General features: G+C 44.8%; 1 protein-coding gene across 1 annotated transcript; it reads right to left on the reverse strand.

The window, feature by feature from the left end:
- Positions 1-9449: 9449 nt before the first annotated feature.
- On the reverse strand, positions 9450-53606 carry BTBD1 (BTB domain containing 1). The gene is made up of 8 exons (XM_039216434.1): positions 53095-53606; positions 41095-41251; positions 35675-35780; positions 28469-28666; positions 21147-21339; positions 15377-15464; positions 11808-11954; positions 9450-11315 (listed from the first exon to the last, which is right to left on the reverse strand). The coding sequence occupies exons 1-8, from the start codon at positions 53511-53513 to the stop codon at positions 11157-11159; spliced, it is 1467 nt and encodes a 488-aa protein (XP_039072365.1). The 5' UTR covers positions 53514-53606; the 3' UTR covers positions 9450-11156.
- Positions 53607-72089: the final 18483 nt, after the last annotated feature.

Consider the following 72089-nt stretch of genomic DNA (forward strand, 5'->3'; position numbering starts at 1 on the left):
CTGCGAGTCAGTGTCGGCTGTGCGCCTCTGAAGCAGTAGTGGGGTGTGGGGCACCTCTGGGCTGACCTGGGTGCAAGAAAGGCAGCTCGCAGGTCTTTCACCAGCGTCCCGTGGGCTGATGGGCTCAGTTGGTGTTTGCATTCCTGTCTCTAAGGGCACACAGAGCCCCATGTATTAATTACCAGCTAGATTTTCTCCGGGTTTCAGTGACTTCTCCTGAGACAGCTTCAGGGGGGATGTGATGATGATCTCATGGTTTTTTTCCACCGCCAGTGCCTTGAACTCCCTGAGGATCTCCAGCCTTGGTCTGAATTACATAAATAAAGCTGCTCTAATTGCTAAAGGCCAGAGCGCTTTCATTTGCATGTGTTTTTATTTTAACATTTGCTTCATTATGTGTTCAGTGTGTATACAAAATAATAAACGTTATGAAAAGGTGACACACTGCACCTAGGAAGAATCTGCACTCATCCAGCGATCATGGCCTGTTGTGTATGCTTCTCTTTTATCACGCCCACCCAGATACATGTAAATTAGAGACGTATTCTTCCTTTTTCACAAAAGTGTGTCTCTATGTACGCACACACAACATATATTACTCTATGTTCATGCAATATAGTGTGATAGACATCACTCCAGGTCAGTAACTATAGATTAAAAACTAATTTAATATTATGGATTTGCTGTTGATTCTATGACGATTCTCCTATAGGCAGACACTTAGATCGTTTCCCTTTTTTTACCCACATACTTACTCTTTGGCATTTTTAAAAAAAATTTTTAATGTTTACTTTTTAGAGAGTGAGCAAGTGACCGCAGGGGAGGGGCAGAGAGAGGGAGATACAGAATCCAAAACAGGCTCCAGGCCCTGAGCTGTCAGCACAGAGCCCGATGCAGGGCTCGAACTCACAAACCGCAAGCCCACGACCTGAGCCAAAGTCGGACGCTTAACCGACTGAGCCACCCAGGTGCCCCTACCCTTTGGCATTTTTATGGGTTCTATGAGGTATTCTGAAAAAGTAGGATTATTAGATTAAAACACCTGTATTTTTAATAAGTGCCACATTTTCTAAAACACTCGCAATTCACATTCCCATTAGCAATGGGTGTGTACCTGTCTCCCCTCTCCCTCCCTAGGACTCAAACTTTTTGCCTAGATGGTCATAGGCTGTTTTGTTTTTGAAGTCCGAGAACTTTACTATCCCCTTGTCAACCATTCGTCAGTATTTCCCCTGGGACACTGCATCTTTTATTCCTTAAATTCATATTTTATTTTTTCAGTGTTTTCTTCATTTTAATCTTGAAATCTTTGTTCTCTTCCATTTTCGGGGGTTCTTTTTCAGGACCCCAGTTATGTCTGTGTTGACAGCCCTTTGCCTGACTTCTAGATCTGACATTTTCCTTTCTCACCATCTTCTATCCTGCATTCCAAATTCTATGCCATGTTTTCAATTTTTTTTTGTTTCCAACATGGTCTTTATTTCCATAATGATTTCATTAAAAAAAACTGATTAGCCACATTTCAAGTGCCCAGTAACCACACGTGCCTAGCGGCCACCGCACTGACAGCACAGTCTGGGAAGAGGGCTACAGGCTTGGAGGGGTCCTGCGGACTTGACTCAGTTACCGTCCACAGCTCTGCACCTACCCAGGGAACCACTGGGAGACCTAAGGCTCTGAAAGCATCTGAAAGCCGCTGTGCTAATAAAACCACATCGTGGAGAGGTTTCATGTGGAAATGACCACAGAGTCTATAAACTGCTGCCAAGTTCAGGGGTCCCCCCACCACCGACTCTAAGAGCTACTAGTCTAGGACTAGATGGGCCCTGTGGCACACGGCTAGGAAAGGGTTATAAAATGCTGACCACCTCCTCACTTGAATTCTGAGGACGGTCTGAGGAAAGCCCACGTGGGCTGAAGTAGGTGGTCTGTCGGAGTCTGGAAAAAGGAAGCGCCTGTGCCGGGAAGCAGCAGCGTCCGGTGCTGTCCCAGGAGAGGGCGAGGAGACAGAACGGGTCCATCGCAGGCGGTCAGAGCTCCCTGCCCCACCGCCTCATTTCCCTGGTTCTGATCCCGGTACTCCGAGCGAGCGCTCTTCTGATGCCGACTGGCTTCTGCCACATTCCCAAAGTGACAGAATGTACTCACTGGGATCCCACTATACAGTCTGTTTAGCAGATGTGTTCTTCCCTCAAATTAGTTAAGTTGGCATCCTTTTTCGAAATGAATTCCTTGCTAATTTGACAGTCCAATTCCATTTTCAAAATCCCCAACTAAATGGGATTTCTGGAAGCGGCAGAATTAAGGGAGACACTCAGGACCAAGCTGACTCCACTAAATCACTGAGCCCGAGCACCAAGCCAAGTAAGAGGGCACTTAACACGCACTGGCCTGAACTGAACTCAGGGAATGAGGGGATCAGCCTAAGAAATGTCTCCAAGACCATAAGGAAGAATGTGTGACCCTGGCAGGTGCTGCGGAGAACTCACATGAAAAGGGTCAGTCCAGTCCTCAGAGTAAGCGTGCTTCCTGCTGCTGCATTATGGTGCCACCTGCTGGATGCAAACTGAAAATCCAGCTTCTTAACATTTTTAGGCCCCAGTCCCATGCATCTAGAAATTCTGCAGTGGGGGCCCAGTGGGTTTTGACATTTACATTCTGCATTACCGTTAAGGAACCACGTGTGTCTCTGGAACGTGACACCCTGCAAGGGTGCCACCTCCATCCATCGTCTGGTTCTCTCTCTGATCCCCTCACCACAAAGGAGTGGGGAGAAGCTGAGCGAGAGCTTCTGGAAAATAGCAGAGCTCTTCCGAGTGGCGTCCTTCCCATGGACGTGAGGCCTAGGGCTGCTGCCTTTCTGCCTCCAAGAAGTGGGCGCGAGGACGAAGCGGGCGCTGCCAGCTGCAGTAGGTCCTATATGACGTCATCGAGCTACTGCCTCTGGACTTGCCGGTAAGTCTTTATCGTGTAAGCGGATGGAGTTGGGTTTCTGTTACTTGTCAAGAAAAAGCATCCTAACAGTGATCCACATAAAAACCCTAAGTTAAATGCCTTTAGAGCACACACTGGAACGGTATGGGAGAAGAGCAGGAAAAGCTCTTAAGCCAAGGCCATGTCCAACAGAAGCACGTATGGCATGACGACTCAGAAAAGAAGGCCGCTGAGGGGGACTCCCCACTCCGCCGTTAGTAATGACCATGACCTTGTCCTTGGTTCCTATTGACAGAGTAAGAGTTTCCTAGCCCTTTCACCATCAACAATTTTTATTATTGTTCCTTCTTTGTGGAATTTATATTTTTCAAGATTTGTCTCCCCATACATTTTCTCAGGTATTTGGACAAAAGCACACAACTGCTTTGGTTCTGATCAGCAACAGTAATGAAATTATGTACTTTACCACATCACTATAATTTGCACTGGAGATTTGGAAACAAGATATTTATTACTGACTTATGAAGCTTTAATGTGCATGTGATTTCTGATAGGCTTTTACAAATACTGAGAAGAGCTTCCAGGTCGTCCTCTTTTAAGGCTCATTGGAGATTAAGAGCTACCAGATGTGAGGATTGCAGTCAGCACCCAAGAAGGACAAAAAGTCAGTGACTTCCCCGAAATAAGTAACACGAAATTACAAGTCTTAATCGTTCTTACTTACTTTTTCGCAAAATGCTCCATAGTTTTAAAAAGACACAGAAAGCATTTTTGTATTTAGATAAGCCTTTTAAAAGAAAACGGAGCGCACAAAGCAGTGTGTTGGGTTTTCTTCTGTCACCCGTGGGCTGGACCTGAAGGCGATCCTCGAACGTGCTGTGGAAACAGCACTTTAACTCACGATCAGGATGAAGTGCATCCAACCAGGAGTCCATGGACCGGGTCCCAGCTGCCACCCCATGCCGTGTGATCCCGAAGAAGTCTCTCAACTTCAGGACATCAGAAGCCCCGCCACAGAGCGGAAGGGACTCAACGAGATCATGCTGAACAACTTCCCAGCTCTCTCAATTTGTGATGCCATGAAATCGAGAGTAACATACTCCAAGCTGGGGTCAGGGATTTTAGAGCCTATAGTGAATGTACAGTGCTTTCAAATTCCGATTCCTTTTCTGAGTTCTATTCTTAAATATGTATTTTTTTCCATGTTCCTCTGTGCATTGAAATATATTTTCTTATTTAACAGCCTCTTCGTTAATAGCAATACAAAAGCTTTTCAAGGATGTATTTCTCAAAACTGGCTTTTATTTCTTTTCGGCTTGCTGCTTTAATTTCTCCAAGATCTCTTCTGGAGTAGTGGAGGCCAAAAGCTTCACCACTTTCTCACGAGATTTACCACCCTGGACCAAAAGGAGAAAACGGTGTCAGGATAACCCACGCCGGCAGCCCGCAAACGCAACCATGCGGGCAGTGTCCTCACGGGGCCAGCACAGCGGGCTGGGCCTGTCCTGACAGCTTAGCCATCGCTTTCTCCCGGGCGTTTCTGGTCTAAACACAGATGGCAGCTCCGATTCCACCTTCCTACCAAGTTTCACAACTCTCTAGGGGTTTTACCTTCAGTTACCAATTTCTGTAATAGTGAGAACTGGCATTACAATTTCCAAATGAACAGAGTCCAGATGTAGAATACTGTTTTTAAGTAACTTATGTGTTGAAATTAAAAGTGAAAATTCTAATTCCAAATATAGAATAAATTGCTGTTCTCTCTGTTCCACATTTCTGAAAACTCCATACAAAAAGCAAACGCTGTAATACTCGTTTTGAAACATTCTCTAAAGAAGGTACAGCGTGAGCAGGGACTCTCTAGGGGTAGAAGCTGGACACCTGGCAGAGTGGGAAGTCCCCTTCAGGCAGATGCAGGCCACGTGCACTGGCAGAGTGTCAGAAGTGACCTGCCACACGAGGGGGACATATCGATGGTAGTGGCCCGATGTGAGAACTTTTAGATGCAGCCTGTTGACCAAGGACTCTGAATGCCAGCTGGGACCTAGATCTATAGAGAGTATCACGAGAAAACAAACGGAGCTTGAAGAAATATAAACACGCCCGGGTCTCACTCCTGTAAGCTCTATTTCAGGAAATCCAGAGCGATGCCCAGGAACCCGTGTTTTAGAAATCACTGCCAGGCGGTTTTGATACCCACCCCTAGAGCAGGCCCATCATGTGAATGACTGCATCTGGCCGCTCTTCCTCATCAGCTCCTCCAGGGAGCAAGGATAACACTGGAGACCAGAAATACTTGATAGACTCACTAATGGAGATCACAAGCAATAGGAACCCTTCCAGATTTTTAGTATGATGATGAAGGAAGAGACCAATCAACCTGCCAGCGGGTACAGGAATACATGCAGAGAGGAGAGAATCCTCGAGACAGTGGCAACTATGGAATACACGTACAGAGGGTGGTCAGTCTGCGTAAGGACGGAGGCAATAGGAATGGAGGAGTCTAAATAGAATTCACATATTTTAGTGATTAGATGAAGGAGTTTTAAAAAAAAACCTAGTTTTTAAATTTTTTGGAAAAGAAAAAATCAATATTAACGTAATAATGTCTGACATGTAATAACCAAAGCTGTTTTGAGAGAGAGACCTACCTTGTCCAAAACCACGTCACTCTTCCGAAGTCCTAAGACCTTGGAAAGATAGCGACAGAGCTCGGCATTAGCCTCTCCTTCCGACGGAGGCGCAGCGATGGCTATACTCACAGCTTCAGTTGTCAAGTCTAGAATGAGATCCATGTGGACTTGACCCTTAAGGAGTTGCTTTCCGTTATGAAGTGAAGCTATTTGTAAGAGTTTGCATTTACCTGGCACATTATAGGTTTTCAGTGAGTAACTAGTGCACGAAACTACACACACTTAAAGGAACATAAACATGATAAATAAGCCTTCACCATTTCAGGAAAGAAATCCAGAGAAAACCGACATCTATCCCATCCTGGGGATCAGGAGGAACCCTGGGCAGTGTCCTGGATTTAGGCAACTGGAAACTGCCTGGGTACCAGGACAAGCCCAAGGCAGGGTCACAAAGGAAGTGGGACCCAGGCAGCTCACTACCCTGGACGACGGTTGTTTGGGTTCTGTCATCAGGAAAGGAGAGAAGTGGCCAGATTTAGCTCGTGTCAAATGCCTCTTTGACGTCTTTAAAATGCGATACTGAAACATTTACACAGCACTTGCGTATGGTGACTTGGGGGCACATGTTGTTTTAGGGACTTCACAAATACTAACTTCTGAATCCTCCTAAGAACCTCACAAAGAAGACATTCATACCATTATCATCTCCAGTTTACAAACGAGGAAACTGAAGTCAAGACGTGCCCAAGGTCACCTCGCGATAGTGACGTTGTAACTAATCGTTTGGCTGCACACTCTGAACTCCGGGGCCGGACAGCCCTGCTGCTTCGGAAGAGCGGTCCGACCCCATCGGTACAGCCCGTGTCAGGAGCGCGAGCCTGCAGTCCTGCACTGCACCCCGCCCCCCCACCCCGCCGCCAAGTGTCTCCACACAGTAGTTCGCAAGTGGGCTTAACCTGCTCCCCCACGTGGGGGGCGTTTTCACACACACCTTGCCTGTGTCAACCACGGGCCACAGACTCCCGCACAAGAGCCCGCCTCCTGGCCTGTCACCGATTCTAATTCCATCGTGCGCTGCGTTAGTACCTTTCAAATCCAGACGCGTCTCACAACAGTCAGAAAACAAAGTGCGGATTGTGTGTTGCTGGTACACAAAACACCTGTGCACATTCTGGCTGCTGGCACCTGAGATGCGCTGAAACACTGTGCCAATCCCAGACTGGGTCCGCGGCAACCACTCCGAACACGCCGGTCCCCACACAGCCGAGCTAACACGGCCCCCAGCACAAACCACACCCTAGCACCCCAATTCTGAGGTCTTGCTTTCAAAGTGTAAAAAAATAATAATAATAATAAAATAAAATAAAAAAGGAACTCAGAGCTTCAGAGGTGAAAAAGACCTTCAAAATAATTCAGATCAATGGTTCTCTGACTCTTTTCATTTGGAATATCCCCCTCCAGCTCCGCACCCACACAAGCTCCCCCGGACTCCCCACATTTAAAGTAAAGGTAAACACAGCTGCTCTGGAGCCTGCCTGTTGGCCTCCGCTTGTCTACCTAAAACACCCCCGAGGCACCTTTTGGGCTCCAGGGAAGAGCCTGGAAGCCTCTTAGTCCAAGATCTCCCACAGATGAAAACAAATGGGCCCAGAACAGTTCCGCATTGTTTTAAAACGAGTCCACCCAGAAGCTGATGACCAGGGCTCTCAGACACCAAGTTTTGTCTCCCTTCTCGGCCCTGAGCTGAGGGACCTCTGTGTGCAGCTAGGCCGGAAGTGTGTATTTGGGAGGAGATGAAAGCCGGACGGTGGCAGCTGTCTAAACTCGACCAAAATGCCTTTCCTTGTCTGGTCAATGCCTCTGGTTTTGAACAAGTACAATAATTCTTGGCTGCACATATGTCTACGTGTGTCCTTTTCAAAATGCCATATTTTTCAAAAAGAAGATACACAACAGTTTCTCCTCTAACTTGGAAGGCTGTAAATATCTTATGTTCACTTTTGACACTGGACTTACACCTTGTTAGAACCTAGAATTTTAAAACGGAGAAGGCTCTAATCACGACTATGAGAAATAACCCTGACTGTACAGGATCCACTCTGGGCTAAGGCACGACGGAGGGGGGCCCCCACCCCCAGCCCCTTCACGACTCCCACCCCAAGGGCCAGATGTACCTGTTACAGCGTTTTGTTTGGAACCAGGTTTGGCATGGACGGCTATGGTGACGCAACCTTTAGGATCAACTGCCACAGGGCGTGAGGGAGGAAGCGGTCTCTCTGGTTCCTTGCTCTGGCTTTTACCCTAAAACGACAACAACCACACACTACAACTTTACAGGCTATAACAATACTCTTCGGCACATGTGGTCCTTCCTCTACGCCCTTTCACCCTTAACCCAGACGAACGAGTCGTGTCCAGGGGTTTCTGAGCACCCGGAAAGGCTTTCCAAGCATTCCAAACCAACTCTTCCACGAAGCCCTCCAGTCACCCCAACGGAGTGTCCGGTTCCTGCCTCGGGGACGCGGGACTCGGGCTTCCACGCCTCAGCGCGGGGTCCTCGCGTCGGCCTCGGACCGCCCGCCCCCCAGGCGCAGAGACCACGCACCACGCGTCCTGGCGTCCCCACCTCCGTGCGCGGCCAGGCGGGGGTGTGGCTCTGGGAGCAGAGGCGGGCCCGACGGAGGCCCGCGCCGGGGCCCGCGGACGGCGTGCGCGCCGGGAGCTCAGCCCCGCCGCCGGGGACCCAGCGCGGGGGCGGCCGGGCCCGGGGCGCCGCCGCCGCGAGCCTCCCACGCCGGGCGGCACGGGCAGTTCGGGGACGGGGGGGGCCCGGCCGCAGAGACGGCGGCGCTCGCCCCCCCGCGGGCCCGCCTCTCTCCCGCGCGCCGCCCACCCTCCCCTGCCACGGGGTCGCCACTCGCCTTGTTCGTCGCGCCAGCCTTCTTGGGCATCTCCGCGCCGAGGGGGCGCCGGCCGGAGGCTCGAGCCCCGCGCCCCGCCCCGAGCCGCCGCAGCCCGCCGCCCAGCAGCAGCATCCCCGCGGGGCAGCCCGGCGGAGGCGCGGCGCCGGAAGAGCGCTCCGCGCCTGCGCGCGCGGCCGTGGGGAGCGACACCGCGGGCCCGCGCCTCCGCCCCGGCCCGAGGGCGACTCCTCGCGGCCGGCGGGGGCACGACCCCTCGCTCTGGAAAGTAGCCCTGGAGAAGGGGAGCGGGCGCGGGGCCCCCAGCCCGCCCCCGCAGCAGGGGGAGGGCGGTTACCTCTGCTCTGCGCTCCCCCCTGGGAACAGAGGGTGGCAGCGAGAGGCCCGGAGGGAGCGCGGCCTCAGCGCTGGGCGCTCCCCACGTGCTGATGAGCACCCGCCTGCGCCAGGAGCCGGGGGGCCCGCCGTTTGAGGAGAGGGGGTCGGGCGGGGGGCCGGCGCGGCCCCACCCGAGGCGTCTGAGGGGGAGCCGGGGGCCTGCCGCTGACACGCGGGGCGGGCGGCGCTATTCGGCGGCGGCCTCCCCGCGTCCCGACCGTCAGACGTGCCGTTTCTCCGCCTGTGAAGCGGGCGTCGGACGCACCCGCCGCAGCCTGGCGCGGGACACGCGTGTGAGGACGCGCGCCAGGCACTCGGCGCAGAGCCTGGCACTGCTGGTGCGCTCAGCAGTGCTCTCCCGGTCCTCACGGAAGTCTTCATCCCCCCGCGCCCCGAACAAGCGAGGAAAACCTGAGGCCGCTTAAAAAGGGTCCAAGATGCGACAGACGCAGATGGCAGCCGCGCGGCTCGCTCTTCCTGCTGCATCACCTCCACTCATTACAAAGAACGTTAAACGTCAATTAAGTAGAATCCTTGTTCCAAAACGGTGTTACACTCAACTTTCAGAAGAAAAAGGCAAATGACCAAAAAAAACCAAAAGGATAAGATTTATTTTTTTTTTAATTCCAGGGGATGTCCCAGATCCGTAAACAGTTCCGTTTCTTACACGTTCTGTAGCCCCTTCAGTTACAATCCTTGTTCGGTGCAACATACTTGAAAAGCACTCGAAATGCCTCAAATGTCAAAAACCATAAACTTACTTACCTATTCCACACTTTATAAGGTGGAAGTACTTTCCACAATGGTTACTACAGCGTGTCAGCTGGTTAATCTGTAGTTAACCAGAACCACACATTCCATAGATGTTCCAGTTAACGGAGATAAGTTTATATCCATATGATCATATTACCGGAGAGAGAAAAATTTCCCTTCTTAGAAGATTTTGAGACCTCTGCCACCGACACGCGTCACTACATTCTTGAAAATATGAAATGAAGTACTATTTTAAATGAAATTTTTTGTCGTAATTACTATTATTTAGGAAAACTCAATTCTTTTTAAGCTGTTAAAGAATTATGATTTTTAACCATCTTTCCAAACTATTTGATATTATCTTACACTTAATTACACATAAGGGTTTTTTTTTTTAACAAGATAATCATTTTCAAGGGAAAAAGATGTTATATAAAAATTTTGCTTTATAAAAAGGTATATAAATGTTATTCTGCCAGGTATACTTCCTATCTGCTCCCAATACGGCTGCACCTGTGACATGAACGAGGTCATAAACATGAAAGATACCTTATGTCTTGCGCAGAGCTACGTAGGTGGCAGAAGGTACACTTTCCAGCAGAAGTGATGCTGATGGACATCTTTAAAGTTTCAAAGTAGTTGTTAGAAAGGTTAGTATTTTATTCTGTTTCCTGTTGTGTTAGATCATCGCCACAATGTTGAACTGATGCCCGTTGGGCCGATCGGTCACCACACCCGCCGCCACCTCAGGCTCCGGCACCCTAACATCCCCCGGACAGCTACTGACAAGTATAGCGGTGCAGCTTAGTGATAAAGAATCCAGTCTTAGACTACACCTTTAGATCCTCTGTTTATGTCACATTATTGTGCATTTGTACAAACTCCATTTATAGTTTAAAGCTGTACTATGTAACACATGACTATACTATTGTAAAATATCCTTTTTTGTAAATGCATTGAAAATGTTGGGCATTTATCAGGCCTGCTTCTAAGCAATATTCTGAATGCTAACAACCAGGTATTTCAAAACTCCAAATATAAGGTCAGTTTTCTTAATTTTCTGAAATCAGTTATTTGAATTAATAGGAATTCTGTAGGAATACTGACCCACCTCATCTCATGTAATCTTCAAAATAGAAAAAGCCTGTAAGTCCATCTCATCTAACCTTCACAACAGTTAAAACAACAAAATCAGCTGTATAAAATAAGGATTTTTCAATTATCAAACTGTGGAAAGACTATGAGTCAGCTGATCTACACAATTATACAAGATAAAGTTGAAACAGCTGTTTGTTTGGTTTTTTTTGTTACACCCAGTTCTCTTTTCCACTAAGGTTATAAGAAAAAGGAAAATCTGCTTTTAAACCATGCAGAGATTTAAATCAATAGTGTTCATTTCCTCTAAGAAACCAAAATGTTTCTTATCTCACAATTATAAACATTCATGACACTCAAGCTATTTTCTGTGGCCAGTTTTATATGCCTTGGGGACTGGACTGTATGGTACTCTTTAGCCAAGATGTAGCAGAATGCCGGATTATGTATAAAATATGATTTCTGGTATTTGTCCATCTTCTATCGAAGTGCCATTATTATTGCCCGGGGAACTAAAAAAGAAAAAAACAGTCTTGCCAGCAGCAGGTGCCTCATGCACGACCTTCTTCAATCCTTTAGTGCCATAGTGGGAGTCTGGACCCTAAATGAGAACAAAAGCGTCATTGGTAATTTCCATTTCATAAGCACTCAACTTAATGTGGTTTCAATTAGGTTAATGATCTACTGTATTTCATTACTGTTCTGGTATGAAATTTGAAGCTATGTCACTTCATGAAAAATGGGGTTTTTGCTACAAAGCTAGCTAATGATTAAAAATATTGTAGAACTCCTCTTTTGGAGAACAGGGAAATGGTTTTAAGAAAATAATTATTTTATCTTTGGTCAAACATTCAACGTCTGACTCAAGCAAAGGGCTACAGCTTAGGAAGAACCGTGTCAGAGCAGAGCTATACCAACAGGCCCTTCTTTTCTCAAAGCAGGGGAATAGTTCAGCTCCCAGCTTCCTTCTTTCCCCTCTTCCTAAAGGCTTTTAATGTCCGTGACTCACAGTTTCGATGCAAAACACACTCTCTGTAACGTGTGAGAAGAAACCCACCAGTTTGCCACCTAGAACATACTCGAAGACTCTTACTTTGAGTGTCGCGCATGCTGTGTAGCACACGTTGGGCAGGATCTCTATAGGTTCTTTGAACATGACCCGGAATGTGTTAGCAGTCCCATCACAACTGAATCCAGTATCATTCTGTCCCAGGGTTTGTTTTTTTTCATATTCAATGATCTGTAATTTTTCAGAGAAGTTACACTTAAGCGAAATCAACCAAAGCAAAGTTGCAGACAGAAGACTATGGAGCCCTGAGGAGCAGCAGAGTGTAAGGCTCGTGCACTCATCTCTAACCACCAGAGACGGCTCGAACACGCGGTCAGAGGGGCGGGGAAAGTGCCAGCTAACCGGGGAGTGGCTGCAGGACAGAGGGCCTTGCACAGAAGACACCCGGCTCGGGGGCCTGGTTTTCAGAACACTCAGATTTTAGAAACCTAAGGACAAGGGGCCTTTACTCTTTGCTAGCCTGTATCTTGCTGCTAGGAAATTCCCAGAGCACTTCCTACGTCTAAATATTGTTTACTGAAATGAAAAGGACCTGAAATGCAGTGTTCAGGTGTGTAGACATTAAAAATGTGAAAAATCCCATTTTTTCAATTCAGTTCCATCATCTGTGCCAGGTGCTGAGGGTCAGGCCCTTACGGAGCTTCTGGTCACTAGACAGATGTCCAGCGACAATGCAGCGTGGAGCTTGCGATAAAAGAGCAAAGCATAAGATGAGAATTTTATTTTGTCAGGAAGGGGGGGAGGCTCCACACAGGAGACGGAAAAGCTCCAACCAGGGCCCACCGGGTCACAAAGGTCCAAAGGTCCAGAGGAGGGAACAGCGCGCACAGAGGCGAAGCCTCACAGACCCGCCTGTTTGCATACATTAGGTGAAAACAGGAACAGTAAGAGGCCACAGCAATTACTGCTGTGCGAGGGCCAGAGGCGTCTCCGCAGGGACAGTGACCGGAAAAGACCACAAGGGGGCGCGCCCGGGTGGCTCAGTCGGCTGAACATCCGATTTCGGCTCAGGGCATGATCTCACGGTTCGTGGGTTCAAGCCCCGCGTCCGGCTCTGTGCTGACAGCTCAGAGCCTGGAGCTGCTTCAGATTCTGTATCTCCCTCTCTCTCTCTGGCCCTCCCCTGCTCATACTGTCTCTCTCTCTCTCTCAGGAAAAAAAAAAAAAAAAAAGACCACAAGGGGGCCCAGGGTGCTCAATGTCTGTTCCCTGATGGGGCTGCGGCTATACAACACGCTCCGTTTGCGGAAAGGGAGCCTTGTGCACCGTGTAGAAATAAGTGCACTTCTCTACATGTGTATCACGGTTCTATAAAAATTACTTAAAAACCAAAATGGCACAATGGTGTCCTGGGATAAAGGCAGTGAAACCCAGGATTTGGCTGTGGAAATCTAATCCATGGCAAACCGCTATACTTCTCAGAGCCACGGTTTTATTGTTTACTTTGGGGAGGGGGGACCTTGCTTTGACTACTTCCTAAGGCTGTTGTAAAAATCAAATTAGAAAATTCCAGCAATGGGGCACCCGGTGGGGGCTCAGTCGGTTAAGCATCCAACTCTTGGTTTTGGCTCAGGCCATGATCCCAGATTGTGAGTTCAAGCCCCGCGTTGGGCACTGACAGTACAGAGCCTGCTTGGGATTCTCTCCCTTGCTCGCTCTCAGAATAACAAACTTCTTAAAAAAAAGAAAATTCCAGCAACAGACTATGTTCCAAACACTTTGTGTATCATCTCTGTCACAAAGCTGTAAGGTGGGCGCTGCTGCTGTCAGAGCAGACAAGGGCACAGGCTTGGCGAGGTTACGTGGTCTGCCCACAACCACACGTTGAGGTGGTAAAGCTGAGACTCAAAGCCAAGCAAGTCTATCTGGTGTGGGTCTGGAGGCTGCGTGAGACCGGGCACTGGGGGAAGAAAATAGAAGTCCTGTTTCTACTCAGTATTTATATTTTACCATTTTAATATAGCTCTAACCCTAAAGGCTTCTCCCAGGCCTCAGATCATACAGCCTCCTTAGGTGGGTTCATGGATCCTACTGGGATGGGATCTTAACAATACTTTATAAGGCGAAGTGGGGAGTGATCGTGAAAATCTTTTCTCTCTCTCAGAGGTTTGCTGTGGTTTTTCTGCACTTAAAAAAAAACCCACAAAAACAGAATTTCCTAACCTTTAGTATCTTTCAAATAAACAATCTCAGTGGGTCTTGAACCTATTTGTTAAAAATATTAAAAATGTAATAGGTTTATAAGAGCGATAAATTGACATGGGTGATATCAAGTTATCAGCTGAATTGCAATATAAACTTTAGCAGACAAGATTAGAAAATGAGAACAATTTCATTAGCAGAGCCAGTAATGCAATCCTTCCACTTGAAGCAAAGTATCTTTGTGAGGTGGGGAGGAATCTTTTTCAGCTATCCCCAAGCCAAATCTTTGAATTGTTCCATATTTTGAAAACTAATGATGCATTAAAAACTTTTAAAATTTTTATTTATTTTTGAAAGAGAGAGCACGCAGAAGCAGGGGAAGCGCAGAGAGAGGGGGAGACACAGAATCTGAAGCAGGCTCCAGGCTCTGAGCTGTCAGCACAGAGCCCGATGCAGGGCTTCAACTCAGGAACTGTGAGATCATGACCTGAGCCGAAGTCAGATGCTTAACCGAATGAGCCACCCAGGCGCCCCACCGATGATGAAATCTGAACACAAAGTTCACCAAGGTTTTTGCTATTAAAGATGATATATTAATATTTTAGAGAAGACAGTATTTTAATACAGGTAAACGTTTAAAACACTGATTATTTCCTTTTCTATTGTGTTTTACTATAGAAGTACAGTATTGCACATGTACAGCTTGTAAATACAAGTCCAGCACAGATGCTGGACTCAAAAACACTTGTACTAACCAGGATGGGCAGTCAAAAGGTGGGAGAATACTGGTTTACTGAAGGGAATGAGAGAGGGATTTAACTTCCTTCCTGATTAAGAGCTGAGGTGGGACAGATCTAAAGAGTAAGGCAGGGAATAGTCAGACAATTGGAAATCTGAAGGTGTTCACGGTAGTTTTTTTTTTTTATTTCTAGGAGAGAGAGAGAGACAGCGTGAGCAGGGGAGGGTCAGAGAGAGAGGGAGACACAGACTCTGAAACAGGCTCCAGGCTCTGAGCTGGCAGTCAGCACAGAGCCCGACGCAGGGCTCGAACCCACGAACCGCGAGATCATGACCCAAGCGAAAGTCGGACGCTTAACCGACTAAGCCACCCAGGCGCCCCGGTGTTCACGGTAGTTTTAAAAAATTAGACAACTTCAAGCCCTAGAGTTCCAAGTGCCAGGAAAAGAGCCTGCAGACGTTTTGAGAGAGCAGAAGGGAGTGACAGAAGGGGGTTCCTGGAGAAAGGAGGCTCCTTGTGAGCTACTGCTTCTGAAGGACCCCAGGACTCCGAGTCTCTGAAACCACTTTTAATCAGTTGTAAGACAGAACTCTCTAGGCCTTCTGGTGCCTTTGATAATTATACTGAATTTTGATTTTGTCAAAATGAGATCTTACTGTAAATTTGCATTTGTTATATTTCAAGACGATAAACAGTGAGGAAGAAGGTGTACCTGTATATTCACTTGATAATCCGTGGGTCCATGGATAGATCCATACAAACCAAATCCGACAATAGAGATTCTTCTATTAACTGTGAACCTGAGAGAATGAAGCCAAATATAAAATAATACATGCATTTCATTAAGTATTCATAGTCTGAAGGCCTATAAAATTTTTTAAGTGCTACCTGGAATAAATTTTGCCCATAAAAAGGAAAACTGTCATAAATTTGATAGCTTCGAAGTGTCACCTGCTTACCAAAAAATTCTTTCTAGAGTAAGTTTTTACTTAATGGGAACTGAAGTAGAAGTGTTTTTCTGTACTGTGTATTGTTTAGAGTCAAAGGAAATTATTTAAGCTAAATGCCCAATTTTATTGTAACCGTCATTTTAATGATGTCTTAGTGCGAACGTCTGCGTATCTTCAGGAGTGTAACAGGCCCAAAGCCCGGAAGCCCGAACTATAACAACTTATCAGCTCTAAGAACGCTAAGGGCCTGTCAGAGTTCAGTACAGGGCACCACACTGCGCTCAGAGCCCAATGGAGAACACGAATAACAAAAAATTAAAGGGATCAATCGACAATTGTAACAAAAAATTAAACAAAGGAAGCTGCTGAACAGAATCCTGGTGGTGCAGGGCTGAGGCCAGGCCCTGACTCACACAGAGGGATCAGCACACGGCTCATACTAGAACAATCAGCAAGAATGGTTCAGTCATAAGAAACAGACCCATCTCACTCCACTTGACAAATGCAGAAAAACTGACCGTGAAATAGCATGAAAGATATAATCAGGGATCATCGGTAATATCAAGCGGTGGCCCTCCACGCAGTCAGCAGCAACTTCAACGGTCACTGTTGTTACCACCACGCCAAGTACTTCCTGTGCCAGGTGCTGCGCGTCCATCTTTTTCCTGAATTATTTCCCTGAATCACTGTGACGGCTCGACACACTTCACACAGTATTGTTTTTATTACCCTCAGTCTTTACCGTTGAGGAAACTGAGGTCTAGAGAAATTAACTTGCCTGGGGCAACAAGTGTGGCGCGGCCGGGACCCCGCTGCCCGTGGGCTTGGCCAGAGAGCCCGAGCTCGTCACCACAAGGTCAAAGGCCCCAGCACAGGGTGAGGACCGCCTTAACATCTGTAAAATGTATTACTTATAATACAGTTTTTCCTTATTTTAAAAGGTAATATATTCTCTGGAAACAAATTAGAAAAATGCAGCTAAACAAGCCAGGAGCATTTTAAAGCATCTCTAAACCCCATGTATATTCAGTGCCTTCTCTTTCCAGACTTAGTCCTATTTTTTAATGATGGGAAAATAGACTGGTTTTCTTTGAACATGATATTTTAACAACCACCTCAGCATGTGTATATGTGTATACATGCTTCTTTTTTTCATTTAAAAAGGTAAAAGACTACTACTGCTCCACTGTATCTGACCCTCATTATCGAATAATCCAGGTTATCTGCAGTTTTTATTACGTGTCAGCACCATGAACAATCTTGCAGTGAAGTCACTTTGCAGAGCCTTAATTATGTCCTTAGAATAAATTCCTAGAATTGCTGAGGAAAATGAAAGGTGTGTTCTTAAGGCTTTAGATAAACATTATCAAATTGCTTTCCGGTGCAAGTGTCCACCCCACAGGAAACGAAGATCACTGCTATCTGATGCTCAGCGATCGTATGTTCGTTCTTTGTGCCACTGCCACAGACGACAAATTCAACTCTATTTCTTGGCTTATTAATGAGTTAAAATATTTGCTCGTCTGTTTGCTGTCTGCTGGATTTTCTCTTTAATAAGATGCTTATGTTTTTCCCCATTTTTCTCTGCTGATGAGTGTCTTTTTCATGTGGATTTGAAAGACCATGTTCTACAGCTGTGCTCTGTCGATAACTGGCCATCACGGGAAGTGTCCCGTTTGTCATTTACTTATTAACTTTATCGTGGCTGTGGACATAAAAACTCTGGATGATCTGTAATCAAATTATGACCTCGGCCAAGTATGAGAGGGGCCTATCTCACCCACATCACGAAGTCACTGTTCTGGCGCTCCTAGGGTTTCATTTTTTTTTAATGTTAAATAAACGGATACAAGTATCGGCAGATGGGATCAGTAAGGGATCTAACCGTGTTTTCCCAGTGGCGGATCTTCTCCTCATCTTCTAGGTTTCTTCCCTCACATTCTATGCTCATGTAGGTGAGGCTGCTGCCCGGATTCCCTACAGCACGACTTACTGTACCTTTACAGCACTCCTCACCTTAGATCCGTACTGCTTTTTTAAGAAGAGAAACATGTACTCTTCCAGATTAATTTTAGAGAAACCTGGCCAGGCCAGGGCTCCCTGCCGCGCACGGGTCACCCCCGCAGGGAGCTGCATTCCGCACACAGGTAGCGTGGAAAGCCACCGGCTCCAGGCGAAGTTCTCCGGTTCTCCATGAAGGTGCTGTTTTGTCTGCTTCCTACGGGATCTAGTCCTGTTCCTTTATGTTGTCATGATTGTAAGCGGGATCTTTTATTACTTAATAATGTAACTGAAAACCTAAACATTTTTAAATTTTGTCTTTTTATTGTGCCAAAATATATAACAGAATGTAACACCTTAACCATCTATAAGTGTGCAGTTCAGCGGCACTGAGGACACTCACGTCGTTCTACAACCCTCACCACCGTCCGTCTCTGTTCTGAATCCTGATGGCACACAGCACCACCACTGGTTCTGCACCCACATTTCAAATGGCCACTATTCTCTTTTATTGGTTCTAGTAGATTTTTATTGATCCTGAGGTTATCAGGATGGATCAACTGTTTTCAAAGAGTTCTATCTCCAAGGAGGCCATGCTCTATTTTCACAAAGGCTCAGGGGCCCTACTGACAGGGAGATTTACTGCAATGATTGGGACAGTCTCCGAAAACAAAGAATCCCAGTCAATTTTCAAGTGTCCTGTCAGAATTCACGAAGGTGAGAAACTTGTTTATAACTACAAGAGCTCAATCTAATTCCACTTTACTTACAAACTACAGACTCTGGTGTTCTCATAAAGCCAGATTACTTCTACAGGGAGCGTGTGTCTTCTGTCTGAGCCCAGGAAGGAGTTAAGGGCTTACGGCCAACCCCCGGCTCTCCTTGTAGACCTCGCCTTCAGCATCACCCAGTGTTTCAGCATAAACCAATTTTTTAGGGCAATTTTAATATTCACTCTTTTACAAGAGGTTATTACCATGTAAATAGAGAAAATATTATAGTCAATTCTCACTATTTGTAGTAACTATATGAAGTTGCCACAGATACTAAATCATTGCTCCTATGGGGACTATGTGTACACACACACACACACACACACACACACACACACACACACATCCCTCTCTCGCATGAGTTATAACCTTAAATCCCCAAAACAACTCATCCTAGTAGATTCCACCTTATTTTACAAAAGAGAAAACAGGAGTTCAGGAGTGTTAAGTGACTGGCCTGAGCCCACCAACTAACAGGTGCAGGGTGAGGGGTCACGCTGCCCAAATGGCCCCGGAGCCAGTGTCCCGCTCCACACTGCGCTCCCCTGCTGTCTGTTTCCACAGGAGAGGGTCCCCTGTGCCACCTCAAACAGGAACAAACTTCGGGACAACTCAGATCTTTTCCATGACTAAGGAACGACCGCAGGTATCGACTGGGGAGTAAGGAGAAATTTCAGTGAGTGGGCGAGCTGTAAATCTGCAAACTAAATAAATAGGATTGCCTGCACTTTGTTTTATTTTAAACCTTTAAAAAAATGACATGATTGGCAGCAATGCTGCTCACAGTTCTTGACACATTAATGCACCTGCCCCCACTGCTGTCTGACCGCACACGGGTGCTTCCGTCTGTCTTCTGGTGTCCTGCTCAAGCGTCTACATGCTCAAGTACCCATTTTATCTCCATTACGCTTCTGCTCCATTGCATCACAGCTTAGGTCATTATGTTGACCAAAAACAATGTATGAGGTATGTGAAATTTGTGAATTTCACCAGGTTAATAAAAAGGGAATACAAACTATTTTATCATAAAACAGGGAAAGGTGGTAGTAATGAAGATAATGTCATCTGCAAATACTGAAAAAGACTTCTTCCTTTCCAATATTCAGGGTTCTAATTTTTTTATCCTTTATGACTACATCACCCAGAACTATAATACTGTTGACGCACAGCAGCGCTGGCCAAATCCCTATCCTGAGGTTTCCACAGTGAATTGCGCTCAAGAATTCTTCTAGACCTAGTCTATTAGTAGTTACATCTGGAATGAAGGTGAATTTGATCAAGTCTTTTTGATATCTACTGCAACAATCATACTGCCTTTCTTCTTTGACCTGTTACTGTGGTGAATATTAATACATTTTTTTACATTAATCTTCTAATAAACTCTGTTCGCTTATACAATATTACTTTTCTGAGGTATTGCTAGATTTAAGACACTGAAACCTTACACAGAAGTTCTTCTTCTCTATAAATGAGACTGGTCTAGAAACTTTTTTATTTTGTCAGACTCCTGTATAAGGATTATGCTTCTTTCAATAATTAACCAAGAAGTATTTTCTTCTTTTAATACTCAAGGAAATGACCTGTTCCTTGAAGGTTTGATAAAACTCATCTGTAAAAACCACCTTGTCATGGGACAGTTCTTTGATAACTTTTAATTCCTTCCACTGGTAACTGGTCTATTCAGGCTTTCTTCTTCAATTTTGATAACTTATATTTGCCTATAAAATGATCCATTCCATCAAGATGTTCAATTTATTAGCAAAGAGTAAACTCAGAATTAAAATAAAAACTGCCTTAGTATATGATTATAGTTCCATTATTATTTCTAAATGTATGTTTTCTGTTTTCTTTATTATCTCTGCCAGAAGTATATTTATTTTATTGATCTTTTTAAGGAACCAACTTATGGATTTCTTAATTCTGCTATTTTTAACTTATTAATTTCTACATTTATCTATTTCTCTTTTCTATGGTTCTTTTGCTATTCTTTTTTAGGTACTTGAGTTGAATGCTTAAATCATTTATTTCTACTCTAATTTATTTAGTAAAAGTAGACCATTATTACTGTTCCTTTGTGTGACACTTCAGCCTCATCCCATAAATTTTCATATATAATATTCTCATGGTGAATGATTATTAAATAGTCCGCAAATGCATTTTTAATTTCCATTTTAACCCAAAATTTCTGAGTTCTCTCCTTCAGAGTTCTGTTTTTTAACAAGCTTTATACTAAAGTGCTATTAATAAATAAGTAAAAATCCAAGAGGTGTACTTAATGGAAACTGGTACTTACTCTATTTTGACATCTAACCTAAAGAAAACACAGGAGAGCAAAGATCAATTCCTCAACAGCATTATATACACGCGTCTCAAGACTCCTGATGTTTTCCCATTCAATCGTTCCTAACTGCACACGGCACTATCTCCCGTGCAGTATCTTTGCAAAGAGAAAGCTCACATTAAACACAGTAGAAGCAAGTGTTTGGTTAATGACGGTGTAGACGTGGCTCTCCGGCAGCAGAGATGCAAACAGAACCCATGCTGTGGAGCCGCCACCCCGCCCTTGCTAAGTTCACTGGTTTCTGGAGACCCCCTCACTCCCAGCACAGCAGGGACTCTGCTGCGTCTTCCAGACGCGACTCTTGCAGTAACAAAGCAGAAAATAAAACGTGGTCAACGGTCTCCCGCGACAGGAGGACAAAAGAAAAATGCTAGGTGCGGCCCCACGTCACCCCCGCGCCTGCAACACGACAGACACCTGATTCGGTCGCTCGTGCCGCTGTAGCCCCAGCGGCTCTCCACCTGCTGGAAGCGACGGATACAGCACTCCTTGCCTCTCAGGCAGCACCGCGGCCGGTCGATGTACTCCACTCGGGGCTTCGGATTGACCGTAAAATGAAGGAAGAGATTTACCACCTCCCGATCTGACAGAATTCCAGACTGAGCAGGACCTGCAGAGATAAAAGTATGACCTTGGTAAGAGTGACCGGATCTCAATTCCTGACTTTGTAATACTCCCAACGATGTGAATTCAAATCCGGAAGAGGGAAAGGAACAATGAGGTAGAAAATGTTTAGCGTGGGGCGCCTGGGGGGCTTAGTCAGTTGAGCGACCGGTTTCGGCTCACGTCATGATCTCACGGTTTGTGGGTTCGAGCCCCACGACGGGCTCTGTGCTGACCTCAGAGCCTGGAGCTGCTTCGGATGCTGTGTCTCCCTCTCTCTCTGACCCTCCCCACTCACACTGCCTCTCTCTCTCAGAAATAAATAAAACATTAAAAAAAATTAAAAAGAAAATGTTTAGCATGTATTTAATTGTAAAGGTTTCTGAATCCATTTGAAGTCAATCTAATAGATCATAAGTGTTAAACATTAATAAATACGTCAAAGCTTACATGAAACCCTGAATCACAGAAGGATCTCTGGGACTTTTCTCTCCACTCACCCCCTCTGTGCACCACAGAGATTTGTTCACCAGGAAGAAGAGGCGTCCCCCGGGGCGGGGGGGGGGGGGTGCTCACGTGGCAGCCAGAGCTCTTGCTGCCGCGCTACACCCCACCTAACAGCAGTCTGCGCTGTGATCTGAGGAGTGGGACATACTTAGAGGGGAAATACACAGGGTAGGGCTCTCGTTTGGCGTTCAGAAATCAGAGGGCAGAGCCACGACCGGATGAGGGGGGCAAGCAGCACACCATGTGCATTGCAGTGGCCCATTCGCTGTTTCTGAGAAGGGAAAAAGCCCATTCAGATCAACCTTACCCAGGAAGAAACGCCGCTCCTAATGAAAAGGTGCTGGGTGAACGCAATCTAAGTAAGAGACTGCCCAGCACTAGAAATTTGGGTTCGAAGCCCTAAATTCAGATTTTAATATAAAACCCCCTTATTTTTAAACATTAGGTTAATGTATCAACCTGCCAGACCTGGCCCTAAAACACTGATTTGCAGACTCCGGATGAGGAAAGAATGTAAACAAAGGAAAAAAAACAATTAAAAACATAAAACCTGCATTTCAGTAAAAAGAACACAACTGGAAGTGCTAATATCAACAGAGATGGGGATGAACTCATGGGACTTTCTCAGAATGATGAGGCCTAACGCAAAAGAATGAGAATGTTCCAGGTGAGTAAAAACGATGATAAAAAGCAGGCCCCACATACAGCTCACAGGGGTCCTGAAGAACTAACGATAAGAAATAGGGATGCAGGGGCGCCTGGGGGGCTCAATGGGCTAAGCGTCCAACTTCAGCTCAGGTCATGATCTCAGAGTTTGGGAGTTCGAGCCCTGTGTCATTAAACAAACATTAAACAGAAACAAACTTAAAAAGAAAATAAAACAAACATTAAAAAAAATTAAAAAGGAAAATATGAAAGAAGATGTAATAATTCAAAACTACAATAAACTTCCTTAAGTTGAAAAAAGAAGTCTTCAGATCCTAAAAGCATTCTCAAATACACCTACTGCAGGAAAGTGATCAGACACGACCTAACCTAGAACCAGGCCCACCACACTGTGTCACTGTCACGTGCGGTGTGCGTGTGTGACCGGCCACCAAGCGGGGGTCTGCAGTGGGTGAAAGGAAGAACACACCATTGCTGACATTATCTCCAAAAGGGATGGGCAATAAATACTGTTTTATTAGGAAATGAGAATTAAGAAAATTGAGGGGGGAAAATAAAAACAAAATTTCTAATTTCTAAATCTCTAGACAGAAAGACAAGAGAGCAAAGGAAACAGACTCAACAGCAAAATAGAGAAAATAAAGAGAATTCTCCATAAAAATTTTTTAAAACTTTAATGTTTTATTTATTTTTGAGAGAGAGAGACAGCATGAGCAGTGGAGGGACAGAGAGAGAGAGGGAGACACAGAATCGGAAACAGGCTCCAGGCTCTGAGCTGTCAGCACAGAGCCCGACGCGGGGCTCGAACTCACGAACATGACAAACTATGAGATCATGACCTGAGCCGAGGCCGGACGATTAACCGACTGAGCCACCCAGGGACCCCATAAAAACATTTTTAAAAGCACAATACAGAGGTAATACAGGGGGGAAAAAATGTGCCCGACAGCAAAAGAAGAAACATTATTTGACTGCATAACAATACCAAGAGGTGCAGTCTATAGGAAGGGGTAATCTCCGTCACAGAAGGGCTACGGACGAGATACATAAAACTGCTATTTTTAAGTTAACAACAGCTGCGGCACTGGGTGCTTGAGAAGGGAGAGGTATGGAGACGAAGCCGTGTGTCCGTCACTAGTCTTCCCCCCGGGGTATTTGCTGAGACACCGCACAGGGCATAAATGCCAACCCGACATGGGCAGCCCAGAAACGTGCTAATCCTCACCGGCCTGATGAGACGAACACTGGGACTTAAAGCTATCGAGGCAGCGAGACGACCACCCCGCAGAAAGGGGGAAGCAGGCAGGACCAACATTCTGTGCACAGTTGCTCCAGGAAGTGTTTGCGGACTCCGAAGCTCGGCACAAGCAAGGGAAAATTATGAGACCAAGAAACCACGCAGAAAGAAACTGCTAAGAAACTGAAGATTTAAAAGAAATTTCAGCGGTCGTAAAATGCTCAGGAGAAAAGTCTCCAAATATGTGAAAATTAAGCTGAAATCATGAGTCAAGGAGAAAAATCACCATGAAAACTAGGGAATACTTTTTATCAAATAATAATGAAAACACAACAGATCAAAACGTGTGAAGGGGGTGCACGTGGGTGGCTCAGTGGGTTAAGTGTCCAACTTTCATGAAGGTCATGCTCTCGTGGTCCATGAGTTCGAGCCCCACACTGAGCTCTGTGCTGACAGTGCAGAGCCTGGAGCTGCTTCAGATTCTGCATCTCCCTCTCTCTCTGCAACCCCGCCCCCAACCACTTGCACTTTGTCCATCTCCCTCTCTCCCAAAAATAAAAATAAACATTTAATGAAAAAAAAGAAAGGAAAAAAAATACGATGGTTGACTGAAGGAAATAATAATAAAAAAGCAAAGTTAATGGAATGGAAAACATACATACAATAGAGAAGTTGGTTTTTAGAAAAAAAATTAATCAAATGTGTAAGCCACTAGGCAAGGCTGATCAAAGAAGACACAATATACCAATATCAGAAATGAATATGGGAGGCGTGCCTAGGGGGCTCAGTCTGTTAAGCATCCGACTCTTGACTTCGGCTCAGGTCATGATCTCACTGTTCCTGAGTTTGGGCCCCGCATCGGGCTCCGCGCAATGTGAAGTCTGCTTGGGATTCTTTCCCTTTCCCTCTGCCGCCTGCGCTTGCGCTCTCTAAAATAAACAAACTTAAAAAAAAAATGAATATAGGGACACAATCTAGATTCCCCAGACATAGAGATAATAAAAGGATATTATAACATTCATGGTAAAAAAATTACAAGTCTAGGTGAAACAGTTACAGAAAGAAATAGTGCTACTCTAAGAAACTGAATCTCTACTTAAACCTTCCACAGGGGTACCTGGCTCAGCTAGTAGTGTGCAACTCTTGGTCTTGGGGTTGTGAGTTCGAGCCCCATGTTGGACGTAGAGATTAATTTAAAAAATTTTTTAAAAAAAGTATCTATTAAAAACCTTTTACAAAGTAAACAACTCTAGATCCGGGTTAACTTCATTGGTAAATCTTCTAAACATTTAACGGAAAAAAACACCACCAATCTTACACAAACTCTTGAACACGGGAAAAAGAAACATTTGTTAACTTTTGTAAGAGACCAGCATAAACTTGGTAATCAAAATCTGGCAATTACAAGAAAGGAAAATTATGAACTAATTTCTCTCATGAAGTAGTCATAAAAATATTTTAAAATTTAGCAAATTGGATCTGGTAACACAGGATGAAGCATGACAACTAAGTCCAGCTTACGTAAAAATCCAGAATAGGGGCGCCTGGGGGCTCAGTCGGTTAAGCATCTGACTTCAGCTCAGGTCATGATCTCACAGTTTGTGGGTTTGAGCCCCGTGTCGGGCTCTGTGCTGACAGCTCAGAGCCTGGAGCCTGTTTCAGATTCTGTGTTTCCCTCTCTCTCTGACCCTCCCCTGCTCACACCGTCTGTCTCTCTCTCAGAAATAAATAAAACATTAAAAAAAGTTAAAAAAAAAAGAAGAAATCCAGAATAGGTTTAATTTGGGAAATCAATGTAGTTTACCATGTTAAGAAAATAAAGCAGGAGGAATCTCTCTACTTGCTAGATGGGACACTGCCCAATTAATGAACTGCTAAAGGCCAATTACAAATTTTAAAAGAAAATAAAGAAGAAAAGTAAAGAGGAGGGGCGCCTGGGTGGCTTAGTCGGTTAAGCGTCCGACTTTCGCTTAGGTCATGATCTCGTGGTTCGTGGGTTCGAGCCCCGCGTCGGGCTCTGTACTGACAGCTCGGAGCCTGGAGCCTGCTTCAGATTCTTTGTCTCCCTCTCTCTCTGACCCTCCCCTGCTCACGCTCTCTCTCCTAGAAATAAATAAAACATTAAAAAAAATTTTTTTTAAAAAAAAAGAAAAATAAAGAGGAAAACTATTGTATCATATGAAAAGATGAAGAGAAGCATTTGATAAAATTCATGATAAAATTCTGAGCAGACTAGTAAGAGAAGGAAACCTCCTTAATCCAATAAAAGGCATCTACAGAACACTTCAGCAAGCATACTCCGGGGCAGTATTTAAAAGTCTGTGTGACACTGGAACGGGACAAGATGTTTGCTATCAGCACTTCTATTCACTAATATGCCAGAGGTCCTCGACCACATCATAAAGCAAGAAAAAGAAATAAAAAGTCTAAGGATTAGACAGGAAGAAGTAGAATTATTATTGTTTGCAGATGGCATGATTGTACACATAGACTATGTACAGTGATCTACAAATAAAGTATTATAATCAGTGAATTTAGCAACTTCACTAGATACAAGGTCAATATAGAAAAATCAACCATATTTCTGTGAACAATTGATTACAGCATGGAAATTTTACAATCATTTATAACAGCATTGAAAAGTATCTAGGACGGGGCGCCTGGGTGGCTCAGTCGGTTAAGCGTCTGACTTGAGCTCAGGTCATGATCTCACGGTTTGTGGGTTCGAGCCCCGCATCGGGCTCTGTGCTGACAGCTCAGAGCCTGGAGCCTGCTTCGGATGCTGTATCTCCCTCTCTCTCTGACCCTCCCCTGCTCATGCTGCCTGTCTCTCTCTCTCTCAGAAATAAATAAATCATTAAAAATTTAAAAAAAAAAAAAAAAAAAAGAAAAGTATCTAGGAACAAACCTCCCAAAAAATGTACAAGACCTACCAGAAAACTCAAAATATTACTAAAAGACTTAAATGAATGTTCATGGATTAAAAGACTCAATATTACAAAACTGTCAATTATCTCCACACCAATCTATAAATTCAATGCAATTCCAATCAAAATCCCATAATTTGGGGGGAGGTGGAAATTGACAAGCTGATTAAAAAAATTGACTTATGTGTGGGACACCTGGGTAGCTTAGTCAGTTAAGCGTCCGATGCTTGGTTTTGGCTCAGGTTGTGATCTCATGGTTTGTGCATTTGAGCCCCACGTCAGTCAGGGTCTGTGCAGCCAGTGTGGAGCCTGCCTGGGATTCTCTTTCCCTCACTCAAAAATTATATAAACTTTAAAAAAAGATATTAATATGAAAATGCAAAAGACCATTAGGAACTTCAGGGCACCTGGGTGCTCTGTTAGTTGAGCGTCTGACTTCAGCTTAGGTCATGGTCTCACAGTCTGTGAGTATGGATCCACCGCTGTCAGCGCAGAGCCCACTTTGGATCCTCCGTTCCCCCGTCTCTCAGTCCCTCCCTAGGTCACGCTCACTCGCTCTCAAAAATAAATAAAACATTAAAAAAAATTAAGAACTTCTGTTTATTAAAAGCCAAGATATAGAGGCAACCCAAGTATCTATCAACAGACAAAAAGATAAAGAAGGAAGATTACTCAGCCATAAAAATGAATAAATCTTGCAACTTGCAAAAACATGGATGAACCTACAGGGCATTATGCTAAGAGAAATAAGTCAAAAAGAGAAAGACAAATACCATATGACTTCACTTATATGTGGAATCTAAAAAACAAATAAACAAACATAAAAATAAACACGCTCTTAAATACAGAGAATAAAGTGGCTGTTGCCAGAGAACAAACTGGTTGGGGAATGAGCAAAATAAGTGAAGGGGATTAAAAGGTATAAACTTCCAGTTATAAAATAAATAAGTGTGGAAAAAAAGAAAAAATTAAAATAAAATAAAATAATAAAGTGTGGGGTGGCTCAGTCACTTAAGGGTACAACTCTTGGTTTCAGCTCAGGTCATGATCTGGCAGTTTGTGAAGCGTAGAGTCTGCTTGGGATTCTCTATCTTCCTTTCTTTCTCTCTCTTCCTTTCTCCCTCACTCCCTCTCTCCCCTGCTCGCTTTCTCTCTCAAAAAAATAAAAACTTTGCCCCATTTGCAATGACATGAGTGGAGCTAGAGAGTACAATGCTAAGTGAAATAAGCCAGTCAGAGAAAGATAAATATCATGTAATTTCATTCATATGTGGAATTTAGGAAACAAATGATCCTAAGGGGGAGAAGAGAGAGGCAAACCAAGAAATACAGAGAACACACTGATGCTCACTGCGGGGCAACAGGGAGAAGGGGTGAAGGAGAGTGGGAGGCCCAAGCCTCCAGTTGGGGGATGGATAAGTCATGGGAATACAAAGTGACAGCACAGGGAACAGAGGCCGTGATACTGCAGTGGTTGTATGTGGTGACAGGTAGACGCGACCCCTGCGGTGAGCATACAGCCGTGCAGAACAGAACCCCCAAGCAATACACCGGAAACTGACGTGACGCTTGTGCAAACCATACCCCCCTCAAAGAAGAAGAACCTAGTACACGTATCAAAATGAATAACTTACAATGTCATCCTGAAGGGCCACCAGAAACAAAGGAAATAACACACACACTCACGCGTCACGCGACCAGAGCTCAGTAAGTCCCAGCTTCTCCCCCTCTCTTGCGCAGGGAGGCCGGCCGGCTGCTGGCACAGTTTCACACAGACTGTGGTCGGGTTATAGCCCCACCTGCTGCAAACTCCTCAATGGTCATCAGTGGAAACCGGATCAAGGACAGCGCTTTTCCTAGAACTTTCTGTTTGTTTCCAAAAGTCACGGGCAATTGTTGTCTTTGACATTCCGCTTCTGCCCATCGTACAACAGCTCCAAAAAGTCGACTCTCTCTAATACTAAGTGTGTCTCTTTCCAGAACTGCACAGAGTGTGTCTACAGGGAAAATACAAGAATAAATCAAATTAGGAATATTTTGCTCTTTAACAAAACAATACCAACAAACAGGCTTCTATTAAGTTTTCAAATCTCAATAAAAAAAGGAGATTAGATACTTAAAACTATAAATCTATACTTAAAAATATTAATTAAAAAATTAAACAGCAAAGTTTTCTTCAAAAAATTAACGTGCGGTGCCTGGGGGGCTCAGTCGGTTAAGGGTCTGACTTCGGCTCAGGTTATAATCGTGCAGTCCACGAGTTTGAGCCCCACATCAGGCTCTGTGCTGACAGCACAAAGAGCCTGGAGCCTGCTTCGGATTCTGTGCTTCCCTCTCTCTACCTTTTACCCATTCACACTCTCTCTCAAAAATAAACAAACATTAAAAAAAGGTTTTTAATTTAAAAAAGTATAAAAAAGCAGTTTAAGAATATAAAGTTAATATTGAACTTTTTCTTTACCATACATGAAACTTAGGTGTAGTATCTCCTTGTATTTTTGTGTCATTTACCAAGCAAACTCAAATATCCAGAATAAGATTAATTGTAAGTCAGAGAAAAAGGCTTCAAATTAGTGACATACATAAATTCATAAAGTCTACAGATAACCATTCATGCAGTCCCCAAATATTCCTTAGTAAGCACTCACTGTGTGTCAGGCACTGTTCTAGACGCTGAGAACACATCACTAAAAAGTTAAAAATAAATCCCTTGCCTTTATGGAGCTTACATTCTAATGGGGGTTAACATTAAACATAAATAGAGCTAACACGTCAGATGCGCAGTGCGGGACAGGCGGCAGATGAGAGGAATCACAAGTGCAGGTGAAAACAGGGCGCCGGGGCAGCTCACCTGAGCGAAGACTGGAGCGGGGATGGGCAGTCAGCCAGGGGCCTAGCCAGCGTGCTCGGGATGTCCAGTGTGGACGCTCCCGCGTGAAAGTGCATCTGGCATGCGTGCTGCAGCCAGACTGCGTGAGCAAGAGGGAAGATGGTGGGCGAGGAGGCCAAGGAGGCCAGAAACGGAGGGAAACGGGCTACAAGCTTACAGTGCCCTGTAGATCTTTCGGCTTTTACAACCTGAGTGGAAAGGGGAACGAACCCTTGGAGGATTCTGAACCGTGACATGTTAGGTTCTAGAAGGATCTCACACTGGCAGCCCTGTTGAGAGGAGACTCTCAGGAGGTCAGAGTGGAGATGAGATCAGTGAGAAGGCTCCTGCTCTGATCCACAGCAGAGCTGATGATGGGCTGGACCAGGAGGAAGCAGTAAAAACCATCAGATTCAGGTTATACTCTGAAGGAGGACTCAGTGTGATGTCCTAACAGACTGAACGCCAGGGTGACAGGGTCATCAAGGGTAATTCCTGGGCTTATAGTCTTAACAACAGACGGATGAGAGTGGCATCAACTGAGATGGGAAAGCCTACAGAGGCGGTTTTGGGGGAATGGGGAGAGGGGGATCCGGGGTTTCATCTGTAACATCTTGAGTCTGAAATCCCTATCTGACGTCCAAGTATGTAAATGTCCTGCCCGGAACTCAGGCCCGTACTCAGAATTGTTCTCCTTTTGGGGCGCCTGGGGGGCTCAGTCGGTTGAGCATCCGGCTTCGGCTCAAGTCATGATCTCACGGTTAGTGGGTTCGAGCCCCGCGTCGGGCTCTGTGCTGACAGCTCAGAGCCTGGAGCCTGTCTTCGGATTCTGTATCTCCCTCTCTCTCTGACCCTCCCCTGCTCACACTGTCTCTCTCTCTCTCTCTCTCTCAAAAATAAATAAAAACATCAAAAAAAAATTTAGAATTGTTCTTTTATCAGAGTCAAAGCTCAAATCTCTGGCCCTCTGGTCTTCTCTGGAGTAGAGCAGACGCAGGAAGTCCAGGGAAGCAGCTTTAGAGGCCAACAGACTAGAACCAAATGATGGGCTCCAAACAGAGAGAGAGGAGAGAGGGAATATGTGAAAAGTAGATGTAAGTGGTTGAAAAGCACTACAGTCGAAAGAGTCTTTTCTACAGAGGAAGACTGAAAACCAAACACACAAACAAAAAAACACATCAGAGACTTGAGGGCTCCACTATACAGTAACAGGTACTCCCAATAACGAGCACTAAGAATCAGAAGATTCAAATAAAAATGAGGATGCCGTACTTATATACAGCAGAGCTTAAATTACCCAGTAATATACCTCTAAGAAAAATCTATTTTAAAAAATTCGATTCTGTAATGGTCTCTATATTCATACTACATCCAAATATTTGGTCAGTATCGAACCATAGCTATCATTTGAGCAGAGAGGTCACGGTAGGGGCTCAACAATATTTTATTTATTTTATTTTATTTTATTTATTTTATTTTATTTTTAAATGTTTTATTTTATTTCTAGGAGAGAGAGAGAGACAGGATGAGCAGGGGAGGGTCAGAGAGAGAGGGAATCACAGACTCTGAAACAGGCTCCAGGCTCTGGGCTGGCAGTCAGCACAGAGTCCGACGCAGGGCTCGAACCCACGAACCGTGAGATCATGACCTAAGTGAAAGTCGGACGCTTAACCAACTAAGCCACCCAGGCGCCCCCTCAACAATATTTTAAAAATGAGTAGGCTATACATAATTTTTTTTTAAATCCTGTTTTCCTTCTCTGGTAGCTAAGCAGAAAAATACAGAATACAGTTCCATGAAGCTTTTCGACAGGGAAATGAATGTTAACTAATACACCTCAGTATCTGTATTGATCAGGAATATACACTGACCAAAATAATCATTCAGTGGGAAAACAGACAACTAACTTTGGATCCACATATCTCTACTTTGCATGCTAATAAACTTCAGTAAAGATAAACAAAGAAACATAACACATCCGCAGAAAAAAATAAGCACATGATACTGGCCTTGGCATAACGTAAATTTGCTTTTTTCTATCAATGAGACACAGTATTGTCTTCCTTTAGCGAAAAGCTCTAAGAGAGAAACAGCGTCTCTCTACTTGGAAAACAGTCAGCACATCCCTCCAGAACATAGATTCAAACCCCAGAGGAGAAAAGGTTTCCCCAGAATCTAAAACTATAAAAAGAGCTCCTAGGTGGCTCAGTCGGTTGAGCATCTGACTCTTGATTTCAGCTCAGGTCATGATCTCATGGTTTGTAAGCTCAAGCCCCAAGTCAGGCTCGCCTCTACCAATGTGGAGCCTGCTTGGGAGTCTCTTTCCCTCTCTCTGCCCCTACTGCATGCTCGCTCTAAATAAATAAATGAATGAATGAATGAATGAATGAGCAAGCAAGCAAGCAAGCAAACATTAAAAAAATAAAGAGCTCCTGAAGCCTGGCCCAACTTTCTGTCTCCCAGCTCCTAGACCTCTCTGTCATCCCAAGTTTTAATAAGTATACTTAGAGCAAAGAGGACTAGGGTGTGGGGACACACAGGTCTTCTATCGGAAGATGTGTTATAATAAATTACAGCTGAGAACCTAACAAAGATCATAAAAACATCTAAGACTGTGATATGTACATATAATGCAAGATGAGATTTTAATATAAGCAATGGTGAGTCAAATCAAATCAACAAATATCTAGAGTATTTACACCTTATGAGGCACCTACTTCAAACGCTCCAGGCTCCAACGGCACGCAGACCACAGGAGCTATTTACGGACCAACTTCCAGGAGGAAGTGGAGCAAGCAGTGCTATTCCAAACGCAGACGGAAGTACAAATGGGAGTGCTCGACAACCCCTTAGGGGAAGAAAATTAGGATGAAGCAATGTTTCCCTAGCAATGTGGGCCGTGGATATGTATACTGGGGAGAAAGTCAATCTAGCCCCTGCCCTTCAGGATACTTAATGCAAGATGGCTGTAAATCCTGCCCGAGGTACAGTACGACAGACGGGCAAACTAACAATGGGACGTGGTTAGAACAGAAGACGCTAATGTCATGGAAGAGGGCAGGGTGTCAATTCTTAAGAAAGGAGTCACTGCAGAAATGTAAGTTGAGCCAAGGCATTAAAAATGAGTGAAAAGTAGAGGCACCTGGGTGGCTTAGTCGGTTAAGTGTCCAGTTTTGATTTCAGCTTAGGTCATGATCTCACGGGTTCATAAGTCCGGGTCCCATATGTCTGCACTGACAGTACAGAGCCTGCTTAGGATTCTCTCTCCCGGTCTCTGCCCCTCCCCTCCTCGTGCTGTGTTTGTCTCTCTCTCTCTCAAAATAAACAAACAAACACAAAAAAAATGGGTGAGAACCAGCCACAGTGGGAAGGAAAGGCAACATTCTAGACACAGTGCAGCTGGTCACCACGCGCTGACTGAACAGGTACCACATTCTACGGTCTTCAGCGCTGAGGACACAGCGAGAACCACAACATAGCAAAGTCCCTGCCTTCAGAGAGTTTACAATCAGGGTGCCGGGCTGGCTCAGTCACTAGGGCATGCGATTCTTGATCTCGAGGTTTTAAGTGCAAGCCCCAGGCTGGGTGTAGAGCTTACTAAGTGGGGAAGGTAGATAACCTCATAAACCTACACAGACAAATACCTACTTAAGAGTTTCAGATAGTGAAACGTATTATGAGGAAAATAAATCAGAGTGACAGAAAAGGATTGTTTGGGGGAACGTGGTATCTACTTTGACTAAGGTCTAAGTCGGCCTCTCAGGTCTCATTTAACTTGATTATCAGAATGATTTAAAGGAGGAAGCCACATACAAATTCAAGGAGAAAGGATTCCAATTCGTGGAAACAGTAAACACAAAGGCTTAAAATAGAAATAACCTGGCCAATGTTTATGAAACACAGGGAGTAATGGAAGAGTGAGAGAAGACAAGGTCAGGTGCAGACAGAGGCAGTGACCGCTGGCTTTTTTACAAAAAAAATCTGTTTTCTCTTCTTCCTGAGATATGACTTGTCTGTATCTACTAGCTTCCTCTGAATTTAAGTGGGATAATGCTACTGAGTCCTGGACAGTGAAATAAGAGGCAAAACGAGGGTGCCATTTCAAGGCCAAAGCTTTTAAAATGTGGGTGTTTTCCCTGCCCATACTTTTTCCTGTCTGACAGCAAGACAGACAGGAACAGATAGTAACATATAATAGATCTAATACACAAGTTTCGTGTTCATCATGAGGAAGAGAGTATTTAAAGCCATAGGCCTCGATCCGCTCTCTCCTCTCCTACACTAACAGCACGCAGACCCCCAGCCTGTCATTAGATGGCCCCGCACAACCTGCTCCTCCCTGCCCTGCACCTGCCTCCGTCTCACACACACTTCTTCACGGGGCCCCACCTGCTTCTAATGCCCTCCTCTCTGCACTCCCCAAATACCACCCATTCTTTAAGGCCCACGGCAGAATCTCCCGTCAAAACTTTCCTGACACTACTCAATCTGAGGTAATCCCTCCATAGTCTGGATGTGAAGAGTAATTACTTAAAAAAGTAGCTTAAAAAAGGTAAAAAAAAAAAATAAAAATCACATTTTACTGTATGCTATCTAGATTTTTCTATTTGTGCTTTAAATCTTAATTTTCACATATTTGTTCCTTGATTCTCCAATTAGTTCGTAGTTTCCTTAAGAAAAATCACATCTTACTCTTTGTATTTTTTTGTTTAAATAATTTTTTGTTTGAATAATTTTTTAAAATATTTGTTTGTTGGGGCACCTGGGTGCCTCAGTCAGTTAAGTGTCCGACTTTGGCTCAAGTTATGATCAGATTCGTGGGTTCGAATCCTGTGTTGGGCTCTGTGCTGACAGCTCAGAGCCAGAAGCCTGTTTCGGATTCTTTGTCTCCCTCTTTCTCTGCCTCTCCCCCACTTGTGCTCTGTCTCTCCTTCTCAAAAATAAACATTTTAAAAAATGTTCATTCATTCATTTATTGACTGACTGGGCAGGAGGCAGAGAGAGGGAGAGAGAAAGGATCCCAAGCAGGCTCTGACAGTGAGGGGCCCAATGTGGGGCTTGACCCGCGAACCTCAAGAGCATAACCTGAGTTGAAATCAAGAATCAGATGCTTGGGGCACCTGGGGGGCTCAGTCGGTTAAGTGTCTGACTTCGGCTCAGGTCATGATCTCACGGTTCGTGGGTTTGAGCCCTGCGTTGGGCTCTGTGCTGACTACCAGCTCAGAGCCTGCAGCCTATTTCAGATTCTGTGTCTCCCTCTCTCTCTGACCCTCCCCTGCTCACGCTGTCTCTCTCTCTCTCTCTCAGAAATAAATAAAACATTTAAAAAAAATTTTTTTAAAAAGCCAACTGAAAAAAAAGAAAGAAATCAGATGTTCAACTGACTGAGCCACCCAGATGTCCCTCTTGTCTGTATTTCTGAAATGATCCTATTGTAACGCCGTGCAAATGGTGTGCATTCAGTGACTACTTATTTGATTTGACATTTTTTATTTATTTATTTATTTTTTTATGTTTTTTTAATGTTTTATTTATTTCTAGTAGAGAGAGAGAGAGACAGCGTGAGCAGGGGAGGGTCAGAGAGAGAGGGAGTCACAGACTGAAACAGGCTCCAGGCTCAGAGCTGGCAGTCAGCACAGAGCCCGACGCGGGGCTCGAACCCACAAACCGCGAGATCATGACCAAACCAAAGTCGGACGCTTAACCGACTAAGCCACCCAGGCGCCCCGATTTGACATTTTTTAAAAAGTGACAACGTAGCTAAGACTGTTAGGAATTTATCACCAAAATAAAGAAAAAAAAATTTTAAAGGTAGACTTACTTATTTAATTTGGAAAAAACCACTACTTGAAAAACAGCCTGTCCACCGAAAAGGCTGACTATTAAGGTGTTACTGTATTTAACCCGTATAAATTTGGGGGCGCCTCGGTGGCTCAGTCAGGTGAGCTCAGGTTATGATCTCACAGTTTGGGAGTTCAAGCACCACACACCAGGCTCTCTACTGTCAGCACAGAGCCTACTTCGGATCCTCCATTCACCCCCACCCAACCCTGCCCTGCTAGCTCTCTCTCGAAAATAAACAAATATTTAAAAAAACAAATAAAATAAACGGCAGTTTGAATCCTGGCAGACTCACCTATATCGATGTCAGTAAAGCCCTCCGCACTTATCGCGTCCACCGTACTTTTGTCTATTGTGTCCAGACAGAGACTAGCCAGCTGAGGCTCATCAAATAATCGGGCCTAGACAGACAGAAAGACAATTGTTTTATTCTCATAGTTATTGTGCTTTCAGACTGTACATATTCAGTTAGAACTATAAATAGTTACAACTGCTAACTATGTAAAAACACCTAGTTAAAATACCATTATAATGTGTATAATATATTCTTAAAACTTCCCTTCCACAATCAGAAATGAAAAGCTAAGGGCACAGATGCCCTGCTTAGATAGCAGCTTCACATGACCACTGACGACTCTGTTGTTTTCCTTTCCATCTGCTCATATGTATAGGCTGCCTTGTTTCTTACACATTACTTATTTTGATCCTTAACAAACACTCCAGATTGGATAAGGCAGACATTATTATCCCATTTTCCAGATGTGGAAACAGGCTCAGAAAGGTGTGCTAACTTGCCTAATGGGATCTAGCCAGTCATGCTGCAGAGTCATTACTTAAGTCCACGTTGTAGGATATTGTCACTAAACGATATCAACTGTCAAGCATACAGTACAGAACAGATCAGACTTATTTTTCCATCTTCTGTCTCCACTTGCGCTGGGGAGGAGGGGGAAATTAAGTTCAAGAATTTCAGAGCACGAAAGCTCTGGGAAACTAAGCAAATAGTAAGCCAACAACAGAAAAGTAAGTAATAGTCACATGACAGAATATCATACGACAGTTAGAATGATCTATCTACAACAGCACACAATGAGTGAATCCCACAAACACAATGACAAGCAAAAGAAGCCACAGAATAAACTAAGCAAAAAAATACATACTGCATGATTCCAATAAAGCTAATAATCTAGGCTTTAAGAAGTCAGAAGTCAAGCCTAAAATAATGTGATTAATCAGGATGCATACTATAATTTTTAAAAATCCAAGTTTATTTATTTATTTTTAATGTTTATTTTTGAGGGACAGAACACAAGCAGAGGAGGGGCAGAGAGAGAGGGAAACAGAGGATCTGAAGCAGGCTCTGGGCTGACAGCAGACAGCCCAATGCAGGGCTCAAACCCACAAACCACAAGATCATGACCGAAGCTGAAGTTGGATGCTCAACCAACAGAGCCACCCAGGCACCCCAAAATAACCCCAAGTTTAAAAGTCAGGCATTGAGAAAAGGGACGGAGGATCCAAACTCAAACAAGATTTAAAAATCCAGAACACTGGGGCTCCTGAGTTACTCAGTCAGTTAAGTGTCTGACTGCGGCTCATGGTTCATGAGTTCAAGCCCCTCATCAGGCTCTGTGCTGACAGCTCAGAGCCTGGAGCCTGCTTTGGATTCTGTGTCTCCCTCTCTCTGTGTCCCTCTGCCACTCACGCTCTGTCTCTCTCTCTCTCAAAAATGAATAAAGGTTAAAAAATTATTTTTATTTATTTTTTAATGTTTTTATTTATTTCTGAGAGAGAAACAGCATGAGCAGGGGAGGGTCAGAGAGAGAGACACACACACAGAACGTGAAGCCGGCTCCAGGCTCTGAGCTAGCTGTCAGCACAGAGCCCGATGTGGGGCTCGAACCCACGAACCATGAGATCATGACCTGAGCCAAAGTCAGACGCTTAACTGACTGAGCCACCCAGGCACCCCCCCAAAAATTTTTTTTAATAAAAAAAATAAAAACCCGGAACACTGAAAAAAGCTGTAATGACAGGTGTGCCAGTGACCAGCTCTCATTCTGGCCTGGCGTTGGGCCTAGTTACATTTAATATATGCACAAACACAAGACACACAGGTATTCATGCTGGGTCACACAGAGACCTGCTGAGAATCATGCAGTTAATTAACCATTATTTGGCACAACTAAGTACTCTTCATTTATTTGTAAAGTAAAATCATTTTCAAAGGATTCAGTAACTCAGGTGCTACTGACCTATTCTGTTAATAAACATCCCTGAACTAAACAGTTATCTTGTGTTTTACGGGGGAGAGAAGACAGCGATAAACACCTTGGAGTAAATTTAAAATAGATATATACCTTATAGATGATATATAATTGTATTTACACATATAAAATATGCATGTATGTTAAGTCAAAAGAACATTTCTTACAATTACACAATCCTCAAACATGTCTGAAAATGCTCCTCTTGGAGCACCTGGGTGGCTCAGTCAGTTAAGCATCTGATTCTTGATTTTGGCTCAGGTTGTGATCTTGTAATTCATGGGTTTGAGCCCCGTGTTGGGCTCCATGCTGACAGTGTGGAGCCTGGTTGGGATTCTCTCTCTCTCTGCTCCTCCTACCCCCCTCAAAATAAACACCTAAACTTAAAAAAAATTGTTTAATGTACTTCTTAGATTATATATTGGGTTTATATTAATTTGAGTAGTCAAAATTTTCTACAAAAAATAATATGAAATCTGTATTTAGGAGAATAAAATTAACTCTTAAAATGCTTTTAATTTATAAGTAATGAAAACATGCAAGTGAAAAGAACACCCATGTACCCTTTACCCAGATTTACTTATCTGTCATCTAATATTTCACCTCTTTATCGTTTGTGCTCTCTCTATATACACACAGGTGTGGACGCACACACAACACACAATTTTATACACATACATATATACACATATATATGTCAGTAGATACATGTATATATAAATGGGATAATAATGTATAAGACACAGACAATGTATAGTGTGTGGGTGTGTATTTGAGGTGAACTATTCAAGAACAAATTACAGACATCATAGCCCTTACCCATAAATACTTGAATAAGAATACTCTCTTATATAACCATAGTAATGAACTTTGGTAATAGCCATATAATATTTCTATCAAATCTACTGTATTTGTTTTACCAACTGATCCAATCTTTTAGAACACTTTTCCTTCTGGAATAGGATCCAGTGTAGGATCACAGTCTATGAATTTTTAAAATATGAAAAACAGTACATTTTTACCAAGTGAAATTCTAGTTTCAGCAGGTATTCTAACTGGCTAACTCAACTATATTTCTAGTGTTCATACAAAAATTGATCTTTCCCTCTAGGAAAAACAATTTTTGTAAAAATTATTTCAGGAGCACTATTTCAGCGATTCCTCAGATTACACAGGTAATATCAAGTTTCCTACGGAATCTATTGTTGCTGCTTAGGGTAAATAAAATACATTTTCTCAGAATTTAGTTTGAGTCTGGCACCACCTCTGAAAAAATATCACTGTGATGGTAGCACTTGCTCACAAGCGTCTCTTCCCCGTCGCACTCACTCCGGTACAACACACTGGCCTCTTGTTTTAGCACGAAGCTGGCAAAGGTCCTCTCAAGCAAATGACCACGCTCAGTGCAAATAACTCACTTGGCAGGAAGAAGAACTTCACATGACAATTTGTGGGCTAATTCACATGACCCCGCTGGTGAAATATGTGCAGTAAAAATGGGCTCTCAGACCAACCGCACACTGAAAAGTTCCTTTCCTTTCTCATGGTGACATCTGTCAACGCTTACACTCGAGTGTGGTCCGAAGCACTGGCAGCACCTGAAAGCCCATGGGAAGTGCAGCCTCTTAGGCCCCACTTTGGACCCGCTGAATCAGAAACTGTAGTTTAATTGTCAAAGTTGAATGTATTGAGGTTTCTGAATTTTTCCATAAGGTTTTAAAATAAAAGTAAATAAGTGATCCTCTCCAGATACCTTAAAACATTTGGATAAAGAATCTTAAGAATATCAACTTCCGTAATAGATTTTCATCCCAAACTCAAAAGAGGGAAAAATGGAGGGTTATCCTGATTAACAGTTCTATGAACTTACTCAAATTATTTCACGTTTCTGTGCCCCTATCTCCTTATCTGTTAAATGGGGACAATAAGAAAGCCCAGAACACCTACCCCTCCGAAAGTTATTGTACAAGATTAAATGAACTAACGCATACAAAGTGCTGGCACGCAATAATCACTCGATACATTCTGCTATCATCATTACCATCAGTATCACCGCGCCTTAACAACTGGCTGAAGGCTGGGATCTGAGTTGTACCACCTGCTGTCTAATGTGAAATAAGATATTTACCCCTCCACGCTTCCATTTCTTCATCTTTAAAACAGGAATAACAGTAAATAACATCACAGAGCTGTAATGGGGAGTAAATGTGTAATACATGCAAAGCGGCTAGTTTAGTGTCTGGGATACTATGTACAGACGGAGTTCTGTGATTACGTCGTGACATCGGTGTGTTCTTTCTTCCCTAACTACAAACATCTGATGACAGATGAGTGAAAAAAACAAACAACAAAAGGCGCCATCATACAACTGCCGTGCGACAAAACAGGCAACGCTGGGCAACTGAGCTCTGGGCCCTGGCCCAGCCAGCCTGTCATGAGCCTCTGGGCAGGCGGTCAATCAGCCCAGGTTTCAGTTTTTCCATTTGGAAAATGGAAGGGTTGAGGAAGGGGACATCTGTGATTGTTCCCAGTACTAATATTCAATAGGATTATATATCATCCGCTTAGAATTTTTTTCTCATTTTAACTTGCTTACCTCTGTAAAGACGCGATCACCAAATAAGATCACATTCTGAGATTCTGGGAATTGGGATTTCAACACATACATTTTGGAGAAACAATTCAACCCTTAGCACATGGATGGTATAGGCTGGCTTAGAAATTTTTTAAACAATTCATACAAGGGTATTATGACTTTGTCTAAAAAGAAAAACAAGTGATTTATTTATATCTGAAGTATAAAGCTCAGATTACAGGCACTTAACAAATGCTAAACAGTATGGTATGGACTGGTTTTGGTTCCACAGGTGTGCTCAGTTTGTAAAAATCCATCAGCCTGAGTGCTGACGATACTGTGTCTGTCCTCTTCTGCGTGTATACTGTATTTAGTGGAAACTTTCAAATATCAGAGAAAGAACTTTCACATAAACCTTAAATTCTAACTCCTCCAAGCTTTCAAGTTAAGTCCAAAGACAGTAAACCTTAGAATTTTTCTGGACTTGAACAGTTTGGATCCAACAAAAACCTTTATTCCAGATCCAACAAAAATCAAGACCAAAGATGTCCAGAAAACTCCATGCTATCATACCCCCAATCACAGCAGGAACAAACTGGATCCTAATTCCAATCCTGAACAGCTGTGTGACTTTGAGTCCTAATAGCTTACTTACATAAAGCTTCAGTTTCTTTACCCTATGATAGTATATTAACTCAAATTTGCTTTTCTATCCTAATATCATATGGATCTGATATACTACCCTGAATGGTACTATAAAAAAATTACATATACTTTAATGATCTAGAATTCTCCAAGAACTACTTAATACTCATGTAGTTATACTCAATTTTTAAAGCTATAAGGGCACCGACCTTGGCTACACTCACTTACCTGAGTAAGTAACATAAAGGCATTATCTGCCCTAAGATGTTTGGTGAGAAATTCCACGCAGTGTGCTTCCAAGGCAGGAACTGCGTATTTCTTAGCGGTATAGAGCGTGGTCATAACCGTCTCGGGGCCAATCTGAACTTCGTCTGAATACAGAAATCTGGAAAGCAAATGGGAAATCACAGAGACGGCCATTAGTATCTTAGAGAAGCAATCCATCAGCGTGACACCTCTGAGGAATATTTTAAAAGATAATGAGCAAACTAAACAACAACCTGAAATTCACATCCAGGGCTACATACAGGGCCTCTGCACATACATCATCTCATCTTATTCTTACTCAGTCCTGAGTAAGGTAGTATCTCCATTTTACAGATGAAACTGAAGTCAAGTGAAGATCACAAGACAGACTCCTCTCTCTTAAGCCAAATACTCAGAGGTCTTTCAGCAGCTCAGGACAGGAGCCAAACCCTCATCAAAGGATGTTCATTTAAACAAATCTAAGACAGCTGAAGCTCACACCTCTAGAGGTCAAAACATTCTTCATGTATTTGCAGATAATGGTGTCCTGTTATTCTGGGCATCATTTAATCTTTTATTGTTATTCCCAAATTAGTGTAATGCCCAAAGACATCGCTGGGGGCTCTGGGGGAAGAAAACAGTTTAATACTATCTTAAATGACCTGTTATGTGCTTTTGGGTATTTAGGTCCAATTTTCTCTCAAAACACCATCAGTCCAATACTGCCTCCTCCCAGTCTGCTGCTCCCAACTGCGAGACTGCCAGATAGGCCAGCTTTACCGAACCGCAAGCAAAGCAGAAGTTCTCTGCGAAGGCTGCACGGTTCCTGCTGAACCACCCGGGAGCTTCTACGTAGCAACTCAGGTGCCTTCTGTGGCTCCTCAGAGACCCAGCATGGACTGCCCAGCTCCCTCCCAACCATACACGCGCAGCAGGAAAGCCAAGGGAGGGGGGGCGTATGGCGTTAAGAACCGAATTTGAGAGATACTAAAGACATTAGAATGCTTATTACACGTACGTCCCTAGGCCCCAACTCCTGAAACAGGGAAACCTGTTAACATCTTTGAGAACCCTCTGTTCATGGGCGTGGGTGAAGAAGGGAGGTTCTAGTTCATGTCCCTGCCCTCTGGTCTTTCCACTTCCTCTCCTTCCGTTCCTGCTCCTGCGTCCATAATCAGCACCCAAGGTGAACCGCCAGTCCCTCCCCTCCCCACCCCTGCCTCGCGCCACCACCTACCACTGGCGCTCCCCTCACAGCATCACCAAGCTTACGGCTGTCCCAAGTGGAGGCTGCTCGCTCTCATCCTCCTCTATAGCTCAGCCCTAAAAGTGAAGGCTGCTGTGTTTCAGGATTACACCCTTTACAAATACTGTATTTTTTTCCCCGGGGCTCCTGGGAGGCTCAGTCAGTTGAGCGTCTCTGACTCTTGATTTTGATCTCACAGTTCAGGGAGCTTGAGCCCCGCATCGGGGCTCTGTGCTGACAAGCATGGAGCCTGCTTGGGATTCTGTCTCTCCCTCTCTCTCTGTCCCTCCCCCTCTCCCTTTCTCTCTCTCTCTCTGAAAAATAAATAAACTTAAAATATATATTTTTTCCAAAACCTTTTTAGAGACTCAAGTCAACATTCTGTATTACCCTTATACTACTTAGCTTAAAGTTATGTGCTACCCTTTGCGATGAGTACAAGGAATTAAAAACGAAGTAAGGCACAATCACTTATAGTCAGGGGGAAAGGGATGAGCAAAAGAGAGAAAATTCACATCCGCTGAGTGCCTGCCACGGACAGAGGCCAATTCATGTGATCCTCCCGAGGGCAGGCAGGTGTTGTTACCTGCACTTAGAAGAGGAGGAAACACAAAGGTGTCTACGATCAGCACCCCATTTCTGGACCCATGCTGCTCCCAGTGCTAGGTGGTCACGCCCGCCAGGCGAGGGCCGTTTCATCTATGAGGTCTCAGGAGGAGAGGGCTTGGGTTGGGGCCCGTCCCACCACTTGCCAGCCGTGTGACCTGAAACCAGATCAGTGGTGCTCCCTTCTGAAAAGAGGAAAGTGACAGTATCCCCTTCATAACGCGCTCGTGAGGATTCACAGAAATTGTAATACACGAAGTGGTTTAAATGGTGCCTGACAAATTCTTAGCCTCAGCAAATGTTAGCTGTTATTTCTGCACCGCTTCATTATTTTCTGTCTATTTTCCTGTTTTAGAAGAGCCCCTTGCTCTTGTCTTCTGGCCTTTCTGACTCTCTCCCCGGCAACCACACGCTCACATTTCTGAGAATTCCTGCTTCTGAGCTGTCCCTTTTTGCCTCCACAGCATCGTCTCAGTTCTATGGATGCAAAAATGTTCTTAGATCTCCAAGATGCTATTAAGCAACGTTTTTAAGGTCCTTTCCATTCCCTGAATTATCTACTTCCTCCAGGATCAGCTGCTCTTGGTCTCTGTCATTCACGTTCTCATTTTGCTCTATGTCAAATGACCAGTGGCTGTCTCCAGTCTGGAATTCTAGTAGCTCGTATAGCCTTTCTTTGCCTGTAGATGGGCCTGTTTTCAGCTAAAACCACTCACCAAATGAACGGGCTGGCTGGGAGCTCTGGCCGTGGAGGACTGCTGACCGGCCCCTGGCATGGCAGTGGGAAAGGAGCTGGGCAGGGCCCCCAATGCCTTTACCCTAGAGTCCCCGTGCCGGCTCAGGCAGCTTGCTCCGTTCATTTATTTATTTATTTTTTTAAAGGTTCCACTTTATTTTTTTTTTAATTTTTTTTTATTTTTGAGACAGAGAGAGAGACAGAGCACAAGTGGGAGAGGGTCAGAGAGAGAGAGGGAGACACAGAATCTGAAACAGGCTGTCAGCACAGAGCCCAACATGGGGCTCGAACCCACAAACCGTGTGATCATGACCTGAGCCGAAGTCAGATGCTCAACTGACTGAGCCACCCAGGCGCCCCACTCCGATCATTTAAAGAGGAGCCTATCACAAGGTCGTCAGGGGCAGCTAGTCTGCAAGAGCTGGTTGAGGATGTCATCTATGAGCCAGTTTTCAATGAACTACCATGTGATGGCCCACCGTCTCATCTCCCCTCCTCCCTGCTGACCCCAGTCTGGAAAGGCACGGGCGGGAGGGACACAGCTCAGCCAGAGAAGGCAGCGCCCCCGGGCTCTGGACTCTGGGTTCAGGTCACCCACTCCCTTTCATCATCAGCCACTTTCCATGGCTCTGTCCCTTTTCCACACTGCTGGCTCCCAATCCATTTCCCTTCCCTCTTCCCACTAAGGGATTTATTCTCTCTTGTTATTTTCTTACAGTCACTTGAACTGGGAGAGACAGAAGACTAACAGCATGTACATTTCCATTCTTGATTTAGAAACCTATTAAGTTTTAATTCTAAGGGCAAGGTAGGAAGGAATCTTTACATCTATCTGCCTTAATTTTTTTTTAGGCAAAAATTACTAGAGTTATAAAATAAAGAGCAGAAATGTGGGGCCTTTATCACCATTTGCCTTTGTATGTGAGTAGATTCTAACTTAAGGACACAAGTACATGGTTCTATAAGCATCTACACGTGGGGGCGGCTTTGTCAGGGACATCTGCAAAGCGCCCCCCCCCCCCCCGGAGAAATTTCTACTTGAAGTAAGATCTAAAAAATGACCACAGGGTGGGAAGAACACACCAGGAACAAGAGAGAATTGTGTTTTTAGACTATTCTAGGGGCGCCCGGGTAGCTCAGTTGATTGAGCAACTGACTTCGGCTCAGGTCAAGATCTCATGGTTCATGAGTTCGAGCCCCATGTTGAGCTCTGTGCTGACAGCTCAGAGCCTGAAACCTGCTTTGGATTCTGTGTCTCCCTCGCTCTCTGCCCCTCCCCTGCTCACACTCTCTTTCCCTCTCAAAAAAATAAACATTAAAAAAAAAAAGACTATTCTATTTGAGACACACACACACACACAAACACACACACCCATTCAATTTGCTTTTATGAGGTCACAATTTGGTATTATATACCTTTGGCTTACATCAAGGAATACTTTAAAGAAACATCTATATCTAAAGATGCAAATTGGGGCGCCTGGGTGGCTTAGTCGGTTAAGCGTCTGACTTTCGCTTGGGTCATGATCTCGCGGTTCGTGGGTTCGAGCCCCGCGTCGGGCTCTGTGCTGACTGCCAGCTCAGAGCCTGGAGCCTGTTTCAGTCTGTGACTCCCTCTCTCTCTGACCCTCCCCTGCTCACGCTGTCTCTCTCTCCTAGAAATAAATAAAACATTAAAAATAATAATAAAAAATAAAGACGCAAATTAAGGACACGGTTCATTTCAGTAAAGCCTTCTTTATGAGAAACCTCGGCAGGAATTGTTTCACTGCTCTGATGACCAGAAGGAGCTGTGCATCCTCTGAGCGGGCGGGCGGTTTCTAACCTGGCAAGTACTGGGTCTGAATTCTAACTGACCAGCTTTCTTGTTGTGCATCCACTGCTAAAATAATTAAAGTAGATTTGTGGCTTACCAATAGCATGCGTTTTTGTGTTAGCTTCTCTTGCTTTATTTTATTTCTTGCCTTTGTGTTTTTTTTGTAAGACATTCTAAATTCTTTCTGTTGTACTGGAAACAACAAGAAAAGGAACTCTGTGTTTCTTATATTTTTCCCCAACATCTTTTCGACGATACCAGGCGCGGTGCAGGCACACAGCTAAACCTTAATAAACACGTATTAGCCGACTAGACAATTCCATTCAAGCATCTATGTAACACAACAGAGGAACCGTTTGCATTTTAATAAGAAAACTGGCTACTTAAAAATCCAGGAACTATCTTGGTTCATACTTTACTTACATGTTTTCTTACATTCTATTTAATTATTAAAATTGCTAGAATATGAAAATAGGCCCAGGCTTACAAAATATAATTAAAAATCAATCACATTACAATTGTCTTTTAAAATGAATATTTCAGCCCTCATTTATGACCTTTAACGCCCTTATTTACTATCTTTAAGGACAAGGCCCTCCCAAAGACTAAAGGTTTTCCAAAAAGATAAAAGTTAGGTTATATTTAAGTAAAAAATTTTACAAAGCTATGGTGAAAATGTGATTTTAAATTGGAAAACATCCTAAGATTGTGCATAAGAAACCCTGTATCACTACTGACTCATTCATTTTACCCAAAAGCATTTACTGAGGGCCTAGAATACCAGGCACTGGGGTAGGTCTGAAAAATACAAACCTGGGTGACACAGCCCTGCCCACAGACGGTTTGGTAATAAAATGATTAAAAAGTAGTGTCACAATTACAGAATTCTGTATCAGGCACAGTGTGATAACTAATCTATGAAGACGGTCCCAATCAATCATGCCTTCTATTATCCGTGGCCTTATACAGATCTGCCCCATAATAAATCTGGGCTGGCTCAGAATGTGGCAGAAGTGACACCATCCCGGTGTGGGGCCTCACCCCTGAGGATGCCTGGCAGCTCCTGCTGCTGTGTTCTCAGAAGCCCCGAGCTGCTAGCCAAGAAGTCCAGGTACCTACTGGAAAGATGAGCTGGAGAAGCTGTGCAGGGGTGGGGGGGTGGAGGGGGGCAGAGTCAGCCCAGGATCCGGCTCACACCTCCAGAGGACCCAGCTTGACCGCTATGGGACCACAGCTGCAGGGGACCCAGAGGCGGCACAGAACCACACCGCTGACCTCAGTCAAGGGAAAGGTACTAAAACCAGGCTTAAGTCACTAAAGGTTGGAGGGTTTTGCTCTACAGCAATAGATACAACACTTGCTACGAGAGAGATTAGATGAAGCAGTGCTCAATTCTGCCTTCGGGTGGAATCATGTTTTATGCAAGAGGTAAAACCTGAAGTCTATCTGAACAGTCACTGTGGAGAGTCGTACAAAGGCAAGGAGGCCTCAGAAGGCAGGCGTTAAAGGAGTGCCTGGGGGGCTTAGTCTGTTAAGTTTCTGACCCTTGTATCTCAGCTCAGGTCATTATCTCATGGTTGGTGAGATGGAGCCATTTGCTGAACTAGGCGATGACAGTGCAGAGCTTGACTGGGATTCATTCTCTGTCTCTCTGTCTCTGTCTCTCTCTCCCTCTCCCCTGCGTGCTTCTCCCCCACCCAGAAATAAATGAATAAACATTAAAAAAAAAAAGGCAGGCATTAAAATATGAAATGAGAAGTGATTCAAGTTGGGGCACTGAGGAGATGGACACGGAAGATAGAGACGCCGAATCCCAAAGGTCCTGCGCGTCAGCTAAGACGCTGACACTTCCTTCATCCTGGAGGCAACAAGTCGAAGACTCAGGAAGGGCCTTACAGAGATAACTCTGCTAACAAGGTACAAAGTGAAGACAGCTTAGACTAAAGGCATGGTCTGGTTGAAGCGATGCAGGAAAAAAAGATTAAGAGAAGGAAGTGGAACTTTCAGGAATGGTCCAAAAAGGACGGGAGACAAGAGCAGCAGACTGGGGCCAAACTACAGCTTGGGAGCCAAGCCCACTGACATCCGCTCCCAACCAACTACAGAGTGAGAACATTCATGGGTGAGAACAAATGTTTTTTACGTCCCCCAACACACTGGGGCGCTGTATAGCATTACCGTGGCAACAGCACACTGATAAAGCAGTGGTGGGTAAGAAGAGTGCCTGCGGGGGGAGCCGGGCTGCCTCGGTCGGCAGAGCACGCGACTCTTGATCTCAGGGCTGTCAGTTCAAGACCCACTTTGGGTGTAGAGATTACTTAGAAATCTAAAAAAATAAAACAAAGTAAGAGTACCCACTCAAAGACTGGAAGTTTACGTGCACATAAGGTACTCAGGCACAGTAAACACTCATTAAATGTCACGTTCTTCTTATTATTCACATGTTCATCAGCAAGGGTAGTAGACATTCACTTGGGAACGTGCGGTTGGAAGCTGGATTCTAAGTCCGACGGAAGTCCGCCCATGCAGCGGGGGGTTAATGTAACGCCAGGAGTTAACAGAGAAAGGAGGAGGGCAGCTGAAGCCAGCATCCGGAGGAGCAGCCAATCTGCCTCCTTCCAGGCACCACAGCTCCTTGGGAGAACGGCTGAGAGGAGCCATCTCCAGGTCCTCACCGGCCGATTTTCTCCCCCATTGGCTCCAATCCATTTGCTAAAACCACCCTTGCCAGGGGTCCCAAGAGCCTCCATTTTGTCAAAACCAATAATCAATTCAATGTCTTCATTTCGCCCAACTCTCAACAGCATTTCACACAGATGACAACTCCGTCTTTATCGAAAGGCTTTCCGCAACTTGAGTTTCCAGATCCCCGGCTCCTTACTTCCTAGTCTAATTCCACTGACAGCGGTCCTCAGCCTCATTCATTCTCCTTCCCGGCGACCTCTCTCCCCGCTGGAGGCTCCCGGGGCTCATCTTCGGACCTCTCTTCACAATCCGCGTTCCCTCCCTAGGTAATCTCATTCTGCTTCACGGTTTAAAGACCATTCATTCACTCTCAGCTTTATTTATGTTCAGCAAGAAGCTCTTCCCCAGATTCCAGGCTCATATTTCTGGCTGTACTCTCGCCCTCCTTGGAGGTCTTAGAAATCTTCCGGGTTCTACCTTCAAACTACAGCTGACCCTTGAACAACACAGGAATCAGAGGCATGGCCTCCACTCTCCATCCACCCGCCCCCCTGCAGTCAAAAACCTCCATATAACTTTGACTCCCCAAAAACACTTTGCTAATAGCCTGGTGCTGATCAGAAAACTTACTGATAACATATAAACAATTAAGACATATTTGGTATATGTATTATATACTGTATTCTTAAAATTGAGAAAGCTAGAAAAAAATGTTATCAAGGAAATAGTAAGAGAAAATACATTTACAGGGGAGCCTGGGTGGCTCAGTAGGTTGAGTGTCCTACTTTGGCTCAAGTCATGATCTCATGGTTCATGGGAACCTCACTACAGGCTGTGCTGACAGCCCAGAGCCGGGACCCTGCTTTGGATTCTCTCTCGCTCGCTCGCTCGCTCACTTTGGATTCTCTGTTGCTCTCTCTGTCCCTCACCCAGTTGTGTACTCTCTCTCTCTCTCAAAAATAAACATTAAAAAATTTTTCTAAATACTTTTACAGTACCATACTGTATTGTTAAAAAAAAGAATCTGCCTATAAGTGGGCCCATGTAGTTCAAACTCACGTGGTTCAGGTCAATCCTATACCCGCGGTCTGACCCTTACCCCGCCTAGCCCCGCCACCCCAGTATAGCCCTCCATCGTGTCTCTTGCCTGCGCTACTGCAAAAGCCTCTTCGTTCAATTCCCGGCTGCCCGTTTTATTTCCTCCACGGTCGAATCCCCAAACAACTGCCAGAATGAGTTTTTAGAAACATAAATCGGGTCACATCACTTCCCACTGAAAACTCTCCAAATGCTCCCTACCGCACACACACGTCCTCCCCCCGCCATCCAGCCCTGCGCGGCCTTGTGCAGCCTAACCTGGCCTCTCCCCCTTACTCACTCTCTTCAGCCCGCACTGGCTGACCCCTGGAGTTCGTGCAACAAGGGGAATTCGGGGCCTTACACACGCTTGCCTACGACGCTCCTTGCCTCACGGCTTCAGCATTTTCCCCCAACACGCTTCCCAGTACTCGACATCACATGTTTCTCCTTACTAGATTACAAAGTACTCGAGGGCAGGGACGTTTGCTTGTTCATCGCTCTACCCAGCATCTAAAACAGTGGCTGGCGCGGGGAGGCACACGGCGTTTCTCAAATGAACTGAAGAACGTCACTTAGAGGTCAGGCAGATCAAAACAAGCAGTTTCTGATTCAATCTGTAAACATAATAAACATAGGCCAAGCCAACCTGTTTTCCCAACTCAGCAAGTACCATGAGACAGCTGTTTGTCACACAATAATAGGTAAGGACAGCATCTATCTTTCATAGCCAGACAATACCTTTCAGTCCAGATATCATTTCACAACAGAACAAGACCGGAATCGGGGCGCCTGGGCGGCTCAGTCAGTTGAGCGTCCGAGTTCAGCTCAGCTCATGATCTCACCATCTGTGGGTTCGAGCCCCACGTCAGGTTCTGTGCTGACAGCTCGGAGCCTGGAGCCTGCTTCGGATTCTGTATCTCCCTCTCTCTCTCTCTGCCCCTCCCTGGCGGCTCGTGCTCTGTCTCCCTCTCTCTCTCTCAAAAATGAACAAACATTTAAAAAAAAAAACAAAAAACCAAGACTGGAATCTGAAGGAGAAATACCATGACCACACTGAAAAGAGGATAATTTCAAAGACTTTACAATTAATTCACTTATTTTCTGTTGATAGGAAAGGACTGACTGATTAGCGAAAATACGAGCAACCATTTTTCCCTCTACATTCTTATTTACCAATCTCTATTTTTTTTGAAATGAAAAAGCTTCTCGATAATATTTTAGAGCAGTGGATCTCAGATTTAGCTGGTATTAGTATGTAGGAGAGTATTAAAAAGGCTCTCAAGTCCCACTTCCAAACATTACAATATTTTAGGGAGGGAGGAAGGGATCTAAGAATTTCACAAGTACTAGGGGTGCCTGGGTGGCTCAGTCGGTTATGCGTCTGACTTCAGCTCAGGTCATGATCTCATCGTTCACGAGTTCGAGGCCCATGTCAGACTCTGTGCTGACAGCTCAGAGCCTGGAGCCTGCTTCAGATTCTGTGTCTTCCCCTCTCTCTGACCCTCCCCTGCTCTCCTGTCTCTCTCTCTCTCTCAGAAATAAATAAAAAACATTAAAAATTTTAAAAAAAGAGAGAATTTCACCAGTACTCAAGGAGAAAACGACTCAGGCAGACCAACAAATCGCTCTGAGATACTTGTAAATGAGCTAAAACCAATCGTCTTGTCAACTTCAAACCAAAACCCAAAATGACCTAGATCCTAGGTTTTTAGCTAGCTTTCCTCCCTTTATAACTGTAATTTAACTAAATTGCAGAAAACATGGGAAACAAAGAAAAAAAGAAGAAAACAAGGCGTCATCATTTTACCGGTACAATACAACTCTGGTCAGCATTTTGTTAGGCTTCCTTCCATCCAGCCTCTGGGTGTATGTTTGTTGTTTTACTATTATTTATTACACTCGTTTCCCGTGTTCATATTACCCAGTCTCCATCAGTACCTGAGCAGTACCATTAACCCCATCTAATGCACCCAACCATTTCCTCCAGCTGACTACTTCCTTACACTATAAATAATCCAGCCGTAAATATCCTCTTACACAACATTTTTTTTAGTACTTCAATACGGGGGTGGGGGGGGGGGGATCTGTAATGCCAAACTGTTTTACTGTCTTTGTCAAAGAGGGCTTCTCCAATGTATATATATACACATTTTTTTTTTAATTTATTTTTGAGAGAGAGAAAAAACAGAATGAGCAGGGGAGGGGCAGAGAGGCGGACACAGAGTCGGAAGCAGGCTCCAGGCTCTGAGCTAGCTGTCAGCACAGAGCCCGATTTGGGCCTTGAAAACATAAACCTTGGGGCGCCTGGGTGGCTCAGCCGGTTAAGCTGAGGACTTTGGCTCAGGTCATGACCTCGCGGTTCATGGGTTCAAGCCCCGTGACGGGCTCTGTGCTGACAGCTCAGAGACTGGAGCCTGTCTTCAGATTCTGTATCTCCTTCTCTCTCTGACCCTCCCCTGCTCATGCTGTCTCTCTCTCTCAAAAATAAATAAAACATTAAAAATTTAAAAAAAAAAGAAGAAGAAGAAGAAGAAGAAGAAGAAAGAAACCATTGAGATCATGACCCGAGCCGAAGTCGGATGCTTAACCAACTGAGCCACCCAGGCGCCCCCAATATTATCTTTAAAATACTGGGAGTGTACTAGTAGAGAGGAAAAGTGCTTCGCTTTTAATTTTCACTTAATCACCGAGGTTAAACACTCCTTGTTAATTAGCTGCATCTTTTCTTTCCCTGTTATCTATCATGCCCTTTAGCCATTTATTTATAGGATGCTGGTATTTCTTTTCTACTTGTTTTAAATTTGTACTCATCTTCCCGACGGAGCGGTGAACCTTCGTGGGCTACTGATCTGTTCAGTGGCCTCTTTTTCGGCTCAGTACCACCCAAGATTGCTATTTTGCGGAGAACACACCGTAGTCAGGCAGCGAACATCCTCCCCGTATAATGAGACACACATGGTCTTCCAGAGAAGTCTGCTCTTCCCTCTGCTCGTCATCTGACTCTTCCGGGCCCCAATCCGTGTGCAGAAGTGTGGAAGACAATACCCCCCTAAGTGGACTTCTGCGAATAAACGCTACTAACGCCAAAGGACTGACTCTCTTCCATTCACTAAAATTAATCAGAAGTCGATGTATGATCCTGAAATAAAACAAAAAGCAAACTCTTGGGGCGCCTGGGTGGCTTAGTCGGTTGGGCGTCCGACTTTCGCTTAGGTCATGATCTCGCGGTTCGTGGGTTCGAGCCCCGCGTCGGGCTCTGTGCTGACAGCCAGCTCGGAGCCTGGAGCCTGGAGCCTGTTTCGGTCTGTGACTCCCTCTCTCTCTGACCCTCCCCTGCTCACGCTCTCTCTCTCTCTCTCTCCTAGAAATAAAAAATATTTGAAAACAAAACAAAAAGCAAACTCTTAACACCAGCGGCTAGATTGGTCTTCTACGGAAATGTGACCTTGTCCGCAGAAACGCAGACAAAAGGTAAGGCCACACCTACGTGTTCTGCTATTTCCTCTCCTGGGTCCGACGACTAAGACGCACACAACCGAGTAAGGAGTCCGGATTATAAACAAACCGACAAAACAAAGCCGCCGGTCCTCCAAGACCTCGCGACTCTTCCCCTCTCCCCCTAACGAAACACAAAAACAAAACAAAACAAAAAAACCCCTAAAACTCTGCAAACGGGCCGTCAAGACAAGCCGGTCCACACGGTCCCCTACCCCCTCACGCGTTCTCTAGTCCCGAAGAGGGGGCGACCATCCCGGACTGGGAAGGGACGCAGACCGGGGCCGCCACCCCGACGACCGGGCGCCCGCCGCTCACCTCAGCAGCGCCAGGAAGGCGGCGGGCTCCACGTCGGGCAGCTCGATCTCGGCCGACGTGGTGGCCATGCCGCCGTTGAACATGGCGTCGAAGACGGCGCTGCCGGCCGCCAGCACGAAGCGGTGCGCGGGGATGCGCTGCGGGCCCCCGGCGGCCGCGCCGCCGCGGCCCTTGCCCAGCACGAAGCGCACATCGCTCAGCAGCTCCGAGTTGAAGAGGAAGGCGAAGCGCTCCTTCAGCGACGCCTTGGTCGCCTGCCAGTTGTACAGCGGCTCCCGCTGCAGGGGGAGCAGGGGCCCCAGGGAGGACGGCGGCAGCGGCGGCGGCGGCGGCGGCGGCGGCGGCGGCCCCGCGGCGCCCGGCTCCGCCTCGGCCCCCGAGCCCTGCTCGCCCGCAGCGGCCGGCCCGAGCGACGCCATCCTCCAGCGGCGCGGCTCCCCGGGCTAGGCAGAGGGCCCCGGCCGCGCAGCCGCCATCGCCGAGGCCGCCCCCGGAGGCCGGCGCCGCCTCGGTGCCTTACGGGAAAGGCGCTTCCGGCGTCCGGGCGCCTCCCCGGCCCCGCCCCCCCCTTCGGCTGCCCGGGGCGCGTGCCCGCCACGGAGGGACGCGGGGACGCGCACGGCCGCCCGAGCCGGGAAGCGCGCCTCCGTGCCCCGCGCGGCTCGGACGGGCTCCCCGGTGAGCGCTCTGCGCGCCAGGTGCGAGCCCCGCGCCTGCGCGCTGCGGCGCCTCCTCCGGCCGGCGGCCGGCCCTTCTCTCGCACCCCTCCTCGCCAGCTGCAGCGCCTCCCCCGCGTACCTGGGGCCGGTCCCTAGGCTGCCCCTCCTGGAGTGCGGGGGTGCGAGGCCGAGGACCCGCGCAGAGAGCGCGTTGGAGGGGACGACTGGGCTCCCCAGGGCCCCCCTTCCCCAGCAGGGTCCTGGTCATCACCCCGGAGGCAGCGGAGCCGGGACCCCTTTTGTGTCCAGCAGCCCACATTCGCCCTGTCGTCTGGCTCAGTTGTTTCCAGGGTCACTGTGGACTCACGGATTTTTTTTGGAATATGTTATAATCCATTGCTAAAAATTAACAATATTTTAAATCTCCAGGGGCGCCTAAGTGGCTCAGTTGGCTAAGCGTCTGACTCTTGATTTGGGTCAGCTCATCATCTCATTGTTCATAGAGGATCAAGCCCTAAGTAGGGCTTCACGTCCGCGTGGAGCCTGCTTGGGATTCTCTCTCTCTCTCTCTCTCTCTCTCTCTCTCTTTCTTTCTCTCTCTCCCTCTCTCTCTTTCTCTCTCTCTCTCTCACTCGCTCTCGCTCTCCCTGCCCCTACCCACCCAAATAAAGAAATAAACCTAAAAAATAGATTATCAAAAAAACTGTCAAATGTATCAGAGCAAAACTAGTAGAGGCCACATTATCTGGTACAGAGCAAGAATCATAATTTCATAGAAAATATGAGGCCACTGCATAGCAAAACTAATGGCACGCAATCAAAGCTGAGTTCAAGGCTCAAGCATAGCCAAAACCACACCCTTTGCAAAACTGGAAATGATACCATTAAAGAAGTAGAGGATTTTGGGCAGGTGGCAGAGGAGGAAGCGGGAATCTGTCTCCCCTCCTAGGCAGCAGCTGTTGGCAGGGTCTGTCTGATGTGGCTTTTTGGAGCTCTGGAGCCTGTCGAAGGCCTGTAACTCTGGGGGAAGACTTGCTGTTAATTTCCATCAATGTCAGCTCTTTGCACAGAAGCAGCTACCATCCCTCATCCGCAGCCCGTGGAAGGCAGCCATACGCATGATCATGGAGCATGTGCGAGCCCTCATGGGTAAAAGGACCTGTCTGCCAAATATCTGGCCCTAGGTGCTGATTCCTGCTGGTAATCACAGTGTCCAACGAGACAGGTGGCATTGTTGTTGCAATTACACCTTTGTTCCAACCATCTCCACCCTCCAGCTGAAGTGACTTCCCAGGTATTTAAAGGGCCAGCACCCAATTCACCCTCCATTTTTTTTTTTACCCTTCCCCTTTTGGCAGCCAGACATTAGAGACTAGTAAAATTAAAAACAAACAAACAAAACTGTGTAATGAGGCAAATTAGAAAATGACCGTCCATACCCAAGGAAAGGCAGAGAGAATACTTGGGAAAAACTTAAGTTTACACCCCAAGCTGATCCTTGCCACAGAGACAATAATCCTACAGCAATCCAAACACAAAACAAAACAAAGCAAAAAAACAGCAAACCCTGGGGAAGAAGAGAATCTGATTTCCAGAGTTACCACATTACGAGATTCAAATGTCCAAGTGTTAAACGAAGTCACAAGGCATACAAAGAAATAGGAAAATATGGTCCATTCAAAGGGAAAAAATAAACAGAAACAGACCTTGAAAAAGACCTAATGGCAGATATACTAGACAGACTTTAAAACAATCGCCTTAAATTTGTTCAGAGAATTTAAGGAAGGTGCAGAAGAGACCAAGAAAACGATGCGTGAACAAAATGGAAATGTAAATAAAAAGATAGAAAACCTAAAAGGAAACAAACAAAATTCTGGAGTTGCAAAAAAGTATAATAATCAAGCTGAAACATGCACTACAGGGATTCAAAGTCAAACTTGAGCAGACAGAAGAAAGAATCTGCTGACTTGAAGATCAGACAAGAGAAATTGTTGAGGCAGAGAACAGAAAGAAGAAACTTAGAGCAAAAACAAACAGAGCCTAAGGGAGCTAATGGACATCATAAAATAGGTCAGCCTACACATTGTGGGGGTGTGGAAGACGAGAGTGGGAGGAGAGAGAGAAAGGGGTAGAGAGAATATTTGAAGAAATAGTAGTTGAAAACTTAAGCAAAAACTGACGAGATTGAGAAGGGAGAAATAGTTCTATACATGATAGTTGAAGATCTCAATATCCCACTCACAATAATAGATAGAACAACCTGACAGAAGATAAATGAGGAACTAGAGGGCTGAATGCAACAAACCGTCTAATTGCTACACACACGGGAGCACACCCTATGCAACAACGGCATACACATTCTTGCCAAGGGCACACGGGACATTTTCTTTTTTTCTTTTTTCTTTTTTTTAAATATTTTATTTTTATTTATTTCTAGGAGAGAGAGAGACAGCGTGAGCAGGGGAGGGTCAGAGAGAGAGGGAGTCACAGACTGAAACAGGCTCCAGGCTCTGAGCTGGCAGTCAGCACAGACCCCGACGCAGGGCTCGAACCCACGAACCGCGAGATGACCCAAGCGAAAGTCGGACGCTTAACCGACTGAGCCACCCAGGCGTCCATACGGGACATTTTCAAGGATAGACCATATGTTAGAACACAGATTAAGTCCCAGTAGATTTAAATAGATGGTGTATAAAACATCTTCCTGGGCTATGGTGGGATGAAGTTAGGAATCATTAACAAAAGGAGACCTGGAAGGGTGCATCCAACCCTTGAGCTCAGCTCAGGTCTCAATCTCAGGGTCATGAGTTCAAGGCCCACACTGGGCTCCATGCTGGACATGGAGCCTACTTAAAAAATTTTAAAAAATAATTTAAAAAAAGGAAAGGAAAACTGGAAAATTCACAATGTTGTGGAAATTAAACAACACATTTTTTTAATGTTTATTTATTTTTGAGAGAGACACAGAAGGTGAGCAGGGGAGGGGCAGAGAGAGAGGGAGACACAGAATCCAAAGTAGGCTCCAGGCTCTGGGCCATCAGAATACAGCCTGATGCGGGGCTCGGATTCATGAACTGCAAGATCATGACCTGAGCCAAAGTTGGACACTCAACCAACTGAGCCACCCAGGTGCCCCAAAGAACACATTTTTCTAAACAACTAATGGGTCAAAGAAGAAATCACCAGGGAAATTAGAAAATACTCACAGACAAATGATAATTGAAACACAACATACCAAAACTTAGGGGACACAATGAAAGCAATGCTAAAGGGAAAATTTATGGCTTTAAATGCTTACATTAAAAAAACATGACAGATCTCAAACCAATAACCTACTTTACAACTTAAAGAACTAGAAGACCAAACTCTAAAGCTAGCAGAAGGAAGGAAATACTAAATGTTAGAGCACTGATAAATGAAATAGAGAACAGGAAAGCAGTATAGAAAACCAGTGAAACCAAGGCTGTCTCTTTGAAAGATCAACAAAATTGATAAAACTTTAGCTAGATGGACTGGAGAGAGAGAGAGAGAGAGAGAAGACTCAAATTACTAAAATCAGAAATGAAAACGAGATGCCACTACATATGTTACAGAAATAAAAAAAGGTTATAAGAGAGAACTATGAGCAATCATATGCCGCCCAAATTGGATTACCTCGAAGAAATGTTTCTAGAAATACAGAATAAAAACTTGTTTTAATCCTTGTTAAAATGGTAAGGAAGACTTTATTCAAGACTGCTGCAATAGGGGAGAATAATCAGGCTCTGCTCAGGGTGGAAATAATAGCTGGGGATTTTGCTGGGGTTGCAGCCAACCAGCAAAATTGTGCAGGGGGAGGGTCAGTGGATGGAAAATTACCAAGAGGAGACATCAAAGTTAGGGGCATTCTTGCTAAAGGAATTCAGAATTCTTGCTGAAGACAAGCCAAGATGATCAGATATCAAGGGTGCGGGATAAGGAACCTGATCAGATACAGAGAATAACCAGATAAAGGGTAAGGGTAGTCTCACTAAACTAACTTAGCAGGATTCTTGTTGAGACTGAGTTAGGCAGACCAAACAAAGATAGGCCTGAGGCCAATGTCAAGGTCCAGTTGAGAAAAAAAAAAAAAAAAAAAAAGGCTCAGAAGAAATCTCTGACTAAAGTTTGGTCGGATGCAGTCTCTGTCAGCATTAAAGAATAAATAATCCAGGCAAGACTTGAGAGACTGGGGTCCTTAAGGGAAGTACTGACATTTACTCCAGCTTTTTCCCTGAGGATATTTTCTGATTCCTTGCTTGTTTCTCAATCCAAAACAACTCAGGTGACAGAGTATGAAACTGCCAAAGGAGATCGGGCAAAGTCCTGGAAAGACGGGAAAGACAAGAACAAGTTAACTTTATGCTCTTGGATAGCTTCTTCTTTTAAAAAAAATGTTTATTTATTTTTGGGAGAGAGAGAAAGAGAGATGGGTAGAGGATCTGAAGCAGTCCTCTGAGCTGTCAGCACAGAGCCCGATGCGGGGCTGAAACTCATGAACTGTGAGACCATGACCTGAGCCCAAGTCGGACGCTTAACCTACTGAGTAACTGAGGCGACCCGTCTTGAATAGCTTCTAAGTGGCACATGTACAAAGAGAAGCAATAGCAGTGGGAGGCTAAGAAGATACTAGAGACCTCACACCAGCTGCACAATGCCGGGGAGACTGAGCTCCCCCTGAGTTTCAAGCCGCACCAAAATGGAGGAGCCCTATTAAACACAAGGGACTTTTGGTTGAGATCTCAAAAGGACATTCCCTAGGAGTAAGGGTTACAAACCAATAGTAAGAGAAAATTTAATTGGCTAAAACCAATCTTTGAGAGGTTTAAGGTGCTCTATACAAGGAGACTGTTAAGTCAGTTAAGGAGACTTAATCAAGAAATATCATCCAGAGACTCAACGCTTTTTTCTTCTACAATGTTGTCAGGAAAAAATAAAAATTACGAGGCATGCTAAAACAGCGAGAGAGAGAAAGAGATCGAGAAGGACAAAGAATAGACAATAAAATCAGATCTATGGATGGTTCCGATATTGGATTTATCAGACAAGGACTTTAAAATATCTATGATCGGGGCACCTGGGTGGCTCAGTCAGTTGGGCGGCCGACTTCGGCTCAGGTCATGATCTCATGGTTCATGGGTTGGAGCCCCGCGTCGGGCTCTGTGCTGACAGCTCAGAGCCTGGAGACTGTTTCGGATTCTGTGTCTCCCTCTCTCTCTGACCCTCCCCTTCTCACGCTGCCTCTCCCTCTCAGAAATAAATAAAAAACATTAAAAAAAATCTATGATTGATACGATAAGGAAAATAGAAGAAAGATGGAGAGTTTCACCAGAGAATTGGAATCCATGCAAAGGGGTCAAGTGGAGGTTCTTAATCTGTAAAAATGCTATGACAAATTAATACCTAAATAATTTGTGTTTAAGAGCAAATTAGACAGAGCAGAGCAGATGATTAGCGGGACTAGGACATAAGTCACTAGATGTCCAAACTGTAACACAGTTAGGAAAGAGGACAGAACATACAGAAAAGAATATGTGTCTGTTAATTGTACGAGAAAGGACTCAACAGACGTATAATGGAGTACTAGAAGGGGAACAGAGAAGAAGGTGGAACAGTAAACCCCAGCTGGATATCTCCCAGAGCAAGTGTCCTAAGAAAACCAGTAAAGAACTTTTTTGGGCATCGCCTAGAAGTCATGCAAGGTCATATCCACTGTGTTTCATTAGCTATAAATGAGTCATAAGGCTTGTCCAGATTCAAAGGGAAGACTATCCCCTAACTCTTACTACAGGACTATTGAAGAATTTATAGTTGGGTTTTAAAAGCACACTATATCCTGGGTGTACATCCAACAAGACCTGAGACTCGTGGCCCCCAAAGGAAAGGATGTGAATGTGCAGAGCAGCTTTATTCATGCTAAATGGCCGAATGGGGGCACCTAGTGGCTCAGTCGGCTAAGCATCGGACTCTTAATTTCAGCTCAGATCATGATCTCACGGTTCGTGAGTTTGAGCCCCACGTCCGGCCCTGTGCTGACAGAGCAGAGCCTGCATGGGATTCTCCCTCTCTCTTTGCCCCTCCGTCACCTGTGCTGTCTCTCTCTCTCTCTCAAAATAGGTAAATACAAAACTTTAAAAATATACAGTATATATAAAACAATAAAAAACAAATGGCCGAATGGTTATCAATTATGGAATGGATAAATGGTGGCATATTCGTATAAGGGATGAAAAAGAACAAACCCCAATCCTGAAACACTATGAATTAATTTCATAAACCTATTGAGCTAAAGAAGCCAGACACAAAAATCCATCACTATTCCATTTACATGTAACTTCACAAGAGGCAAAACTCATATGTGGTGGTAGAGGTCAGAGTAGCAATTACCTTTTGCTGGCTGGGGTGGTTGACTGGAAGAGTGAGTGAGGGAAATGCCTGGGGTAACAGAAATTTTCTTTATCTAGAGGTGGTGATAGTTACATGGGTGTTGTTCACGGATAGTTACACAGTAATGGGCAGTGTCAGAAACCAGCCCCAAACCCAGTGGCTTGAAACAATTACTTGTTTTTCTCATGAATCTGCAATGTGGACGGGACTTGGCAGGAGACAGTTGTGGCTAATCTACCCAGACTCGCCTAGGGTGGCCTGACTGAGGGCTGGAGGGTCCCTTTCCAGGAAGGCCCCCTCACATGGCTGACAGGTCAGTGCTGGCTGGTGGCTGGGAGCTCACTGGAGCTCAGGGCCCAGAACTTTGTTTTCTTTCCACATGAGCCTCTCTACGTGATTGGGCTTCCTCGCAGCATGGCGGCTCCAAGGGGACATGGTGGCCTGAGAGAGAGAGAGAGAGCTCAAGCAAGCCAGGAAGAGGCTGTATCTCCTTCTATGACCTAGCCTTGATGGTCACACAGCATATCACCTCCACAATTTATTAATGTGGTCACAAAGCCTTGCCTGGGTTCAGAAGGAGGGGACATAGACTCTATACTTTTTTTCTTTTTTAATGTTTATGTATTTATTTTGAGAGAGAGAGAAAGTATGACTTGGGAGGAAGAGGGGGCCAAGGGGAGGAGGAGAAGGAAAGAGAGAGAGAGAGGAAATTGTTGGGCCGGCTGAGAGGTGGGGCAGAGACACCACAGAATGGCAGACCGTCTTAGGATGGCTGACCTTCTCAAGATGGCTGACCTTCCCGCCATTACATCGGTGACCGTTACTACCTTGGTGGGAAACAGAAATTTAAACCTTCCAATCCTGGACTTGCCGGTCAAGAGACTGCCCCTGTTATCTGAACCCCCACTAACAGGCTATAAAACCCCACCACCACACAACCAGGCCGCGACTTCCCCGACTCCCCTCTTTCTGGAGTCGCGCAACCTCGCCCGGGGACGCAGACAATAAAACTGTCCCCGTAAATTCTCTCGCCTTGGCCAAGGGTGCAGGCAATAAAACTCCTTCTGAGGAACCTTTTGCCTTGGAGTCTTTTTTCATTCAAAAACCTTACAGACGGGGCGCCTGGGTGGCTTGGTCGGTTGAGCGTCCGACTTTCGCTTGGGTCATGATCTCGCGGTTCGTGGGTTCGAGCCCCGCGTCGGGCTCTGTGCTGACTGCCAGCTCGGAGCCTGGAGCCTGTTTCAGTCTGTGTCTCCCTCTCTCTCTGACCCTCCCCTGCTCACGCTGTCTCTCTCTCTCTCCTGGAAATAAATAAAAAATATTAAAAAAAAAACAAAACAAAAAAAACAAAAACCTTACAGAAATCACAAGCAGGCTGCATGCTATCAGGGCAGAACCCAATGCGCGGCTCAATCTAACTGAGATCATGACCTGAGATGAAATCAAGAGTCAGATGCTTAACCAAGTGAGCCACCAAGGTGCCCCTGTTGCCATTTATTTTTAATCTGGTTTCCTCCACTGCCCATATACTTCTAGGAATGGGCCCCAGAGGATCCATTTATATTGCAACAGCCCCACGCTGGGGGTAGAGATTACTTAAGAATAAAATCTTAAAAAAGAAGAAGAGTCCTGACGCTGTATTCTTGTGTGTCGTGATGCTGGGTGGTTGGCACACTAGGGCAGGGGGAATGTTCCTGGGAGCTGTTTCTACAGTGGGCACCGAGCAAAAGTGACTGGTCACCATATGAGGAAATCCTTCTAACCCTGAGTGTATCCCTGACTCAGCTTCTCCTTAATGCCAGAGGCCACTCCAGAGCCCCCCACTGACGTAAGGAGGTTGTGACGGGAGATTGGTCAGAAAGAACAGTCTTAACCAATTGTAACTGCAATATCTTATTCTCCAAATTTTACAAAATATAACACTGTGAATATCTTGCTAGAGCCCTTGCCAGAATCTTGGAGGAGGTTTGTGCTGTTGAAGGGCCCTGAAGCTTATGCTTCATTAGTTTCAGGATTAAGTCTGCCTCTGCATAGACTTGATGTGACCTTTAACTGAATTAATATATGGAAAGCATTTAGAACCGCCTGGCAAGGAAGTAAGTGCTCACTATATATTATCTATTACATACTACTGAGATAGAAATAAACAGATCAATACAGAAGGCTAAGAAGTCCAGAAGCAGACCCAATTACATGTATATTTTTGTTGGATTGATTTTCTACACCAAAATATATACCTGAAAGAATGAATCTATATACTAAAAGTGACAATTACAAAGAAGAAAAAGAACAAAAAAAGACATAAAAGAACCAAAATAAAGTGCAGGTGAAATGATCTGGTTTTGCAGTAGGAAATGCCTTTCGAAACAGAACACCAAAGACTAAATCCATAAAATAAAAATACTGGCAGATTTGATTACGTAAAAATGTTAAACTTCTGTTAGTCTGCAAATAAAGCATAATATTCTTAAAAGTAAAAAGACATGGGGTACCGGGGGGGCTCAGTCGGTTGGGCATCTGACCTCAACTCAGGTCATGATCTCACTGTTTGTGGGTTCAGACCTTGCATCTGGCTCCCTGCTGTCAGCATGGAGTCTGCCTCAAATCCTCTGTCCCCCTATCCTGCTCTGTCTCTCTCTCTCTCAAAAATAAATAAAATATTTTTTAAAAGGTTTAAAAAAAGTAAAAAAGACAAACTAGGAAAAATGTTTGTATAATTTATGACTTTATGAAAAGGAAAGTATCCTTTACCTGTAAAGAGCCCTTACAAATCAATAAGACAAATGCCCACCCATCTCCTTTTTTAACAAAGGACATGAACGGGGAACATAGAAATAGAACCTTTCTTTTCTTTTTTTTTCAAGTACAGCCTTTCTTAAGGATAAGTTAGAAATATGGTTCCACAGTTTAGAATCTATGTATCTTTTGTTCCAGCAATTCTACCTATGGTAACGTATCTGGAGGAAATAAGAGCTGGGTACAGAATTAAAAAGCAGCAACAACAAGGATATCAAAACATTATACTTTTTAAAAATGAAAGCAACCTAGACAGATGATTGGTTAGGTAAATTATTGAACAATCAACCACATAACGGGGCAATAAATGCCTATTGAAGGGTGTTTACTGATATGAGAAGATGCTCTCAACCCGTTATGCTGAGTGGAAAGCAGGTTACAGAACAAGACGTGAAGCACCCCATTTCCCCCCTGGGCTCACGGTACACCACTTTGTTTAAATGCCTATATTATATACATAAAAGACCATAAGTTTATAACCACTGTTATAAATGCAGTATATCACACTGTGATGAGATTCTGAGTGATTTCTCTCCTTATGCTTTTTTGTCGGTAAGAAAGTTGTTTTGTTTTTTTTTTAAGTAAAACTATTGTGAGATTATATGATTTTTTTAGTTAACTGACCGGTAAGCTATCTCAAGGACAGGTAGCATGCGCACGCCGTAAGGTACACTTCCTTTGACCTTCTCTCGACTATTAGGTACTACTTCTCATCTGACTAAATGCAGCTTAATTCAGTTCAACACGCACTGCATGCCCCTGAGTTTCCGCGGATGACTAGGACATAGTACTTGCCCCAAAGAAGCCAATAATTTAGCAGGAGGGGTAAACCCACTGAGACTTGCTCAGCTAGAAATAAAACTTCTTTTTTGGATTAAAAAAAAAAAAAGGCAGCAGCAAAGGCAATTTGCCATGCCCTAGACTAAATTCAGCTTCTTGCTTATGAAGCTCTTTTTTCTTTGCTTGTCACTGCTTTCTGGAATTCAGCCTAGGAAAGTAATATATGTCACCATGTGTGCGGATCTATAATTAGAACAAACGCGAGGACTTATGAGAAGAAGACCTATTGGCAAAAAGCGTTTAGTAAAGCTCTAGAAAGGCAGGCAAGGGAAAGAAGGAGGAAGAGATCTATTTTGGAAATTAATTGAATGCCAAAGGAAGAGAAGACATTTAAAAACTATAAAAGGCAATTATTATGTCCTTAGGGTTTTTATATTCCAGGAGAGCATGAAAATGTAGCTGCTATTGGATTACCCGCTGTTTGAAAGGATGAGCATTGTAGGTATAAATAGAAGCTAAGGTCAAAAAGCTAAAGGCAGAAAAAGACTCACGTGTCCAGCAGGGACTGATAAGCATGTGAAATAATACCCTCAGCTCATCAGGCTGCAACTGCGCCTGTGACCTGAGCTTGAGCGCCAGGGAAGGAGGGAAGCATAAACACCAGAAGGTCCCACGGCAAGGTTGCCCTTCTTACAAATTTTTTCATTTTTCTTTCAATTTTTTTTTTACATTTATTTATCTTTGAGAGACAGAGAGAGATAGATTACAAGTGGGGGAGGGGCAGAGAGAGAGGGAGACACAGAATCTGAAGCAGGCTCCAGGCTCTGAGCTGTCAGCACAGAGCCCGAAGCAGGGCTCGAACCCATGAACTGTGAAATTATGACATGAGCCGAAGTCGGATGCTTAACCGACTGAGCCACCCAGGTGCCCCGATGACTGTTGCTTTAGATGCTGTAACAATAGTCCTAATGATGACTTCAAGTATCTATTATGAACTAAATTTTTATAACTTTTTTTTTTTTTTTTTAAACCTCGGCCTATTGCTCTTCGATAGATGTCTTCTTTTATCTCTTTTATGGTGGACCTCACATGACACAAAATATCCATTCCAGATCTAAATGTGAAAGGCCCCCTCCCAAAAAATCTGATACAAGAACATACTGGAACAGACAAAAATGTCACAAAAAGGAAATAAAAAGCATTTCACTCGCCAAAGAAAAATTAGTAAATTGGATTATATTAAAATTAAGAACCTTGGGGGCACCTGGATAGCTCAGTCGGTTAAGCGTCTGACTTCGGCTCAGGTCACCATCTCACAGTTCATGGATTTGAGCCCCGCGTCGGGCTCTGTGCTGACAGCTCAGAGCCTGGAGCCTGCTTTGGATTCTGTGTCTCCCTCTCTCTGCCCCTCTCCTGCTTGCGCTGTGTCTCTCTCTCAAAAATAAACAAACACTAAAAAATAAATAAAATAAAATAAAGAATCTCTGTTTATCAAAAGATGCCAAGAAAGAGAATGAAAAGGCGAGCCATGGATTAGGAAGAGATATTTGCAGTACGTATATCTGACAAAGGACTGGCATCCTAAGTGTACACCAATATGAGAAAGGAAGCTAACTGCTTAGAAAACGGGCGAGATATTTGGACAGGCACTTCACTGATGATGTGATGCAAAAGGTCAAAAGCACACGAAATGATGTTTTCAACATCACCATTATCAGGGAAATGTGAACTAAAACTACAATAAAATTCGGCTGCGCCAGGACCACAATGGCTACAAGTTAAGTGGCTGATAACAACAGGTGTTGATAATCAGAATCATTTTGAATTTTTTTCAATGTTTACTTATTTTTGAGAGACAGAGAGAGACAAAGTCAGAGCGGAGGAGGGGCAGAGAGAGAAAGGGAGACACAGAATCCAAAGCAGGCTGCAGGCTGCAGGCTCTGAGCTGTCAGCACGGAGCCCGGCGCAGGGCTTGAACTCACAGGCCATGAGATCGTGTCCTGAACCGAAGTCGGACACTCAACCGACTGAGCCAGCCAGGCGCCCCTAGATGCAATCATTTAGGAAAACAATTTGACATTATTTCCCAAAGATGAAATCACCTATAATCTATGACCTAGATATTCGACTCCTAGGAATAACGCCTACAGAAATATGTCCACGTGTTCACCGAAAGCCGTGGCCAAGAATGTTCACAGGACTACTATCTGTAGTAAACAAAAATATAGGCTATGCAAGTGTTCATCTTCAGAACAGAGATATAAATTGTGGCACGTTCACACAATGAAAATCTACACAAATGAATCAATACATGTAATGGTACAGATGAATTGTGCAAACATAGTACTGAATAAAAGGAGCCAGACCCCAAACAGAATGTGATGAATAATCCTCCATATGTAAAGATCAGAACCAAAAAACAATAATCTTTGGTGTGAGAAATGGCATGAGATGGGCTTCTGGTGTTGTTGACGTTCCATTTCTAGATCTGGGTGTTACTAAAGGGGTGTAACACTTTTGAAAATTTGCTGAACTTGGGGCACCTGGGTGGCTCAGTCGTTTGGGTGCTCGACTCCGGCTCAGGTCATGATCTCGTGGTTCATGGGGTTGAACCCCATGTCGGGCTCTGTGCTGACAGCTCAGAGCCTGGAGCCTGTTTCAGATTCTGTGTCTCCTTCTCTCTCCTGCTCACGCTGTCTCTCTCTCTCTCTCTCTCTCTCTCAGAAGTAAATAAAACATTAAAAAAATTTAAAAAAGAAAATTCGCTGAACTATTTACACTTAGGATTTGTGCAGGCTTTGGTGAAGACTAGACCTCATTAGAGTTTTCAAAAAACATGTTGGAGATTTTCCTCTCCAAATCCTGTATTTCTTTGGGATTTCTTTAGTCAAGAAGTTTTCCTTAGGCTTTTACTGTCCTTTGCCTGAGTACTGGTGACAATGTTTTGCATACAATAAATAGTCATGTTTTATTTCCCTCTTACATAATGTTCCCTTGTATCCTTCTCTTTCTAACACTGGAGGCTTAACTTCCCAGAGCAGGGAAGGGTGAATATTTGGCCTCTTTATCAAGGTGAATGTTTTTTTTTTTTTTTTAATTTTTTTTAAAATGTTTTATTTATTTCTGAGAGAGAGACAGACAGCGTGAGCAGTGGAGGGTCAGAGAGAGAGGGAGATACAGAATCTGAAACAGGCTCCAGGCTCTGGGCTGTCAGCACAGAGCCCGACGCGGGGCTCGAACCCACGAACCGTGAGATCATGACCTGAGCCAAAGTCAGATGCTTAACTGACTGAGCCACCCAGCCGTCCCTCAAGGTGAATGGTTTAAAAATTAGGGTGGTTAGGGGTGCCTGGGTGGCTTAGTCTGTTGAGCATCTGAATTCGGCTCAGGTCATGATCTCATGGTTCATGGGTTCGAGCCTCGCATTGGCTCTGTGATGACAGCTCAGAGCCTGGAGCTGCTTTGGATTCTGTGTCTCCCTCCCCTGCTCAAGCTCTGTCTCTCTCTTTCTCTCACTCAACAATATACATAAAAAAATAAAATAAAATAAAATTAGGGTGGCTAGGGAGAAGATGTATAGATTCTTCCTGAACTTTTAGCCCCCAGGAAGGCAGGGTCGAGAGCCAGCAGCCCCGCCATGGATCAACCGGGAGGGGGAAAGGTGACCCCACAGCCTGCACCTCCTCAGCAGGGGCCAGATGGACAGTGTGGTAGCGATTCACTGGAGCCCAGAGGTCAGCGAAAGCCAAGGTGAGCTGGGGCCAGCTGGAGAGCAATGTGCAGGCTCCAACCAAGAGCAACAGAACTGGACTACAGGTCACAGCGACCTCAGGGGTCAGCTGTAGGCACCAGAAGCCAGGGCCCAGGCCGGCCGCCCAGCCGTGGTCACCAGCCCACACATACCCAAGGGCCCGCACGAGCCAGCAACATCCTGAGGTCATGTGTGACCCCTTCCCTGTACCCAAATGGCTCCAGTAAAGATAAGCTACAGAGGTGAGTGGGTGATGGACTGAGTCATTTTGTCTCTGAGGCAGCCTGACGGAGATGGATCAGTCATATTCCTGGCTCGAACTAATTGTACTGGAATAGACTAGAATGTGCTTGTTTCCACATCACCTGCCCAGCGGGATCTGGTTGGACCAGATCACTTAAAAATAAACAAAGGAGCTATATTTTTTCAGCACTTCTGACAGTAACGTCACTAAATTTGCACCCTTTTTCTCTTTTTCTTTGATGTTTCTTTTCGATGTGTTAAACCTTCATTGCTGCTGAAATAGCTCATGTTAGGATTTTTTTTCTAGGTATTTGAATAGAAGGTGAGAAGAAATCTCCTGGCATCACAACTCCCCACAATCATCCTTTTATTAATTAATAAAACGATTTAAGAGTTTCTCTTACTTTTTCAGTTGACTCGTGATCTATCTATCTAAGCCACCCAAACAATAACCCCCTGCCAGGTTTTGAGCTAAGAGGTGACGGGCAGTCCCGCCATCAAGTTTAAGTGCAGAAGATGTGCAAACAATGAACCCCGTTCCATGGTTACCTTTCCACGTAGCCAGGTGGGCTCGTTTGCACTTTCGGTGTCTAGGCACTTACACGGGCAGCCATCGTTCAAAGCCCTGGGTTCCTGAACCGTTGGACACGATGACAGTAGTCTTTGAGAGCTTCCTCATTTTGTAGGATGTCACGATGCACATCTGCTGCCCCAGACCCGGAATCAGCCATTACTCTAAGGAACCTCAGTTCCCTTTAGTGAGAAATATATTTAGAAACCAGAATCTGGCCTCAAAGGAAGCAGCTCACTTCTTCTGGGTTGGTTACTATTTCTAGTTCCCTTCCGTGGACAGAGATGAGAGAAAGAACCTCAGGAGAGGAACAGATTTCGGAAGGTAAAGGAAAAACGAATCTTTTCTCAGTTTTCCATTCTCGATCATTCAGTATTTTTTATTATAATAAGAAATACATCTAAGTACTTGTATTTGAATTCATTTGCTTGGGGTCATTTATTTTTGTAGGTTTATTTTGACAGAGGACAAAGGCTCCCAGATGTCTTAACTGTCTCTTCAGAGGCGAGTCCTCTTCACGGGAGCAGTTGCACGGTTTGTGACCCTGTAAACGGAAAATTCAGGCCCTGGTCCAAAAAGCAGTAAAGAAGTACCATGAAGCCACTCAGCTTGAAAGCTCTTTAAATTTTCTCCCATCGTCTCTCCCTTATCCCCCCTCCTCTTGTCCTGGTGGTTTTTATTTGCTATTTGCGGTCAGGCTCCCCCAGGAACAGCGGCAGGCGGAGTGCCCACCTCACAGGTGCCCACCGGGCTGTCCCCGGGCGCCACATAAGGACCCCGCCAGCTGCTGGCTTCCTGCCTGCAGCCAGCCGCCTGAGTGGTGCCAAGGAGGTCCCCCTCCCATACACCTGCCGCCTCAAGCCACGGGGATGGGCACCCAGGGGCACTGCAGTCCGTGCCAGGACGTGGCAGCATCTAGATCGGGGGTGGATGAGGGATTTGCGCTGTGAATTGCCCGCTGGACTCCTGGGTGAGCTCAGCTTCTGCCAGGCTTTCCCCTGAGCCCCCACGGGGTGTACGTGCCCGACTCGGATCCTTTCCGTTCTAAGCCAAGGCCCCCACCAGGGGACAGCGGTTGCTGGGCGGGAGCAGGGAGGGGAGGCCATGTAAGGCCCAGGGCACCAGGGGATGAGAAACGGGTGGCTTGAGTTGGCCCCTGGGAGACGCAGAGGCAGCAGAAGCGGGGACAGCGCGCGCGGACCCTGGCTCTGAGCCTCCGCGCGCGCCCCAGGGTCCCTTCGAACTTCATCTACAAAACACAGATTCAAAGATAAAATTCTTAGGAATTTAAAGATGGCGACTGCAGAGCATCAAACCCCAAACTCAGGGCTCTTCCAAGGACAGGGTCCTGTGTGATTGCACTGGTTCTGCGCCCATGAAGTTATCCCTTCCTGTATTCAGCAGCAGGTTTTAAAATATGATCAGGGCCCCTGGGGTTCCTGGAGATCTTTCCAGGGGTCCTGTGAGGTCAGAACTACTTTCATAGTAACACAAAGACATAACACCTTCCTCACACTCATTGTCTCTGTAGCACAGGCTGACCATCTCCTAAAGCAGCCTGACAGTGGGGTGTATTTTAACAGGTTAAATGCAGAACAAAGAATCCAGCTGTCTTCCAAAAGCCAGGCATTCAAGAGGCTTTTACAAATGTAAAGCGATACCACTCTTTTCAATAATCTCTGCTGTGGAAAATAGTTATTTTTTCATAAAAATACTTTGCTGTTATTTAAAAATGTTACATATTTATTTCTATATGTTTGGTTTTGTTGTTTTCTAAAATAAATGACTAAAGACATTTTACATTTCCCTGTTTTGATTCCTAACACAAAAAAATGGATAGATATCACCCACTTAAACCAAAGCTCGTGTGCATCCATAGTACTTTTTTTTTTTTAAAGTTTATTTAGTTTGAGAGAGACAGGGATCACATACGAGTGGAGTAGGGCCAGAAAGAGAGAGAGAATCCCAAACACACTCCACACTGCCAGCACAGAGCCCAAAGCAGGGCTTGAACCCACAAACCATGAGATCGTGGCCTGAGCCAAAACCGAGAGTTGGATGTTTAGCTGATTGAGCCACCCAGATGTCCCTTATCTTTGGTACTTTTTAAGGTGAATACATTTCAAAAATTGAGGTTAAATTCACATAACATAAAGTTGACCGTTCTAAGGTGCCTAATTTGGGGAGGCCTGATTGGCTCAGTTGGTAGAACACACAACTCTTAATCTCAGGGTCTTGAGGTCAAGCACCATGTTGGGCATGGAGCCTAGTTAGAAAATAAAGCAATGAAGTGCACAATCCCGTGGCGTTTAGCACAATCGCTGTGTTGTGTGACCACCTCCCTTTGCAGTTCAACATTTTCATCACTGCAAATGGAAACTCCATCCCCATTCAGCAGTCACTGCCCGTTCCTCCCTCCCCTGAGCCTCTGGGAACCCAGCCTCATCTTTCTGTCTCCATGGATCTCCCTATATCGGATGTTTCATATCAAGGGAATCACCCAATCTGTGACTCTTCTTTCACTGAGCACAAGGTTTTTGAGGTTCATCCGCACGGTACCATGTACCCGTACTTCACTTCTGTGTATACTCCATTATAGGATGCATGTTACTTTGTTTATCCAGTCATTGGGCCAGGGATATTTGGGTTGTTTCCACCCACTAGCTACTGTGAATAGTGCTGTGTGAACATTCGTGTACATGTATTTGTGAAGAAATGTGTTTTCAGTTCCTTGGAGTATGATATCCAGAAGTGGAATCATTGAATCATATGATAATTCTATGTTAAATATTTTGAGGAACCAACTATTTCCCAGAGCAGCTGCCTCACCTTACATTCCCACCAGTGATGCAGAAAGGCCCAATTTCTCCATGTCCTCCACTCATTTTTTCCCCCTTTTTCCTTGTAGCCATCCTACTGGGTGTGAGGTGGCATCTCATTTGTGGTTTTGATTTGCATTTCCCTAGTGATTAGTGATGAACATCATATCGTGTGCTTCCTGGCCATTTGGACGTCTTCTTTGCAGAAAGGTCTATTCAAACCCTTCACTCATTTTTAAATTGGGTTGCAGTTTTTTGTTGTAGAATTAGATGGTCTTTTATAGAGTTGTGACAGTTTTTTCTGGATTTTAGATACTAGACCTTTATCAGATATGTGATTTTCAAATATTTTCTCCAATTTTGGAGGTTGTCTTCTTACTTTCTTGGTAGTGTTTTTGGTGCACAAAAGGTTTTCATTTTGACTAAGTCCATTTGTTTGGTTTTTCTTTTGTCACTGGTGTTTTTTGGTGCCATTTCTATATCGTGCCAAATCCAAACTTAGGAAGATTTACCTCTATGTTTTCTTCTAAGAGTTTTGTGGGTTTAGCTTTCACATTTAGGTCTATAATCCATTTGGAGGTGGGTTTTTTTTTTTTAATGTTTATTTACTTTTGAGAGAGATCGAGCACAGAGGGGAAGACAGAGACAGAGAGGGAGACAGAATCTGAAGCAGGCTCCAGGCTCTGAGTTGTCAGAGCAGAGCCCCATGTGGGGCTTGGACCCATGAACCTTGAGATCATGACCTGAGCTGAAGTCGGACGCTTAAACGACTGAGCCCACCCAGGCCCCCCAGAGTTATTTCTTTGTATATTGTATGAAGTGGAGTCTAACTTTATTCTTTTGCATGTGGATATCCAGTTGTCCCAGCATCATTTGTTAAGGAAACGATTCTTTTCTCCGTTGACTGCTCTTGGCACTTTTGTTGAAAATCAATTGACCAGAGATTTCTGGACTTGTTTCGAGACTCTTAA

This window comes from Hyaena hyaena, unplaced genomic scaffold (genome assembly GCF_003009895.1).
Source record: "Hyaena hyaena isolate Hyena2069 unplaced genomic scaffold, ASM300989v1 scaffold_13, whole genome shotgun sequence".
Lineage (NCBI taxonomy): Eukaryota > Metazoa > Chordata > Mammalia > Carnivora > Hyaenidae > Hyaena > Hyaena hyaena.

Coding starts and splice junctions, on each gene's coding strand:
- BTBD1 (XM_039216434.1), bottom strand. CDS start 53,513: ATGGCGTCGCTCGGGCCGGCCGCTGCGGGCGAGCAGGGCTCGGGGGCC. Junction 28,667..35,674: donor CTTTACTGACATCGATATAG/GTGAGTCTGCCA, acceptor TTTTCCCTGTAG/ACACACTCTGTGCAGTTCTG. Junction 21,340..28,468: donor CATTGAGGAGTTTGCAGCAG/GTGGGGCTATAA, acceptor TTATCTCTGCAG/GTCCTGCTCAGTCTGGAATT.